We start from the raw sequence: 63,061 nt of genomic DNA on the forward strand, positions 1-63,061 counted from the left end.
GTTCAGTCAGACAGGTGGGGGTCAGTGCAATGAATGTAGGACAGTGAAGTTGAGTTTGTTCATGAGTTCATGTGGTTTAGTTCAACTGAGGCAGTTGAAGCCAGAAAATAAGAAGCCTAAAGATTAGAACAAATTGCCAGAGTCAGTTTGAAGTCAAGTAGGGCAATTCAGCTAGAAGCTGAGAGAAGCCAGATTGAATCAGTCAGGTCAGAAAGGAGTTTGAGCTAGAACAGCTGAGTTAAATCAGTGAACCAGAGTTCAGAAAGAGATGGAAACGGTGAGCCTATTCAGCAATAAGCCTTCTACACAATTACATCAGGCAAATAAAAGTTACTTTTACAGCACTGTTTGTTGAGTCCTGTTATTTTATTGTGGTGGTGGTAGTGAAGGTAGTGGTAGTGGTGTGTGTATGTTTTTCCCCTCTTTTGCTTTGCTGTCTGGAATTATTTATTTCTTGTGATTTTCTGGTGTTGTTAACCTCATTAGGTTGTAGTTTTCCTTCTAGTGCTTTCGGTTGGGCTGGATTTGTAGAAAAACATTGCTTAACTTTGGTGTTATCATGCTATGTCTTATTTTCTCTATCTAAATTGTTTGCTTCATTTTTGAGTATAGTAGTTTGTTACTTGGTCTTTCCCCCTTGCAGCTTTTGTTATTTTTTTCTTTGTTCTGTACATTTAATGTTTTGAGTCTTATGTAGTGAGGGAAATTTCTTTTCTGGTCCAGTATATTTGGAGTTCTTCTGTGTGTTTCTTGTACTTTGATATGTATTCCCGTCTTTTAGTTAGGGAAATATTTTATGATTTTGTTGAAAATATTTTATCTGTCTTAAACCTGGACTACTACTGCTGCTTCTGCTTCTTCTCCTTCTCCTTCTCTTTCTCCTTCTCCTCCTCCTCCTCCTTCTCCTCCTTCCTCTCCTCCTCCTTCCTCTCCTCATCCTCCTCATCCTCCTCCTTCCTCTTCTTCTTCTTCTCCTCCTCTTCCTCTTCCTCCTCTTCCTCCTCTTCCTCCTCCTCCTCCTCCTCCTCCTCCTCCTCCTCCTCCTCCTCCTCCTCCTCCTCCTCCTCCTCCTCCTTCTTCTTCTTCTTCTTCTTCTTCTTCTTCTTCTTCTTCTTCTTCTTCTTCTTCTTCTTCTTCTTCTTCTTCTTCTGCTATTCTTAGATTTGTAACTTTTTGTTATGTTGTTCCTAGACTCTGCCAAACTAATCTTCAATGAACAAAAACAGAATACTTGAATGAATCAGTCCACTCATCCATATACTTTATAAAATTGCAGGCTGTAAAATATATTAGTATCATCTTCAATTCCCAAGGCTACATACAACATTAGATCTGTCTCACATTACCCTTTGCCTAAGTCTTTTGGCCACCCTGCTATTCCTGCTTTGCCTCTGGGTCTGTTTGCCAGAGAACACAGGTGTGAAATTATGAATCTGACTATTCTTACAGTTCTGCTTATTTTCATTGTCTTATTTAAAAATATTCAGTGTATCTGAATCTCCACCCACTCAAACTAAACTTTCCTAATGTGTCTAGAACATTCACTATTTGTCTATCTTAGTCTTTTTCATTCTCTTGACTCCAGATTTTCTAACATGTCTTCATAGAGGAGCTGTTTGGGATGTATAAGTTACTGATGTTTAGGGTTCACCACAAGCCAATTCAATATTGAGATCTCTGAGTTGCCGCTGGGATCTGTTGTAAAAGCTCCCCCAGGTGACTGGAATGTGCAGCAAGGCATATTGAAAATTTCTCTGAACCAAAGTACATTACTTTTCTTTTCTAAAGTGTATCTTTGTTCATTGCTCTTGCTTATATTTTTGCCTTAGCAGATGATTTCTATTAGTATTTTATTTGGGGGACAAAATAAAATACTAATTATTAATTAATTATTAATTATTATTAATTATTATTTGTTTATTAACAAAGAATATAATAAAGACATGTAAGTGTTTGAAAATTACATACATTCTTGTATCTGCCACCTCAAATAAGGGTATTTTTATCACCCATAAACACACTTTTTCACAATTAATTTAATTCCTTCCTAGAAATCACTATGGACTCAATGTAGATTAGTTTTGCCTGTTCTTGAATATCACAGCATTGTGTGTAAATGGTATATTTTGTTTTCTCCATTTTTTCTTAGTAGAATACCTATGAATTTTTATCTATATAAATCTAGGTGAAGTAGTTGGTTCTTTTATTGCTGAGAAATATTCTGTTGTGTCATATTATAATTTTTGTATTTGTGGTTTAAAATATATTTTATTCATTTATTGTATATATGTGTACATGTATCTTACTGACCTTTTGTGGAGATTGGAGGACAAATGGTAGGAACTGATTTTCTATTTCCATCATGTGTATCATGGCAAATAAGCTCAGGTTTGAGAACAAGAACGTTGCTTTGTTTGTATTTTTTAAGCAGGATTTTCTATAGCCTAGCCTATTTGTCAAGGTTGTTCTTGAATTCCTGATTCTTTTCCTCAACCTCTATTTAATTTAGGATTCAGGACTTCAGACTTGTGCTGTATTTTTGTTTGTTGAACAACCTCATATGGATTCAAACACATTTTCTCTTCTTCGTTTCTCAGTGGTTCTAAAGACTGGATGCAGGGCATTGCGGCATTGCACATGCTAGGCAAGTGCTCTTCTTCTGAGTCACACCCCAGCCATTCCCTGGACCCTTTTATCTCTACCACTCCACCACCATTTCACTCACCCACCCCCACTTTTTATTAGTGAAATAATGTACTCTTTTTGTAAACAGCTTACTTCCCTTCCCTTCCCTTCCCTTCCCTTCCCTTCCCTTCCCTTCCCTTCCCTTCCCTTCCCTTCCCTTCCCTTCCCATTCTTTTCCATCATTTTAAAGAAAGACACTCACTATTGTAACCAGGGCCTTAAATCCTAATTTCATCCTGCCTCTGTCTCTCAAGTGCCACCACATTCATTGATGTGGCATATTTTTCACTTGGCATAAGAGTCATCAATTTAGCCACAACTGGCAAGGTGCTTTTTTCCTTCCTTTCTTTTTTCTTTGCCAGTACTGAATGCTGGGCATTGAACATACAAGGCAAGCATTCTACCACTAGGACTTAGCTCCTCCCCACCCCCTTTTATATAAAGGGTTAATAGTATTCTATTGTGTATATGCAGCACATTTTAAAAAATCTATTTCATGTGGTGTTTGGTTGCTCAGTATAGTGATTATAGATAATTATAGTGTACTACATTTTTAAAGACAAAAGAAAGGATCTAGGGTTGTTTTGATAAAAAGAAATAATAATTACAAACAGATTTTCCCATTTTGAATATTACAAAATGTATACCTGTTTTTGAAATAATACTAGCTATTTTGAAATAATAACAGCTATTTTAGAATACCTCTTATATCTATTTCTTTGCTATACTTATTGATCTATATGACTACTTGTTTGTTTGTTTGTTTATTTGTGTGTGTGCATTGTGTGTGTAGGCATGTATGTGTATTTATTTCCATGACCTATATGGAGAAGTCAGAGGCTAACACGTGAAAGTTGGTCTTCTCCTTCCACCATGTGGGGTGTGAGAATGGAACTTTAGGTCATCAGGCATGGCAGCAAACACCTTTCCCTGCTGAGCAATCTCAAAACCCCCTTCTTTCTCCTTCAGTAAAGCAAATATTGGATGTTTATTCCCATCAACCACAGTATACTTGAGATAGAGGTATGCAAACTGTGATAATTGATGAATCCCAAAGCCTTAGTAGGCCAACTCTGTGGAGAGCACAGTACACCTATCTTAATATTCTAAGGAACACAACACAAGCTTCAGTTCTATCTAAGGTATTTCATGGGGAAAAATGTAGTGAGGTTTGTGTCTGCCACAATTCTACTAAGAAATGGAATACATACTTACCTTGGATTTGGGGATATTACTGAAAGCACTATTTATATAAATGGGCAAAGTTAAGAGAACCAAGAAGGCACAGTGAGATAAACAAGAACTAGCAACCATAGGACACTCTGACACTTAGGTTTGGGATATCTGCTACTCTGGAAGGGAATGGGGACTCTCAGGGGAAGGTATACTCTTATAGAAGAACAGCCCCACTGTTGGTGCTCGCCTATGGAGCAGAGAAGGGAGCCTAATTGATTTGGAAAGGAAATGCCAGAGGATAAACAAGGTATTTGTAAATTGATTCTTGGGAATTTTTTTTTGCATATTCTAGGAAACCTCATAAAAGCAAGTATGTATCGGTTAACCTTGTAGCCTGGTTTGTCAATTTGGGAATTCATAAAGTCTATACTTCCCTGTAGGAAATGAAGTCTAGGGAAGCATGTCTACTGTTTACTTTCCACCCAAAGCTCTGTCCTGTACACCACATGAAGCTGATGTAGTCTTCTATTGCGGTAGTTCTCAACCTTCCTAATTCTACGACCTTTTAATACAGTTCCTCATGTTATGGTGACCTCAACTGTAAAAATCATTTCTTCACTACTTCATTACAGTAATTTTGCTACTGTTATAAACCATAATGTAAATACCTGATATACAAGATATCTGATATCTGATCCACAATTTGAGTGAGAATCATTGTACTATTGAGACACTAAACAGCTAGCTTTTTTCCTCCAAGACGGGACTTTGTCTAGCCTAGTCTGGCTAGACAAATAAAATCTTGAGGTCAACTGATCCTCCTGCTTCTAGTTTCAAAGTTCTTAGACTACAGGTTTGTGCTACAGGACCTGGCTTTTCTCCCTTATTGGATCTAGGGAGTGACACATGCTAAGCGAATACTGCTCTGAGTTGTATTTTTAGGCCTCTCTCATAAATTATTAGTATTAGTATTAATTACTTTATTGTTAGATGATCAAATCTTTCAGAAACCTATGAACACCCTTCCATATATGTTAGGTCATCTTTAGATGTAAGTTTTTAAAAGTAATTGTTACAATCAATTGTTCAGGAAATGATGGTAAAAATTGAAGTCTGCACGTGTTTTAAAAAACCAACAGATGTGATGCATGAGCAGACAGAGAGCTCTACTCAAATACCAACAGCTTTTTACAAATTTCCTACAGTCGCAAACTATCCTTTTCTTTATAGGAAAGATGTTTTTTTAAATACACAAATCTTTCAAGGGAAGACATTCCTGTTTTCTTTCCTTTTCCTGAGCTGTTTGTTAGTTCAACATTTGATGAATCAAATATTTACTAAAACTTCTCAAAATTTTATTACTATCCAAATGCTATACCAAAAATCATTAATAAACAGTCAAGTCTATCCATTTTTAAAATAAAGCAGGTTGTCATGGTTTGTGCCTGTAATCTCAACATTGGTCAAATTAAGACAGGAGGATTACTTTGAGTTTGAAGTCAGCCTGTGCTGCATGAGGAGATGCAGGCCAGCCTGGGCAACAGAGTGGTTCTGTCTCTATAAGAAACAACATAACAAAGTGGCTATTTGTTTTATAATATCAACTTGGGTTTTTTGATGAGTATTTGATTGTCATTGTACTTTAGGAGCAAATGCTATTCATTATTTCTGGAAAATATTTTATATCTGAACTTTTATAAAGTCATTGTTCTTTGGCAAACTGGATTTACACAATAATCTTTATTAAAAATGAGCACTCATTTTCAATAGTTGAAGGGTCAACACATAAAGTGTTATACTAAGTACTGTAGTCCCAAATGATAGGACCAGAACCAGGCATATAGGCCACAGGGATAGTTGCATTTGTTTTTATTTTACAGACTTACAATTGCCGTGAAGCATATAGCATCCCTGATCTAAGAGCTAGTAATTTTAAACCACTAGCCAATGTACTATTTCCAAAGTGCTTTCTGCTTATTTCATGTTATCACTCTCAAAAAAAAAAAAAAAAAAGTTGCAGCCTGAGCATGTGACTCATTTATTGCCAAACTAAGAGACACCCACTCTGATCCTCATTAGTCACCTCTAACTGATGTGTCTAAGTTCGACATCCTTTGTGTGGTTAGTGGGAGTGGGAAAGCCACACAAAGAACTTATTTGAATAGAGCTTCTGGTGATAATGTAAAAGGAATGTCTCCTTAATATTATATATTGTACCAAGCCAGCAGTTTTCAGTGTAGGAAGTGTATTTGTTTCTATGTACTAGAGAAATAGTACCAGCGAAGATCCTAATAGAGTAAGGCAATTACTTAGCTTCTTCAATTAAAGGGATAGCAAGTCTTTTCTCCTCTCCTCTCCTCTCCTCTCCTCTCCTCTCCTCTCCTCTCCTCTCCTCTCCTCTCCTCTCCTCTCCTCTCCTCTCCTCTCCTCTCCTCTCCTCTCCTCTCCTCTCTTCCTCTTCCTCCTCTCCTCCTCCTCCACCCCTCCCCTCCCCTTCCGTCCCCTCCCCCACCCCCTCCCCTCCCCTCTCCTCCTCTCCCCTCCCTTCCTCTCCTTTCCTCTCCTCTCTTCTCCCTACTTCTGTCTGATTCACCTAGGGAGAAATGAGAAAAAAAAACATTCTTTCTTTTATTAGCCAGCTCTGCAAAGAACATACTAGCAGGAGCTATTCAGCCTGTCCTTCTGACAAGTCATGTAATAGTAGAATATTTCTGTTTTGTTTGTTTATTATTTTGTTTATTATTTCCCCCAGTTTTTATTGGTGAACAAACATATGGTTACAGCAGGAAACGGCCTTACATTTAAAACAGCAGCCAATTTTAAAATTTAGTGTTTATCATTTTCCTTGTCTTCTTGTCATCTGAATTTTCCTGAAACTACATTCATTTATTTCAGAAAGTATTTTCTCACATTATTTTCTAGTTTAGTATGTGTGTGCGTGCATGCACACACACACACACACAACACTTATCACATTCTATACTGTTTTTAATAGGTAGCAATCTTCAAACATAACCATATGAGCAAGCTTAACCTTATTAAAGAGCATTCATGACACTGAAACTTACAGAAAACAACCAGGAAATCCAAGTTTTTATGTCTTGTCAATTGATATTTAAATTACAGCTGGGTTGAAATGACATGTCATGTCAGTGGGGACGAAAGCTGTGCCAAACAGATACAGATTAGAATCAGATAATTATGCACATGAGAGTTTATGATGTCAGACTTCTGAAAGGGTGTTGCATATTCAATAATGAGTTTAGATTATGACACATTTTGGAGAATATTTCAATCATTAAGCTAGATACTGCAAACCTATGTTTTTGTGTCACAGTTCAATTTTCACATATTAAATTTTAAAACTTTTCAAAGGGATATCTAATAGGAAATCTTAATGTATCATCAAATAAGCTCTGATGAGGTTATATTAAAAAGAATAATAGATACCGTAAAGGTTATGAAAGGTTTATTTAAGAAATACAAGAGTCATTTAGCATTTTTAAAGTCAATGGATCTAATTACTAGGATGAAGAACACATTAGTATCACTAGATGCTGGATCATGTTTGAGGAAATCTGATTCCCATTCAAAATTTTGAGACAAGATGTAGCCCAGGATACTCTCAAACTTCTGGCCATCTTCTTGTTTCAGTCACTTTAATTCTGGGATTGCAGGTGTGAGTCACCACAGCTAGCTAGATCAGATGCGCTTTTTTTTCAGTAGAACCCCACATTTATTTTAGGGGTGCTGAGAATTGCACCTGGAGCCTTGCACATGCAAGTACTCCAACACTTTCAAACAATGAGGACAAATGTTCCTGAAACAATTCTCAACATCACCAATAAGCAGAGACCTGTAAATTAAAGCACCTAGAGAAGCTGGAGAGAGGTCTCAGTGGTTAAGAGCACCTGCTGTTCTTGAAGCAGACCTGAGTTTGGCTCCCAGCACACATACCAGTTGGCTTACAACTGCCAACTTCAGTTCTAGTCCATCTCATTCCCTCTTCTGGATTGTGTGACCACCTGTACTCACAAGCACATAATTAAGGAAAATTACCCAGAAAACTATTGTGAAAAAGAAGGTAACAACTAGTATTCATGAGGAGGAAAAATCATCTGGGCTTTACAGGAACTATGAGGGGCACAGGGACACATTTATACAATCACTTCAGGAAACTGGTGAACTCTATATTTAACCCAATGCTGCTTAGCTACCCACTAATTCCTCTTTTAATTAGATGCAAGAGAATGTGTGAACATGAATGTACCAAACATACATAAAGGAATGCACCTAACATTACTCCTGATAGCCAAGAATTGGAAGCAACCCAAATACACATCAAGTTTCTAATGGATAATTTGTACATTTACACAATGGACATCTATGCAAAGACATCTTTGTTGAGTCTTTTAGATGTAATGAGACATAGAGGAGACTGGATAGAAAAAACAAATGCATGCTCTATAGTTTGACTTACACAAAGTTTGGAAATAGAAGAGAAGTGCACAGTGAAAGAAGTCATGGTAGTGTTTTGCATTGTGGATTGAGAGATGTATAAAGCACAAGAGATGTCATGGTATTTTATTTCTTATCTCAATAATAAATACATGGGATATGTTTGCCTTGAGAAAATTCAGTGAATTGTTTATTTATTTATTTATTTATTTATTTATTTATTTATTTATTTATTTGGTTTTTCAAGACAGGGTTTCTCTGTATAGCCCTGGCTGTCCTGGAACTCACTCTGTATACCAGGCTGGCCTCAAACTCAGAAATCCTCCTGTCTCTGCCTCCCAAATGCTGGGATTAAAGGCATGTGCTGCCACTGCCTGGCGAACTGTATACTTATAATCTGTGTTTCTTCTTAAATGTTCCAAGCTAAAAATTTATATATAACATAAAGAAAAAACCAATAATGCACACACATATATATGCATGTGCGTATATATGTATATATGGGATATACATATGTATGTGATATACATATATATCCCATATATATGTGTGTGTGTGTGTGATGGTATGAGTATATATGCCAGAGTATAACTTGTGGGATTGGTCCTTTTCTTCCATTGTGTGGGTGGCAGAGCTCCAACTCCAGTCATCAGGCTTGGCATCAGAAACTACCTGATGGCCCCAGACAGATATTTACAAAGATACTACCAAGAAAACTCTCAAATTACTCATATAACATATCGCTAAGTTTTGGTGGGTGAGATTCTTGATAATTTTGATTTTTTCGCTTGTTGAGTGTGAGAGGAATGTGGTTAGCAATGCTTGAAAATCATGAACAAACAGTTTAGACTACTGAAGTAAGCATGGAACCTGGAATGATTTAAATGAGGCCATCAAGATAGGCTAATGGCAGAGAAATAGGCTCTCCTTAGGTTGTAATTATTTAATGCATCATCAGAAATTTCTGGGTGTTTTTTTATGTGTCCAGGAGCCTACTGTCAAAGTTTAGTATGTGTTCTGACAGTTCTTCATTCAATCGCTTCATTATACAGACACTGCAAAGAAACGGAGGAAATGTTAAGAAAGCTGAGTCAGGAACAGAATGTCCTCACATTATTCTCAGAGTTCTGAAGGGTTCTTAGATGTGTGCCATCATTATACAAGAGAATGAAAAGGGGAAGGTGGAATGATATAGTGATATTAGATGTGCCAGTGCCAAATCTATGTATGTTAAACCCTATGGTTCCTTCATTCTCTTTTTCCCCCTTCACACTCATAACCACCTGTTTTGTGGTTGAACCTTGGATAGTAAATACATTGTGATTTGAAGCATAGGGGCATAAGATTCAACTCTGACATTTAAATGTAATTGGAGTTTTCTCAGTGGTCCAGAAAAGGTCAACATTTTGGCCTCATAATTGTATGTTGTGTCACAAGCCAATTCAACCACACATGAATCAAACAGGTCTAACATGATTGTGCTGGCCAGAGGCCAGCTAGACTCAGCTACACTGTCTTTTACCTCACAAGATTTGACTAATCCTTGTAGTGGTTCCAGACTGGCTGGGGCTTTCCACTTCCTGGTACACCAGTGCTTATGAGGTGCAAGTTCTATGAAGCATTGGTTCTCTGTGTTGTATCAGTAACTTATGTTGCTGTCTTAACCTCAGTTGATGGTGTGTAAATTAAGAATTCAGCAAACTGTTTTCCTGATACAAACATGAAAGTTCAATTCTATTTGGACAGGGAGTGATTATTAGAAAGAATACTCAGCAAAGCTTTTATTTCTTGGCTTATCTTATAAACACAGACTTAGCATCATGTTTTTGTTTTTGTATTTCTTTTAAAATCAAAATTTCAAGGTGGGAAAATAGTTAAACAGATTTTTTTCTTTGTTGTTGACATGACTGGAGTTACCTGCCCTGACTGGGACTTTATGAACAGTTTTGTATGGAATTCCCACAACAATCTGGTAAAGCAAGTAGCATGTCTCTGTTCTCATTTTACATATGTGAAAACTGAGAAGCGATTTGCTTAATTGGTCAACAGTTAGTAAGTTGGAGAGCTGAAATTCACAGGAATACTTATACTATTACAGAAACTGAATTTGTTAGTATTCCAGTATAGTTCAGATATATTTATTATTTAATAATGCAGACATACTATGTATGTATGTATGTATGTATGTATGTATTATGATGTATGTTTCCTTGATATAAGTTCTCTCTATGTGGCCCAATCTTTTCCTGAACTTTTGACCTTCCTACTTCAGCTTCTTGGGGTCTGGGATTACAGAAATGATTAGCCACACAAAGACAAATAGAATCTGTTAAGAAAGAGATTTCATAGCCATTTACAGAAGAGGAAATTGAAGACTAGAATGTTTTGTTAACTTGAATATTGCTACAAAAAAGAATACGGACAAAGAAAACAGAAAATAATCCATTTCTTGATGTAGTACAGAGAACTTCCATTTGGGAGGTGGGGTTGAAGTAGGGATGATTGATATAGATCTGGCTGGTCTGGAACTTACTATGGAGCTTAGGCTGGCCTCAAACTCATGTCAAACTGCATTGCCTCGGTTCATAATTGATGAATAGAGGCAGGAGCCTTGAAGACCAGTCAGTCATATTAGTGAGCTCTAGATTTATCTCAGTTCAGTTTTAAGACACAACTCTTCTATACCCTAAACACTCCTTCTGCCTAAATTATGGATTTCATTCTCTGCCTCCTTCTCCTCCTCTTTCTCCTCCTCTTCTTCCTCCTCCTCCTCGTTTGTCTTCTTCTTGTTTTGACAGGGTCTCGTTATGTAACTCTGGCTATTCTGGAACTCACTAGGTAGATCAGGCTGGCTGTGAAATCACACAGCTCTGTCTGCCTGCCTCTACCTCCTGAATGCTGGGATTAGAGGTGTGCGCTATTATGACAGGATCCTTTCTCTCTTCTTTAACCTCGATCTCAAATTTTAAATGGACATCAGAAGCTACTCATCCTAACCTCTTAATCTTTTTCTTTCTTCTTTTTTTGTTCAAGTCATGAATTTTCTTGGTTGCAGTTATTTTTGTCCTCATATCCAATCTCAAGGAAATTTCATATGAATATCCAAAGGAACACCCATCACAAACATGTTGAAGACTCATAAGTCTTTAGTTCTCAGTCAGTGAGAGATTTTAAAGTCCATTGTCTCCTTTCTCCTGACACGTTTCAAGTGTACAGAAAATGTTTAATGGTCACAACTTGATGGTAATGTAGGGTTACCAGTATCTATTGAGAAGGGGCTAGAAATATGGCTGAATATCCTATGTACACATATACATGAAAATCCCTTCCACAGAGGCGCTAGAGATGTGGGAAATAAAATATTGATCAAATGGTACAAACCTTCAGTTATAAACTAAAAACACTCTGAGAGACTAATCTAGAGCATTGTTAATATAGTTATGCTAGTATACTAGTATAGTATAACTATATTAGTATAGTATAATATTATAATATAGTATTCTAGAACTTTGCAGAAAGTGAATCTGAACTATTCTAACAAAACACACACACATATGTGCATACAAGTGGGAGGGAGAGAGGGAGAGAGGGATGGAGGAAGACAAAACTGTATTTCTTAGTTATTCTGTAATGTAATGAAATACTACAGATAAAGTAACTTTGTTTTATTTTACTTTTATTATAATTATTTGGATTAGGTATTTTATAATGAACATACATTTATGATTTAATGATTCACAGATTCAGAGGTAGTAAAGTTCAAGATTAGGGGAAGTAAAAATCTGGTGAGGGTCTTACTGATTGTTCAGACATGGTGGAAAGAAAAGAGGACACAGCTAAAATAATCTTTTAAAGAGCTTAGTCCCACAAGAATGTCATTAATTAATTCATGAAGGCAGAGACTTCCTGACCCAATGTCTTCTTAAAGGTCTCAATTGCATTGGAGATTGTGTTTCTTTCATGTAAACTTTCAGAGCCATAGTAAAACCAGTACAGTTTACCAGGGTACTCTACCTCTGGAGCTCTGTTACCTGCAATTCATGTCCAAAGATGAATTCATGGTGGTGGTGGTGGGGGGTAGTCCCAAGAGAAGTTTCCTAAAGTTCTCCTGATGTTATCACACCTTTGAGGTCCAGCTTCTCAACATTGATACTATGGAGATTATTTCCAAAGCATGAATTTTGAAGGGCATGTTGAACACTAGCATTCTGTGAGCTGCTGTTCTTGTTGATTAACTTGTGTAGTAATTCTTTTAAAATGTTGCACACTTCAGATATGCATGCCTTTTCTCATCATACCTCAATATAATTGAAATTTAGTTTTAGTCAATTTTTTAAAAAAGAAAAATGGCCCAAACACTGAGCCCATTATAGCATTAATACCAGCATTGAGATAGTCTGATGTGGAGGGATAATCATTGCATGACAAAGCTTTTATATGAACTTCTCTGGGACAATACCAGTTCTGTAATGAGGCTACTAGCTTATAAATTCCAGCAGCTTTAGTACACCTAAGATGGCTCCTGTGAACAAAAAGAGCTGTCTCGTAGGCTGTTTCACAAACATTTATAGGATTCTCGAGCAGATAGTAATAATTTATTCAAATAAACAAGATACAAGCAACTGAAGAACAAACCACTCCTTTCAAGGGAGGAGGAGGAGGAAGGAAGATGCTTGTAATAAGATGATTAATGCATTACATTAGTTATGACCACATCTTTACTATACCATGCTCTGACGTACAGATAGACAAATTCTTCCTCCAGATACTTTTGGAACTCTTTAGACATCAGTGAGTTGCAGCAAAAGTATCTGAGGAGAAAATTTCTTAATGCTGTAAAATATGAAAGTACACATATAAAAATAGACCTAATATAAAACATGGCAATTGGAGCCACTGGGTATTCGTCATCCATCCTTTTCAGAGAAAGTTTTACTTTTTTGTTTTGTTTTGTTTTGGTTTGGTTTGGTTTGATTTGGTTTTCGAGACATGGTTTCTCTGTGTAGTCCTGGCTGTAGACCAGGCTGGCTTCGAACTCAGAAATCTGCCTGCCTTTGCCTCCCAAGTGCTGGGATTAAAAGCATGCACCACCACTGCCCGGCTTTCAGAGCAGTTTTAATGTATTTTGGATAGGTAGACTGGGTCATTAGGTGATTAGACTGCCAATGCATATTATTAGTTCATGGCAGAAAGGTTTTGGCTGAATATAAAACAAAACATAGTATGAGATGTTAGAAGAGAAGTGTAAAGTTTTAATCATAGAAAATAATATCTGTTTTATCTTTTTTGTTACAATGGGTCTCATTGAATAGATATGACTGTCCTGGAACTCATAATGTAGACCAGGCTGACCTTGTATTCGCAGAGATCCACCTGATTCTGCTTTCTGTGTGCTAGATTAAAGGAATCTGTCAACATGCAGTTCTTCCTGTTTGAACTTAGCTTTTTTGTGTATTGAAGCCAAAAGAATTTGTGTTGTAGGGCTTTTCTGACCTAGATATTGCCAGGGGCTACACAATTTGTATTGGATCAGAGTTACTTAGCCTCTCTAAGAATCATTTCCCTCATCAACAAACAGTATACTGAAAATTCCACCTCACATCCTTGAGAAGGTTAAATGGAAACATGCATATAAATTGATAAGCACTACTCTCTTGTATTTGTTACCACTCAAGAAAAGTCACTGCATTTATCAAAACTAATGCACAGAACATTAGGCCATTACGCTTTATATATTTTTGTCTGTCTGTCACTCTGGGATCACAATAGCCATTTGTAAAGATTTTCCACAGGAAAATTTGGATTGTAGCTGTTATTATATTTTAATAAAATTTAGGGTATGGGTAGAGTTGTACAATACTGTATCTACTGTATCTAAGAGACACCACATAACAAACTACTAACTAGAGTTCATGTCTACAGCAAATGCTTATTTTCCAAAAAAGCATTTTATATATATATATATATATATATATATATATATATATATATATATATAGAGAGAGAGAGAGAGAGAGAGAGAGAGAGAGAGAGAGAGAAAAGAATCTTTATGGTTTTAGGTAGTAAATTCCATTAAGTATGAGATACAAACAAATTGGTATAATACTTATACATAGGATGCATGGCCAAGATTTCTCCAAACTGTACTGAAAATATTGCCTCATAGTTTCTATATGTGACAATAGTCAATGTTACCCTGATATGCTTTCATGGCAGCAGGAATTTCTACGCCTTGTGATGGTAATTGACCTTAGTGTTTGAAACCTTAGAATAATCATGTATTTTGATAGTTAATCATATTGAGAAAATAATAGCAATTTATAGAAAAGATCTGGATCTAAATATTATATCAATGAGAGCTTGAAAGAATTCTAGATTAGCAAAAATAAGTCAGATAAATTATGCCATACTCACCCAATTGTATGCTTTAAATGAACTTTAAAATAAATTAACATACAAATTTCAAACCAGGCCTTGGAGTTTATATAGCTCATGTTAGTTACTTGAAAGGCTGAAGCAGAAGGGAAACAAATTTAAGGTCATCCTGGACAAGTTACAGAGATCTTTTTTCAAAAGAAAAGATAAAAAGAATTTCTTGGGCATATATCACAGTGGTAGAGTACTTATTTAGCACATATAGGACTGCATATTCAATCCTAACAACTACAAAAATGGTCAAAGAATGATACTAAGTACAAAAATAATTTCTAAGATGCTTTTAGGATATAAATTTTGTTTAAGTATGTGTGTATATACCTATACCAAATGCTAGTGAGCATACTTGGATGGAAAAGTTATGGAGGGTTTTGTTTTACTCTAAAGTTTTACTTTATTAAAAATGTAAACCAAAAGATGACTTTTAGTATTTGTAGGTAATGCATATACTATATGCTATGCATTTTTGGACTACTTTCTTTTGAAAACAGCATCTGCCTTTAGCCTAGGTTGGCCAACAATACTCTCAAACTCACAGCAATTTTTATACCTTATTTAGGGTTCCAGGCATGACCTATCAAGTCTGTCTTGAAGTATTTAATAAAAACCAACTTTTCCTTAGCACTGAGGGATACGTCTTTTGGTCATTAGGAAAGAAGAGGGCAAGTATGTAGCCTTGGAGAAAAATCTAAAGCAAGAGCTTATTGAAAGGACTAATTAACAAGCAAGCTGTGCCTCACTAATTTAAATAATATGAGAGCACACTGTCAATTTATCTAATCATCATATAGTTTTTCTTTTTGAATTGCCACCCTGTGGCAGTTTCATACTCCAACTAGCTGAGACTATGTATGAGCGATTGACAGTGCAGAAGACGGAAGCAAGAAAGAGTATGGACCATAGAGCACTGGGTTCACAAAAGAACCACTTCAACTCCCCACCTTGGATGATGTCCACAGAAAGCCAGCAAAGATGTGTTCCTTGAGGATGGCACCCTTGTCTCCCAATAGTCCCAATTGTCAAGAAGTTGAGAAGTACAATGAATACTCAACATTCCTAGATTATTTTATATATTCCAACTTTGTTAGAATTGCCTTGAATATAGAAGTTCAACTGGACAAATAATAGAATGTAAGTCCTAAACAGGGTGTCTTCATCAAACCCCTCACATCAAAGATCAGGAAATCTGCAAGGAAGAGGAACTGGAAAGAACAGACAGAAGTGGTAGATGACTGCAAGGAAAGGGTCTTCAGGAGACAACAGGGCTGATTGACATATGAACTGACAGAGACTGTGAAGGTCTGCACCAGACCCACACAGGTTCACAGACAAAAATCTCAGCACTGACAAGAGGAAGTGCCCATAAAGTCTCACCCCTAACCAACCAGATATTTGCAATTAGCATCTGCTGTGAAAGGGAAAAATCAGTTTTCTTCAATGGAGTGGCATGAGGTGGATCATGCACGGGAGTAGTTGGCTAACCCCAAATGGACTCCAAATAGTTTAATTCTTTTGTGGGTGTGTCTGTGCACTGTGCACTTATTTTTTATATTATTGGGGTTTTTTTGGGCTTATTTTAGTTTGGGGTGTTTTTTGAGAGAGGCAAAGAGCATGAAGTTGGGTGGGTAGGGAGGTGAGGAGGATCGGGGAAGAATCCTGGAGTAGGAGCAACAATAGGATCAAAATATATGATATGAAATTAAATTTTGATAAAACAATAATACATTTCCAAACAATATTATGGTAAGAAAAAAGAAAAATCGAGTAGGTAGATAGATTGTAGGGGATTCCCACACTTAAAGTTTTGAATATCACCCTCATTCCTCCTAGGAGCATCAGAGAGTGGACTGATGTAATTTGAGCTTTCAAATTATTGCCTTTTATTTGCTGTGGTTATTTGTGTGCATAGCTCTACAGGGGGGAAGAACATTAAACATGTAAAGAATGACAAGATTATCCCAGGATTGGCTTGGGGTACCTATGCCTAGTTTTTAAGTACCTAGTTGTATGTCCTCCCATTACGTTTACTCCACTATCACTTACTTCCATCTTTCCTTTCATGTTTTGCTTTTCCAGAACAAACAAGAATGCAGAGTCAAACATGGGCTTAAAATTAAGCTATACCATACAGTTTTACATATGAAACACAATACTCAAATCACTTGGAGAAAATTTACTTTTTGCTGTTTTGATATAATAGTACCTAGATATTTCGGTAGTATATCTGTGTATAGGTTCCTAATTTTCTTTCCCTTTATTTGAAGTCATTTTTGACATATAATCTCATGTATTCATACAAAGGGACACCATAAACCACTTTTGTCTCCATTTAAGAACTAAGCCTGATTTAGAAAAGAAGGCCATAGGCATGAGCTCCAGGAACAGACCATAAAATCCAGAATAAGATCATAAAATTCACTCCTTACAAAAACAGCCTGGGGTTAATCACAAGAATGGGGAAATATCTTATCCTAAAATGGGTCATCTGTGCAGGCAGTTCTATCTCATCCTGTAAACATTCATGACATAGGAATGCAGACCACTGACCACCTGTCCTGTGATCCTTTAGTACCCACCAATAAAATTTTAGATTACCTAATCCTTCTAGAGAGTTCTCCTAATTCCCTATAAGAAGGCCTATGCGCCTTTGTCTGGGGTTGCTATTTTGGAGAATAGTTGATTCCTGCATGTTGATTGTTTCTGCAGAATAAATGCTCTTTATCTTTGCATACTATCTTAGTCTGAGGTCTTCATTCAGTGATTTTCAAATCCTTTCACATATAGGCCTGGCACGTGGTATATAGCTGAGGATGATCTTGAATTCCTGACCCTCCTGCCTCTACCTCTACCTCTGTTACAAAAGAAAAAGAAAAGGCCAAGGATGTAGCACAGGGGCTCTACATATTCTATTTTTAATTTTTAAATTAAATTTGGGTGCTCTGTCTGTATCTGTCTCTGTGAACCACATGCATGCCTGGTGTCAAAGGAGGGTAGAATTTGGATTCCTAAGAACTGGAGTTTCATCTGGTGATGAGATGCCACATGGCTACTGGAATTCTTAACTCAGGTCCTCCAGAAGAGTAGCCAGGGCTTAACTTCTGAGCCAACTCCCCCATGTTACAGTTACTCTTTACTTTGAGATATTCTTAAAGTAATGTATAGAACAAGCATTCTTATACAAATGGAATTTGCAATAGCGTTACATGGTTAGGGTTAAGGTTGAGATAGCCTCTTTAAAATTTATGTTGAAATTTCCTTGTTGTTGTAATGATATTGGGGGGGGGTTAGTTTTGGGAGCATTCTGCTCTCATAAATACATTAATGCAGTTATTATTTGGAGTGGAGTCCTGATTGAAAAAATTATTTCTGACTGATTTCCTCTTTATCTTACACAGGCTTTCTTGCCTTTCAGCCATTTTAGGATACAGTAAATTCTAATGCCATGCATTTGAACTTCTCAGTCACCAAAAACTCACAGGCTACACTTGACATAATTTGTGATATTCTGTTTCTGCTGAGGAAAATAAACTAATATGTGTACCTTAGAAAATTCTCTGGAAATTCTTTTTCTTAAAGATTCCTTTTTCAGTCATGGAGTTAAATATGAATTTAAACATCTATTCTCAATGTCAATAAAATACAAGTTTTTACTGAGATTTTCTTCAAGGCTTCGGGGAGTATATCAATGAATAAATCAAGGTCCCTTGCCAAACTAACTCTATGGCAGTACCTCTAGTTTTACTCAAAAATTTTTAGGTCTCTTTTGACTGGCATTATGGTATTTTATAAAAATTCTTTCCTGGTTGTTGTGATGTTGTCTCCTAATATCATCTAAGTATTTTAATCATTTGAACATTGCAATATGTATTAGATTTTACTGATTTATTACCTATTGTCTTGTTTGATGTTTTAATCCTGCACCCTGAAAGGCTACAAGTTACTTACAGACATTCTTCTTAGTATAATGAATATGTCAGAACCTTACATTGGTACAATGATAAAAATCTTCATGCAGGTTTATTTATAAGAATAAGATTGAATTCTTTGAGGCAAATGGCCCACAGAACCAATAAAACTTAGTTTATTTTTGGCATTGCCACTCAATAGAAAGGATTTACATATTTATTTTATTTCATTTTTTGTATGTGTTCATGTGTGTCTTTGAGTGCAGATGGCCTAGGGGGTGCAGAAAAGAGTTCTGGATTCCCCTGGAGCTAGAGTTACAGGTGGTTATAAGCAACCTGACTTGGGTGCTAGGAACTAAACTCTCTGGTTCTTGGAAAGACTAGCAAGTAAGCCTAGCTAGTGAGTCATCTGTCCAGCTCTTGATCAGAGGACTTTTGAAAACACAATACTTTGCAGAATGTTACACCTTGTACTTTAGGCTCTTCCTGTGGGAAAAGGAGGTACTGACCACTTTGCTATCTATTTCATGGCCTCACTTGGAAGATCATATGAGAATTTATGTGGTGCTTTATAATAATTTACCATGTTTCAGGTTGGTTGGAGCCACATAAATATCTGAGGACTGTCTTGTCTGGCTTCAGTGTGAGAGGAAGTATCTAGAGACTTGATGCCCAGGGAAGGGGGATGCCCTTTCAGAGGTGAAGGGGAGGGGAATGGAAGAACTCTGTGAAGATGGATGGGGAGGGGGGCAACATTTGGGATGTAAATAAATAAAATGATTAGTTAATAATAAAAATAAAATGTACTATGGTTAAAATACAAAAATAATTTTCTTTGTTTATGAGATGCAGAGTGATAATATAATAATATAATGAGCAAACCAATATAATGAATACTTTCTTCACTTCCAATGTTAATCATGCCTAAGCATTGGAAATCTTTTATTCTTCTAGTTAGTTTGATTATTATCTGGGCTTAGTGGTGATATGTACAATTTTACTTACTAAGGAAAATGGGAAGATTGAAAGTACAAGGCCACCTTGGGTTTCATAGAAATCTGAGGCCATTCTGGGTAACTTAATGCAATCTTGCCTCAAAGCAAATTAATTAAAAGAGTTGAAGGTTTAGCTTGGCAGTGCATTTTCTGTATGTGCAGACCTATGCCTGGCTTCAAATCTTATAAACGCAAGAGATTATAAACATTCATTTGCATATGTTTTGTAGACAGTAATTTGTATTTTTTTTTCTGTTGTGGAAAGGCAGAACTGGTAATCGCTCATAAAACAGAGTAGAATAGTGGCCAGTAGAACTTGGTACGAGCAGGAAGAAGTGGAGAAAAAAGCGTATAGACGGGTTAGGTAGGCTTTTTGTAAAGGTTACAAGACGAACATGTTTTCAGATGTTAAAAATGGGGTCTGTTACAGGAAATGTAGCTCAGTTCACAGAGTGCTTGCTTAGCTTCCAGAAAACTGTATCACTAAAGAAACAAAGTATGATAACTGTAATCCCTGCACTTTGGGAGTGGAGACAGGAGGATCAGAAGTTCAAAGTCATCCTTGCCTGGTGAGTTGAATTATATGAAGCCCTGCTTCAAGAAAAATGAAAGTTGAATATACCCTGATTAAGGAAGTACTTGGAAAAAAAGTATGTTATTTGTACCTACCACTGTTTGATGAACTGGATGTCAATCTAGGATTTCTCCCTATTCCCTAGAGGCTATTTAGTTAGAATAAGCAGTCTTCCGGAAAATTTGCATTTTGTAGATCCCTAGTTTTCTTTTCATAAAGAAGCCACATAATAGCAACATAGCTATTTTTTTCCTGAAAAAAAAAACATAGCTTGTTTTTTCCTTAACAATTTGGACACATAGACCTAGTACCCATGGTACCTATTTCACCCAATACATATTAGAATGAGCAACTCCAATTATTCGAAGGGTTTAACAAAGTATTAAAGAGACTGTCTTGTAATTTTCTGTATTTCAAGTAATATTTTCCTGTAAGATTTAATCACACAGCTTCCTAGACATTTCTAGACACAAAAGTTCTAAACAAGTGAGTCAGGCGGTAACCCACACCAAGGCATTAACTGGTATTGTGTAATTACAGGACAGGTGTATCACAGCTCTAAAGACTGAAAACAACAAAATCCCAATAACACAGGGTCATGGGCACCTGAGAGCACTAGTCAATGATTGGCATACCTCACTGATATTAAGAACTGTAAGAATACCAGTTATAGAGCTGAACTTCACTCTATTCATAACTCCTTGCAGGTATTGGTCTTGGTGCTATTTTCATAGCAGTGCTGAGTACAGGCAGCAAAACCTAGGGAATGGCTCCAATGGGCTTATATACAGCATCAGCCCGGGTCCCTTCAGCAGTGTCCTGAGAAGGATGTCCTGACATTAGCAGTGAGATATCAGTAGGTATTAAAGTGTTGTTTATTCAGTACAGTGGTTGCGTACTGGCTGCCCTTTGTGTTTTAAGGGAAGACTGAGCGGAGAAGAGTAGATGAGGGAAGCCTACCTAGAAGGGGAAAATAGTCCAGAATAAGGACTGGGCAAGGCAAGAGTCAGTAGTAGAAGAAGAAGAAGTAAATAAGAGGAGAGAATGTTAAAGAGGCAGGGAAGATGTCAGAGAATAATCAGAAAATGCTGAAGTGGGAAGGAGACATGCTCACACACCAAGTATAATAACTTGGGACTAGGACAGGATTTGTTACCAGAACTAACGTCAGTCAAACATTTTTCAAGACTTGTGAGTTCAGACAATTCTTTCACATCTCTGTGGCTGTTTTGTTCATCTGTATAACTAGGAATAATGTTAGTACTTCTTATTGGGGTGAGCTGTTCTGATGGTTAAAAATACCACTTATGTAGGGTATGGTGTAGTGGTAGGTGTTGAAAAGAAAGGTTCCTATTAAGGTGATGGTTATTGTCATTGTTACAGATAGTCACATTGTTACTGTTAGGAGAAATGTCTGACTGTGATAAAGCCCAAACAAGTCAATTGTCATAACCTTCATTAAGAACAGAATGTGCATTAACGAAGAATGCTTCAGATGGCCTCCTGAGGGTCAATTTTAGCCAAAGAGGTCTGGATGTTAGGGTCATGGCAAACAAGAAATAAAATACCATTATATTACTCAAGCATTGACATTCTATTGCATGTCATTTTCACATTAAGGAGGTTCAGCCAAGCGAGAAAAATTAAAGCTGTACTTTTGTCATATGGTTGGGTAGGTTAGTAGCACTTCCTTTTGCAGTGCTTTAGAATATGTAGTGATTTGGTTTAACCCTAATCATCAGATAGAAAGGTATTGAAAACAGTTGTACATGAACATAGTGTTAGCAACTCATATTCACTGATTTATTTTCATCTCTTCATATTAATCTAGTAATAAACAGATTACAAGTAGACTCCATACTGAAATTTTCATGTCAATTTTTTCAAATATATCACAAGAGCAGCATATTCTGTGTATCATAGGAATGATTTTCTTTGGTGGGAAAGCAAAAGATTCAGCTTCTGACTTTCTTAAGGGTATGGACTTTAAAGGACACTGCACATATTTCTGACAAAATGAACTGCTATTTATGCAAACCAGCAACCAGTATCCCTTACAGCAACACTTTTCAAAGGAGAAATACCCGTGTTTCTAGGGTGTAGGCTAGTTTCCTGCTTTAATGCCTCATTACAATAGAATCAAATAACTAGGTCAAGGTAAAATATTCTCTAGTACTACTAACTTAAGGAGTGAGTTTATTGACTATTAATATTTCATTTCAGTGTGAATGAAAGAATGAATATTGTTGTACTGAAAAAGGACTTTTCTATTCCAAGAGAAAAAAGTTCTTAGTTTATATATTAATAATACCCTCAACGTTGAATCATCTTCATTGTTCAGTTAATTCAAATATGTTTGGTTAAAGAGATTCAGTAAAAAGATGCACGGTGTCTTATGGTTATCTTCACAACTGTGTACTCCTTAGGTACCAAACCCTTGTGTCTGTAATACCTTAGAGAAAAATGTACTAGAATCTAGGCTATAGCTGCTAAAATCTAACTATCCTGAAGCTCTCAGAACTTACTGTCCTTATATGCCTCAGCTGAATCCAACCTTCTCACAATTGGCTACTATACATTCACAATGTGAGATAAACAAGAAGGGGAAGTGCAGATGTAGACTAAGCTACACCTTCTCCAAAGACTGTCTACAGAGAAGTGTCTTAAGTCTTACTGAGAAAGAAGCTAAATAGAATTTCATTCATGCATAATATTCTATTTCCTTTGGAAAAACAAGTGACACTTGATTATTTCATAGTATCATTAACACCAATAGAATAGCAAACTCTATGCCTCAGGGATGCCCGCAAAATCTTCTAAGATGTTGTCACCCTTAGTTTCTTATTAAAGTAGAACACAACATAGTAACTTATCTGAAATCCCAGCTCTAGAGGGATCATATATAAGTGATACAACTAAAAATAAAAGATAAATGTCCCATGTCAATATGTTATAATTTTCTATTTATTAAGGCTCACAAATTATCAAAAGCAATTTATAGTGTAAAAATTCAAAATAGTTGTTAAACTTGCAAGGGTAATGTGGAGTCTTCTAATATGCTGCCAGTTGTACAGGAGCATGGGATTTGTCAAAATTCATCAAGCTGTACAACCATAATTTGTGTACTTTTGCTATGTATGTCCACTTCAATATAAAGTTTGTTCAAACTTTAAGAAAGCACTATGGTATGCTATAGCCAATGTAAAAATAAAATTCATGACCTTTTACATATTTACCTTCTGAATTAAAAAATACATAATGGTATTGATGTCATGAGCTAGTTTTTTTGTTTTAAGCTTGGCTTGCTAGCCTTTATGTTTTATAGGAAAGCACTGTGTGAATTCTCTGTTTATTTATTCATTGGTTTAGCAGTAATGACTCATTGCACCATTGCACCTCCTCTGACACTCTGACAGTAAGATCTAGGCAATAGTTCTTTCTTTCTTTCTTTCTTTCTTTCTTTCTTTCTTTCTTTCTTTCTTCTTTCTTCTTCTTCTTCTTCTTCTTCTTCTTCTTCTTCTTCTTCTTCTTCTTCTTCTTCTTCTTCTTCTTTTTCTTCTTCTTCTTCTTCCCCTTCTCTTCCTCTTCCTCCTCCTTTTCTTCTTCCTCCTCCCCCTCTTCCTTTTCCTTTCTCCTCTCCTCTTTCTTCTTCTTCTCTGTTTCCCCCTCCTTCTCTCCTTTCCCCCTTCTCTACTTCCTTCCTTCCCTCCCTCTACCCACTCTGATTCTGGGAATTTAGTTTAATTCAGAACCTTTCACATGCTATACAATAATTCTAGCCCAGTGGCCAACTTTTATGAATAAAATCTTGTTTCTTTGAAAATATACAGTGTTTGATTTAAAATTTTAACTGGGTTTCCTGGAAAAATTACAGTTAGAAATGGATCTTTACTTGCTGGTAACTTACTTCTAAATAAATCTTCCCATTACTGACAAAAGTACTTTTTAAAAAACTAATCATATTCTGGTCTGTGTATTGTATGTGTCAAGGAAGAGATGTCTTTTTGTTGAAAGCTGATCACTGCACAACCTAGTGAGTTGGGGGGGGGTCCACTTTTCATTTAAACTTTGTTTTTCATGGCAAAAGCAGATTTTGTCATTCCCAAGGTACTTATCCCTTTAGTATTTGCTGTTGAAGCATAAGCTTAGGATTTCACTACACAGTCCATGTCCATTCATTCCTTCCCCAACGTCATTTCTCATTACTCCAGCTATCAGGATATTATCCTTAAGAGTTCCCACACCTGCTCATTCATATTCTTATAAACCTATGAAGGACTTTGTATGCTTCTCTGTCTTGTCTGTTTATTCATTTTCTATACTTAACACTTATTCTCTCTGTCTCTCTATCTTTGTCTCTGTCTCTCTCTGTGGTGTGTGTGTGTGTGTGTGTGTGTGTGTGTGTGACACTATGCATGTATGGAATTTGGAAGACCGCTTTCAGGAGTATGTCCTCTCCTTACTACTAGCAGGTAGGTTCTGGGGATTGAATTTAGGGCATCATGCTTGATAACAATCTCTGCTGCCCTCTAAGCCATTTCACCGGTATCTCATCTATTTTCCTTCTAATTTCCAAATACACAATTACCAAATGTGATTTGTTCATCAATTGGTATGTTAGACCCAAATGAGTCAAAATATTCCCCTAACATTACTTGTTGTCTTGGAAGTAAATTATTTTTGAAAAATATCTTTATTTTATGTGTGTGAATGTGCCTAATTGTGTGAATGTACAACTTGTACGTGCAGGTGCTCTAGGAGGTGAGAATAAGGCATTGGATCTTCTGGAGTTGGAGTTACAGGTAGTTGGGTGAGATGTCTAATGTGAGTGCTGAGAACCAAACCTGGGTTATCTGAATGAGCAACATTGCCCTTTTAAATGCTGAGTCATCTCTCTAGTCCTGGAAAGTGAATTCTTACTAGTTTTTCTTTCTTTTGCTTGGGTAGTAAAATCATTAAATGGTCTACCTGAGTCACATTTTTGTTTGTTTTGAAATAGAGTGTTCCATAAGCCAGACAGGTCTTGAACTCATTATGACAAGGGTGACATTAAACTCCTGCTCTTCCTGCTTTGATGTCTCAAGGCCTAGGATTACAGGCCTGTACTACCTCACACAGCTCTGAGTCTGGACTGCAATGGGCTCTGGTGCTCAGAAGCTTCAGGTAGTCGTCGTGCTCTCAAAGGGTTTAAAAGTTTATAGAACGATAGGCAAATCATTTCACACAATTTCCAAAGAATGTAGGGTATCATAGGAATAGAGTAGAGAAGCATCTGTTGTAATACAGAAAGGAGCTCTGTGGAAAGCTCCAGAGAAGATGACAGCTAAGCATGGGTTAAAAGGATGAGTGAATAGTAGTTAACCAAATAAGGAAGACATGGGAATTTCCAGAAGAAAAAAAAAAAAAAAACAGTAACATGAGTAAAGGTGCATAGGTGAGAAACACTATGTGCAGAATAGGACACACAAGCTTAAGAGTTAGTGACAAAGAATAGTAAGAAATGATGTCATACAAGTGGGTAGGCAGCCAGGTCATGAAGTGCCATGCCTAGGAATGGGATGTATGTTTCCTTCCAATAAACCACAAAATGTACATTCACTAAAATACCCTTTATCAAAAAGTTTGCGCCTCAGTTTCTCTAACCTCTCTACTGTATAATACATATTGTGTTCCCCACAATGTACCTGTCACTAGGAATTTTTTCTCCTTCTACTTCCTTATTTACCAGCTGTTTACACTGGATCATAGTGGGTTACTTTTCTTCCTGTGAGACTTTGATAGTTTGCTGAACACTGTTTGGTTTGTTTTTCAGCTCTTTTATGAATCCTTTCACACAACCTTTTCTTTTTCTTCTATGGATAAAAGAGGCTAATAATTCCTTTATATTACTCTTTAGGTCTTACCAGTAGTCTAGAATACTATTAAGGGGATATTTGAGTGTTCTCCCCCTCCCTCTCTCTCTCCCCCTCCCTATCCACATACACTTGTGTGTGTGTGTGTGTGTGTGTGTGTGTGTGTGTGTGATGTAAGTTTGTGTGCATATAAAATCCCAAACAAGACTGTGTGATATTCACCACCAAGGTCAAGGCAAAGTACTGATACTTTCGGGTCACAACCTCTCCTCATCTCTCTCTACTTTGCTCTATCTGCCTGAACTCCCGAGGGCATGTTTCTATTGCAAATGGAAAATCCTTGTCGGACAGTTGGGAACAAAGGGACTATACATAGATGAAAACTTGGCTCTCTGCTGGTTCCTTTGTTTGCATGAATTTAGCAATTTGGTAGAACTGCCCCCATCTCTTACATGGACAGATTGAGCATAGATTCTTTGAATTTTTGATGAAGAGGTGCTGTACTGGTGATCAGAATTATAGTCTTTCTTCTGTGGCTAAACTGGCTTGCTTCCTTACAGTTTACTTCCTAGGCCTCGCCTTTCTCGCAGAGTGAAGTCCTTTGTTAAGGTTCGAATTTCCCATAAACCTGCTCAATAATTTGTTTGTGTTTGGCTTCTTTGAAATACTACACAAAGCAATCCTTGTAAAAGGCAAAACTATTCCGAAGGCTGAGAAAGGAGCTCGGGACATAGATTCAAAGTCGCTCTTTTCAGGTAGAGGCAGCTGGGTAATCTTATCTTAACTGGCTACATTTCAAGGTGCCCAATTCAGGGGTTTTCCCCTCTGGGAGCAGCACTCGCCCCAGGTGATGAAGAGCTTCCTAGTGAGGGGCAAAACTTTCGGAAATCAGAGGGCCCAGAGCAGTCTGGGCTGTTCACAAAAATCATAGCAAACAAAATGAGCCGGGCGGATTGGGTCTCTCCTACCTCCAGCACCAGGGGAGATCAGCACTTGGCCCCAGGACAGAGACCTGCTTGAGAAGTGAGGTTTGGAAGAAGACAGGAATCCAGGAAAGGAGGCAAGATTGCTAAGGCACCTGCACAGCTCTGAGTCAAAAGTTGTCAGTCTTCTTTGGCTCTGGCTGCGCAGCTCAATTGCTCACAGCCCTGCCCTTTCCTAGGGCTGGGGCAAGGAATTGCTACATGCAGGATTACCTGGGGGAAAAACCAGAGGCTCGCTTTGGTCCCTTCCGGTAATTGAAAGGACTGGGCGTCAGGGAGGGGGAGGAGAGAGCTTCCCTCCATAAATGGTCCCACCCCTGGGCAAGGTGGCTCACTTTGGCAGGTAGCAACGGGGGAGTGTGCACCTGTCACCAGTCAAGCTCAGCCTGACTGTGAGAAGAGGCGAGGCGAGGCACGCTAAGGGAGCGAGTGAACCATGGACAGATTGAAGTGCCTGAACTTCTTCAAGTGCAGACAGAAGGAGGTAGGGGCCTGGAAGCTTCTGGTGGTGTGTGTGTAGGGGAGGCTCAGAAAGGGAAAACAAGGAGGGAGAGTGAGTCTCAGTTTCTTTTGCTTTCTGTAGCTGTTCCTCATTTTGCATATTTCTTTCTCTTCAACTTTTTTCAAGTATGCCTGATATGTTCCCACAAAGTCGACGTGAAAAACAACTTTCCTGCTGGTAGTTAGGAAACTTAGGAGCACCTCAATCTGTACCTTGAGAACACCCAGAGAATGCTGTTCTTTGTCGTTCTCTATACTGTGTTCATATGCTGCAGGGAAATGCAAAAAATGTACTGTCCTTATCTGACCCTGAGAGCATTCCATAGTCAAGCAGCAGCTATCAGGTTGGGAAAGAACCCCTCCCCAAGTGGGGGAGGAGGGAGGGAGGGAGGGAGGGAGGGAGGGAGAGAGAGAGAGAGAGAGAGAGAGAGAGAGAGAGAGAGAGAGAGAGATATGCTCCGCCTGGTGGGACAGGAAAATTTGATTCTGCTATTATTAAGGACACTGAATGTGTGCTCTAAAAAGTGTATGAACTGATTTTTATTTAATTAGAAGCTAGATCTAATACGGTTTAATGACCTGCTATAATCTTAGGAATGCTGACTCTTCCTAATTTATACTCAAAACTTTTGTATTTGCCACTTGACTTGTCTACTTTCATTTGCTTTCATGTTTGTAACATTAAACTTGGGATAACTTTAGCTGAAGAGACAGTGAAAATATTTACTTACAGTTTTTTTTTTTTTAACTTGAAGAAGGAAAGTCTAAGTAAAAAAGTAAACTTACCTACCAGCAGAAATCATGTTAGTGCTTAGTGTTTTCTATGGGTGTACCACTCTGAACACTCTCAATCTGATCTTAGAGGCTAAGCAGGGTTGGGCCTGGTTAGTACTTAGATGGGAGAACTCTCTTGATTTTGAAAAGAATTCCCCGTGAGTTTTTCACCCTCCTTTTCTATCACTCTCTGGACTTTTGAAATTATGCATCTGTGTAACAGAAAGGGAAGATGTTGATGATATTTTCCTTGTTTAGAAAGTGACAGCTTCATCTGAGAACTTCCATGTTGGTGAAAATGATGAAAATCAGGAACGTGGTAACTGGTCCAAAAAATCAGATTATCTTCTTTCCATGGTTGGCTATGCAGTGGGATTGGGCAATGTGTGGAGATTCCCATATCTGACCTACACCAATGGCGGAGGTAGGCCTTTCCTTCTGTTCCTTTTCTTCCAGTGGTATGTTATATAACTTCTTTATATATAATACAGCATAACATGTTATGTTTTATATAATATAACCTATATATATATATATTATTAAAATATCACACATATATCATGAAGTATGATGAGCTTAAGAGAGGTATATGATACTCTGAGTTAGTAAAGAGGATGAAAAATATGCAAAACGTATTAGTGAACTGTGAGCTACTAGCTCAAGCTTGGAAACTGCTTCAGAAAACCCTCAGATATAAACTTGATTAAAAAGTATTACACGTGGTACTTCTGAATTAATTTGAGATACCATATAATCTCCAACTAGGACTTTAAAACTTCAAGTTTGTTGTTTGCCTAGAGCAAGTCATTTTAATAATTTAAGTATGAACAGATTATGGTTTTAAATTAAGATTTTCAAGTTGTAAAATTAAGTTACATATATTTCAAATTTCACTGACCATGTAGAATATAAATAAAATACAATAGCATTTAATTCAAGATCGTATGTTTTATTGAAAAAAATGATGCTTTTAATAACTTGTAGATTGTTAAGGTAGGCTCAATAAGAACACAAAAATAACCAAGATGACCCCCAGAGTGAAGGAAAATGAATTGCACAGTACTCTAGCAATGTGGAAACAACTTTTTCAGTTACACTATTTTAAACTTACCTGTGCTTACAGGTTCTGTTAAAAGTATTGAGGTGACATGTGCCTGTATTTCATAATTGGATACAATTGAAATTTTGCCAGCATAATTATTTTTCTCTTGGCACAATAGGATTTTGTGTGGTGATGTTTCAACCACATTTCTTGTTAATTGAGTGTATTAAAACAGTCACACTGGCCCTCAGAGACTCAATAAAGGAGCTCTGTTTATTAAACACTTTAAGTGTGGGTAGCTTAAGTTCTGTCATCTAGGACTTACGTCATCCAGTAGTGGTTTTGATGTAAGTATTAGCTGGAAAATGAGTCAATAATCGTGATCATTTTGGTGTCTATGTCCTAAGGTTCCTTTGAGCTTCTTACACTTGTGGTTACAAGAAGATATGCCTTGTGATTTGCTATCATACATTCACCCAATAATCACCACAGCTTTCTAGGGAATGAATTAAACTAATTTTAATAGAGTATTTTAAAATATAAGAAAAATAAAAAAATCATTTTATTTTTCATATGCTATTGCCTTCTTTCTCCTGTTTCTTCTAAAAGTTAATATGGCACATTAAAGACCACATTATTTGGGTAATAGGTAATCTACATTATCTAAATGGTTTCAAAATTCATGAGTAGCAAGGAAATAATTTGTAAAAGTTTTAACAACAAATGAAGTGTACATAACCCAAAAGCCTGTCTCCATTCCTTGAGCTACATGTTGTTCTTATTAACTGCTGCCAAGACTTCTAGATTGTTGTGTTAGGACATTTAACATCATGTCTCTGTTTCAGTTTATAGTCTGGTAAACATCCTAATGAGCAATATTATACTTCAAATATGGGGAAAAGGTTTTAAAAAAAGGTGTAAAGAGGAAGCAGGATGAACGTTCTTATACAGGAGATTGGGTCTTGTGATAGGGGAAGATAACTTAATAAGCCTCAAAAGGTCAGAGTCTTCTAAAAAAACGTACGTTTCTTATTAACACTGACTAAAGAGACTTGTGACTACTAAGAAAATTATGAACTTAACTGCAGTAATTTGCATTCTCAACCCTACTTATGATTTACATCCTATGTTTAGAAGGTAATCCACATAGTGTTAAGAAAGAAAGAAACAGAGAAAGAATGAAAGAAAGAGAAAGAATGAAAGATAGATAGAAATGCAGATAAAAGGAAGGAAGGTAGAAGGAAAGAAAGAAAGAAAGAAAGAAAGAAAGAAAGAAAGAAAGAAAGAAAGAAAAGAAGGAAGGAAGGGATGGAGAACTAACACTGAAAACACAGCATGTGCTTGCAGTGTTGCCATTGTTTGATCAGTGAATCATTAAATTTGATTAGTAACTGCCAAAAGCCCAGCATTGGAACTGTTAACAGAAACTGATGATTTGATATTGTTTTTCTGTTTACATGAATGAAATGTTCACAGGTTAGCAAAATTTCCTTAAGTCAAATAAATAATAGACAATAGAGCATATATATATATATGTATATATACATATATATATATGTATATATATACATATATATATGCTGACTTTTTATATGCTTTGTTTTTAATAATCATAGTAACCTTGCAAGAAAATATTTCCATTCCAGTTTGATTAGTGAGAAACTCACAGCTAATATAATCCATTACTTTCTAACTAAAAGTAGTATATTTTGTACCTCAAGTCTGTATTAAGTCTGTATTTTTCTGTATTAAGACACTTTAAAATATTATGCTACTTGTCAAAGTGCCCCTGAGACTTTCAAATGTAATAGTATATTTATCTTTTTGCTTTTCAGGTGCTTTCTTGATACCCTATGCAATTATGTTAGCATTAGCTGGTTTGCCTTTGTTCTTTCTGGAATGTTCACTGGGACAATTTGCTAGCTTAGGTCCAGTTTCAGTTTGGAGGATTCTGCCACTGTTTCAAGGTTGGTATTTAAGACTTTTCATTATCATGATTGTTGGTCTACGTCAGTGGTTCTTAATATGTGGGTTATGACCCCTTTTGGGAAGATAGACTGGCCCTTTCAAAGGGGTTGCCTAAGATCATCTGCATATCAGATATTATTTACATTACAATGAATAAAGTAGCAAAATTACAGTTATAAGGTAGCAGCAAAAATAACTTTATAGTTTGGGGTCACCACAACATGAGGGACTGTAGGGTTTCAGCACTTGGTAGGTTGAGAGCTACTGATCTAGATGTACATAAACAGTTTCCAATTTGCAAAAGAAAAGAGAGTTTAAAATTATGATACATTTGATCTTATGGAAGTTTAGTACAGAATGCTCAGATGTAGAAGACAATAAGAAGGAGGAAGCTCTATTGGTTAAAAAAGATAAGCTATATAGTTATAGTTAAGAGAAATACATTTTTTGAGAGAATATTGGTTCATGCTATTAATCTCAGCACTCAGTAGGCTGAGGCAAGCATATCTCTGAGTTTGATGCCAGTCTTGTCTACAGAACAACTTCCAGGACAAGCAGGGCTACACAGTGAAACCTTGTCTAGGAAAAAAAAAGGAATAATTTTGAGAAAGCTAACGTATTAGAAAATCAAAAAAAAAAATAAGAATTCACAGCATGGTGACTATAGCTAATGACGATATATTCATATATTGTAATCTCATAAGCACACACAGTGGGCAGTAAGAATTCTGACCACTAAAATGATAGTCACTTGAGGCAATATGCTTCCTAATTTGAAGGTGAACTTATTACACAATACATGTACAATTCAAACATCACATAGTACATGAAAAATACAATTTTCTCTTTCAATTAAAAAAATACAAAAATGACATGGTAAGTCAAAGATGCCATTGCTTCTTTTGTTTATATTTTGTCCATACACATGTACATATTTGTGTGCATGCATACGTGTGTGTGTGTGTGTGTGTGTGTGTGTGTGCAGGCATGAAGAGGGTGAAATTCAAGGTTATATATCTTCGTTAATTACTTTGAAATGGTCTCTCATTGAACTTGGAGCTCATTGTTTGGCTAGATGGAATGGGCAGGAAGCACTGGAAAGGCCCTATCTCTACCTTCTTGGTGGTAGGATTTTAGGAGTACTATTGCAATAAACTTTTAAAAGAAGATAAAACATAGATGCTGGAAATCACACCCAGGTCCATACTCCTCTATAGCTTTAGCAAACACTTTGCCCATAAAGCCACCTCCCAAGCCTTCAAATGTTAACTTTTCTTCTTACTTGGATGCACACAAAGGAAGGGTTAGAAAAGACATTAAAAGATGGTGACCAGAGTGTAATTATTTGGCAATTTTACATTTTCAATTGTTTTATCATACAGTCCTGTTGTGCATTCACTTCAAGAATCTGGCTTTAAATTTGTATTACTTTTATTTTATTTTATGTATATATACAATGATTATGTACATACTCGCATGTATGAGTTCCTGTAGAGGCCAGAAGGGGACATTGAATCCTATGGAAGTTGGAGTTAGAGGAAGTTGTGAGCCAATATGGGTGCTGAGCTCTAGTATTTTGGAAGAGCAGCAAGTGTTCTTAATCACTGAGCTATCATTCCAATCCCAAGGCTATAGCTATAGTAACCCATCTCACCATCTGAAAAGCATTCTCCAAAAGCCAAGCATCAAAATTATTTTACCTTTGGTAAGAAAAAGTTGCAGAGATAGCTCAGCAGTTAGGAAGACTCACTGCTCTTCCAGAGTACCCAAGTTTCTTTACCAGCACCAGTGTTGGATGTTTCAGGTTCTTCCTCTATCTCCAGCTCCAGAGGATCCAGTGCATCTGTACTCTGTGGATACCTGCGCTCATATGTACATACTCACAAGTGCGTGCACACACAAATATAATTAAAAATAATAAAAATAAATTCTTTTCAAATTTTGCATAAAGGTATTGAGAGGGTAACACCCCTCCATCCTAGATACACTGTTTCTGAATTACAACATAGAGTTATGTGAAAAAGTCTTTTTATTTACTGTAGCTTTTGTAGATATTTTGTGGAAGTTGTGCTCAACTTTTTATGGATCAGCAAAAAAATTTTACTTCTTAAAATTGTTTTGTTTTCCAGGTGTGGGAATCACGATGGTCCTGATATCCATTTTTGTGACAATCTATTATAATGTCATAATTGCCTACAGTCTTTACTACTTGTTTGCTTCTTTTCAAAGTGTACTGCCATGGGCTAATTGTTCTTCCTGGGCAGATGAAAACTGTAGCAGATCACCAATAGGTAAATTTTATTGGCTTAACTTTTAAAATACTACTAACCTTATTCTAAAAATAAGTTTAAATGAGTAAATCATTTTCTAACCAATGTCAGTATGATTTTATGAAAGGCAAGGTCACAACTAGAAGTACCTCTTCCAAGCCTAAATTCTAATCAAGATATAGCAAGGAATGGGGGAGTAGTTTTTTTAAGTTCTGTCTTTAATAGCAGTAAATAATAACAGTAAAGTGTGCATGCTGTCAATATCAGTTAAAGTAATATTAATACTAGAGGATATTACTCTTGGGACTACCCATAACAATCAGAGGGTAAACTTAGAAAGCTTTAATGCTTTTGAAGGGTTTAAAGAAGTCAGCATATGTATAAAAGTTAGCTAAGTCTCCGCTGTAGGTTCTGTTAAGTACTAAATCTTAACTAAAATAACTGTTATTTTATAGCAGTTATTACTATAAGTGTAAGCACAGTTTAAATGGGTATCTAGTATTACTAGCTTGGTAGTAGAGAAGATGTATTGAGTGTAACCTTTATTTTTTTTGTAATTTGTTTATACTACCTTTACCAAGTAATGATTTAAATAGGAACTTAAATTTTATTTTCCATTAAAACTTTTTCTCCCCAGAAAAGTATTGCACAATTAAGTACACACTCCTATCTATCTATCTATCTATCTATCTATCTATCTATCTATCTATCTATCTATCTCTTATTTATTTATATATCTATCATTTTTTTAGTAACTGGATGTAATGTGAGTACAGGTGCAGGAGAGATGTTTATGAATATAAGCTGGGTAAATATCAACAACTTCACCTGCTTGAATGGTAGTGAAGTTTTACAGCCAGGACAACTTCCCAGTGAACAGTATTGGGAGTAAGTATTGATTGACTTCTTAATACATATGCTATTGCAAAACTTTTATGAAACATAATGAAATATTTGTCAGTTCTTCCCCCCATTTTATTCTATAGTTTTACTACAAGTATATATTATGAGTCAAACATATTTATTTCTGTCTACCAATAGACTTCCCCCCATTTTAACTCACATAAATAGAAGACAGGAAAACTATAACAGATGAATACTTCATTTGATTCAAATGTTTACGTCTCCCTGGTGAATTTTAAATTACCTGAAAAGTTAGCTCACTGTTGACAGTGTACCTTTTACAAGTTAATTGTTCAGTGCATATAACACTGTAAGTAATGGCTTATTAATAATTGCCAGTTAAAAGTTAATATGAGGGAATTGTAAGGTTTATGAGAATGCTCAGCACATAAAGGTGCCTGCCACCAAGCCAAATGTTCTGAGTTCAATACCTGAAACCCACAATGGTAGAAGGAGAGAACTGACTCTTGAAAGTTGTCCTCTGATTATGACCCATGTGAAGTGAAATGTGTATCCACACACATACACACACAATAGAAATTTTTTTCCTAAAACGCTTTATTTATCAATATTTGTATGAACATATATACATATAGATGTATACATATATAAATAATAATAAAGCAATAAGATGTATTCAAAAAGTATGGGGGGTTGGGAAAAGTGGGAGGAAGGAGAGAAAGGGGAAAATTATGTAAATACAGTGTTCGTATATGAAATTCTCAAAAAGGAATCCAGTTTTTTAAAATGTTCAACAGATTAACTAACATTTTACAATATGAAAATAAATATGACCTATAATTATGTTAAAGGACATTTTAACTCACTACAAACTTTGATGTTTAAAATGAGATCAATAAAGATTATTTTACCCAGCATACTATCAAAAACCACAATAACGTTCTATAATTCAAAGTATTTCTGAGAACAAGAAAATAGATTGTCAGGAGCTAAGTCATCAGAACCAGGAAACACTGTGTGTGTGTGTTTATCAAATTTTAATATAATAAACAAATTCTAATGATAAACAGTTAAGGTCTGGAGAGATAACTCAGAGGATAAGAGCATTCATTGTTTTTGCAGAGGACCAGATCCAGGTTCTTGGCACCCACAACTCCCTGTAACTCCAGTGCCCTGGGATCCAATGCACTATTTTAGTATTCATGGGAACTAGACATGCATATAGCTCATATGTACATATACAGGCAAAACACTAGTGCACATAAAATAAACTAAACAAATCTTTAAAATATCAATCACCACTTCCACATTTAAGGCTCGGGGAACATTTCAGGAGTGGGAAGGGAGTTGACAGATTGTAAAAGCAAAAGGATCAGGCAGTTTGCTGTGAGTTTATGTCTCATAGTGAAGTCAAAAGCTACACATAGAATGCTCCAATGACAGGACCACTCAAATATGAGCTGGATAAGGAAGACACCAATGGACATGCCAAAGTGGAGGAGGAAAGCTGGGAACAGAAGAAGCAGTCCTCCCCAGAGAAGAGCACATCAATTGTCCAGTGCCAAATACTCAGTCCTGAAAACATGCACATAGATAGCCTTATACAGATTGAGCAGGTTATATATAAGGATTAATAGTACTGTAGTGTGGTGTGGGGTGGTGGTGTGTGTGTGTGTGTGTATTGTATATTTTGTTTATCCATTCATAGTTTGATGGACATTTGTTTATTTGTGCTTACTTTTATGAATAGTCCTGTGGTAAACTTGGCAGTGTAATTGTCTCTTGGATATCCTGATATCATTTTTATTCAGTACACACCAAACAGTGGGATGTATAAAGGATATGATAGATATTTTGATATTTTAATTATTTTGAGGAAGCTCAATAATGTTTTCTTCGACATGGTGCTTTAACATTTTGAGTCTTTAAATGTTCCCAAATATCATACTAAAAATTGGGATTCTGACTTTTTTAAAGTTTTTTTATTATGTAGCACACACACACATATGAGAGAGAGAGAGAGAGAGAGAGAGAGAGAGAGAGAGAGAGAGAGAGAACACACATGAGTGTAGGTGCCTACAAAAGTCAGAAGAATCTGTTTCCCCTGGAGCCAGAGTTGCAGGTGGTTGTGAGTGCTGAGACCCAAATTCAAGGTGTCTGGAAGATTAGTAGAATGTACTCTTCCCTTTAAACTTTTTCTCTAGCTTCAGGTCTAGTATTATAGATCCACACATGTTACTGTGGTAAGTAGTGGAATTTTACAGAAAATCGTTGATATGAAGAATCAGTCAATTTCAGTTTGACCATATATATAAGTTTGAATAAATAAGTAAATACATAATACAATGTTAAAAGTCTTCTTAATGAATTTATTTTGAGAATATCCCATATTGAGTCACAGGAAGCTACCAGATAAAAAATTTATTTCTTTTCATAGAGGAGATTAAAATGTTGACAGGAAACGTGATGAAAGCTTTCAGGTGTTTGAAATTTGGACTGCCTTTGGGTAACTTTGAAGGTCAAAACCTAACTTTTGAAGGAATACTATTGATCCCTCCGTACAACATTGTCTATCGATAAAAGGTTTACAAGACTAAGATACAACACTCTGAAGGTTCCCTTTGGATACACATTATAAAGCTCATTTTTTAAAGCAAAGACAATTGATTCTGTTTTTATGAAAGGTCTTTTGTATTTCAGTAAAGTGACGCTTCAGAGGTCAAGTGGATTGGATGAAACTGGAGTAATTGTGTGGTATTTAGCACTTTGCCTTCTTCTAGCTTGGCTCATAGTTGGAGCAGCACTGTTTAAAGGAATCAAATCCTCTGGCAAGGTAAGTTGGAAGTCACCTTAGTGATGCAGTTGCTATCCAACTTCATTGTAGTTCCATTAAATATTATGAATGCAGTTTTGTATAAGATGGACGTTCAAATTATTAAAAGGAACATTCAAATGTTTGAAAGTCTTTCTGTATAAGACATTGTATTGTGGTTTTAAGCATATACATAGGTTCATTGGTATTGTTTAAAAAACAAAACAAAAATTAATGTAAGTATTGGGCAATTGCTTAAAACTCAGAACTCACTAGTTTATATGGCATTCTGGGCTTTGAGAGTATGGTTTTAAACTTCTGTTGTGCAATAAGCACTTTGAATAATGTGGTATTTTGTGTAGAATGTTTTCTAGGATAATAACTTTATAGGAAGACATAGAAAAATATCTAATCATTCCTTTGAATTAGTCTTTCTCAATGGAGTAAGAATCTTCTCTGTCATTGAAGGGTCTTCTTCTGAAAAAGAGTACCCTTCTCTTCTTAAAAAAAAACTTTTAGAGAGCTCAGCTGCAACTTAAAAAATGAAAATATTTTCTGTGAAGAATTGCATACTACCCAGAAAATTGTAATTTTACATGTTTTTAACTGACCAGAGTGATGTTACCTAAAACTTCAAGGGCAGCAATAATTCTAGACACTTATTGTTGTCCTCCTGCATGCAATGACACTTGTGCTTTCTTTGAGAAAGTACTGCAGATATTTCAAAGCCCATGGAAACTTTCCTATAAACCCTATTTGTATATTTTTGAAACCCTTGGTTCCTTTATGATGCAAGAAGTTTTCTTACAAAAGTCTATTAAAATCTATTTAACCAGGAAATTGATATTTATTATTTTTGGTTACTTATTTAAATAATCTCTTTGGGCATATTATCAAACATAGGATATCTGTAGATCAGAGAAATTACATGTTATTTTATAGCCAACCTCAAGAGAAATCTGTTCATTTAGAAGCCTGTGTTATCAAAGACAAGGGTACTGTGCTATGTGTATATATCAATCTCCCTTAAGGGTAGCTTTAAGTAACAAGTGTTCAGCATGCTCTGTATTCACTTTAGTGAAGGTTTCCTGAGATCAGGACATGATACTAAGAGGTAATTTCCTTTAATTTGGAGGACTGAATATAGTAATATTGCTAGCTTTATGTTCCCCCTCCCAGTGCAAAAGTTTCCTGAGAGGAGACATTCAGTCCCCTCAGACATTTATAAGGATCCTCTTAGTGTTCTATCTGATCTCAAGTTGCTTATGTATTGATTGTTTAGAGCATGAACCTTAGAAATGGTGATATCTACCTCATAGCATTTAAAAAGTGGATTCATTATTGGAGTGGTGAGAACTGAGAAAGGAAATTATGCTACGTCGTATTGATATCATTAGACTTATGTTTTGAAACCTGGAGTAACTTATTTCACTAATAGCAATTGGTGGCTAATTTTGCTCATAGAAAATTATATAGCGTGATTTTAAAGTGGCATTAACATTTAGTTGTTCTATTTGATAGGTGGTATATTTTACAGCTCTCTTCCCATATGCAGTCCTTTTCATTCTGTTAATACGAGGTGCAACTTTGGAGGGTGCATCAAAAGGCATTTCATATTACATTGGAGCACAGTCAAATTTTACAAAACTCAGAGAAGCTGAGGTAAGACTTAATTTGGATTTAAAATTACCTGATAAGTTAAAACTTAAAGCCAAATATAAAAATGTATGTATATATCTATATCTATATCTATATTTATATATTTCTATATATTACTATAATGTCTTACAAAAAGCATATGCAGTTAAATGATTAGGGTTTCTACCAAGTAGAACTTCTGATTAATGTATATAATGGCACTAATACTCTTCATTGGCAGTAAGATCAAGTTTAGCAATAGTCTTAAAGCTCATTGTATTAATGTAACTTATTCTATTTGACCAACAGTTTTGGGGTTTAATAATAATAATTTGGGGTTTAAAATAATTTAAATAAAATAAAATTTCATACCCTAACACCTATAATTTAAAGCTAGGATTATGGGACTTATTGGATAAAATTTTAGTGGCTTTAAAAATACCAGAGAACGTTTGATTGTCTAATATACATTTGGTTACCTTGAAAAGTTAATACATTAACAGTAAGATCAAATTTTGCTCAGTGGATTACAGATTTAGCACACAAAGTTTACATGTATTAAGTAATCCATAAGTAAAACTGTTGCTTCTATTAGAAACAGAAACACATGTTTTTAATATAAGTTTGAAAAACTTTTCCCTGCAAATAATTTATTTATTTTGTTTGTTGTGGCACACACATGGCATGGTGTACATATGGAAGTCAGGGGGTAATTTTTGGGAGTCACTTCTGTCCTTCCATGTTATCTTTGTGGGCCTTGGATCATCAGGCTTAGCAGCAAATGTTTTTTATTCACAGAATTGTCTTTCTAGACCTGAATAACTCTCTTCTAAGTTTAGTCTAGTTCCAGACAATGGCTGTGTATCATGGGCACATAAAAGGTTTTACAACTTTAACTGTGCAGGGCATTAACAGTAAGCTTACACAGCTACAGTGCTTCTGTTGATATAGCCCAAGGGGACTTACATGTTTTTAGTATATACATCACATTCTTGGTACATATTAAGCTTTCTATCAATCTTATGTGAAAATGAAGAGAGAAAAAACTGTGCTAATATTACCTGTCACACTAATGGTGCTATCCAAAATGGATTAGATTTCTATTGTCTTTTACATAAAAAATGCTGATTTCCAGAGACTGAAGTTTTCTTTTTAAAATACTTACAAATCAAATATTTATCCAACCATCTTCGAATGTTTTTGGTAACCAACCTCAAGTTGATAAGTTTCCATCATAGAAATCTATTATTTAACTTTTGAAAAACTGAAATGTAAATTTCTCAGTTTGGTTACTTTTGCAGTGCCCAAAATTTTTCACTCCATCATTAACCTCACCAGTTCTAATTACTTTAGAACTATGATATTTTATTTTTATACTCTTGGAGATTAATATACTTTAATGTGTTCACAGAGCATCTTAATGCATTTCTTAATTAGTTTTAGTCCATATCTTTTTTTAACCTTGTTTACTAATCCATTCCAAGCTAGAAGACCATTTTTCTGTTAAGTTATTAAACATGATAAAATAAGATAATATACTGGGGAAATAGAAAATTTCCCCAGTATATTATAGAAAATTTCCCCAGTATATTATGTAAATGTGGGCTGGTATACAATTATTTTAACTATTGATTAAGTATATCATCATATAGTTACTTCATTTTCCCTAAAGAAGCACACCCTCAATTTTCCTTTAGCCTCATAACCTTGATCACAGATGAAAAGCCCCCTTGATATGTTTAAGTGACTTTTTATAAGCCCCAGACAGCTGGGCTTTATATGCCTTTGAAACTATTTTGAAGTTTTCATACGCATTTTATATTTGCCTCTGTTTCTGTGTCTCTATTATTAAAAAAGAATCAGACCTGCATTTAAAGCTCCTTATGAAACATGCAATTTAGTCCTCTTATTTCTCCACTCCCCAGAGCAAATGACCACATTCCATGTTTTGAGGGTTTACTGGTGATGATAATAGTTTTTCTCAGATTAGTATTCTTTCTCAACACTGATCTGACTCATACACCTCAGCTCCTCTTAAATCACATATTCTTGCACAATGTATCAAGGGCAGAGGCTCAGAGACCAACACAAACATGAGCTTTATCTCCTAAGAGCGACCACAACCAAAGAAATAAGGGTAGTTTTTTTTTTAAACATGACTGTGTTATACATACATGAAGTTATCTTGGTCTATGTGTCTCTCTCTGTATGTATATATCTTCATATTCACCCAGGTATCCATCTCCCTTCATATAGACATGCTACAATCTATCATGAAAAGTGTATTTTGAAGACCCAGTGATATTTACTCCCTAGGATAATTGCTTCTATTGAAATAATATTCAAATAAAATTATTGCTTTTAACATAACAAACTAAATCACTATATAATCACTTTTCATAATAACAATGATAACTACTATGGCACATTTTTCTAAATATTATTGTTATTGTTCATACCTACCAATGAGTTAAAGAGGTTAAATTGAAGTAACAGAAGGTGAATGGTTTGGATGTAAATTTATTCTTTTTAATTCTGAAACCAGAATTGTTATTCACATACAGTCATGCTATCCAACCTGCCTTCCACCTACCAGTATGATGTTAAGAGGACTGAAACAATACTTTTTGGTCAAATATAAATCAGCTTTGTTATCTGAAATCTACATATATAGAGTTTTCTCTTTTGAGTGATTATTATATCCAAAGACAAAGAATTCAAATCTTTGAATAGATTAACCTGAATAAGTCTCTGACTTAACTGTTGACCTTTAACAAAGCAGGAGAAGGTGCAAATTGGAGATCAGTAATGATAAAGGAGTGGAATTAGACAAACAGCACAGAGTCAGGATGGGCTGTCTAGTAACATCCTTGCTAAGAATTAATGGGATTTTAATGCTACATTGGTACACAGAATCAATGGAATTCTAATCAAATTCCCAACACAGATATAAAGTATGGAGAAACTTGTTATGTCAGGTACAAAATGTTATTACAAAAGGCACTGCAATGTTGCAGTAATTAAAAACATGGTTTTAGCATAGGAACAGGTGTACAGATATGTGGTATAGAATAGTAATTTTAAAAATATTTTTATGAAGAAACAAAGCTTAGGATGTAGCAGAGGTAACAACTCATTTCAATCTGGAATGTTTGCATGATTTGATGGATGTCATTGATGACTAATTGATGTAATGTGTCATGTCAATTATCCTTAAACAATAGAAAATGACAAAAGGTGGAAATATGTGTAACATAAATTATGTCTAACATATATGTAATTAATATGTGTAACATCGATTTAAGAGCAATTGAAAGTTTTACATTGTAAACACAGCTGTTTCATTTAGAGAATAACATCCTTATAACCTTGGGCTAAGTTTTGTTTTTAGACACAAAGAAACAGAGGTAAGCAAAGCTGAATAATTTCAGCTATATTAAACAGCAATAAAAAAGATTCTTTGGCTCATTAAAGAACACAAAATAAAATGGACAAAAAAATCCACAGATTTGGAAGGGAAAAACCTCTTAAGATATATAACACATAAAATCTTAGAATTCAGTTTCAAAATTGAGTTTCTGGGTGTGGTATGATTATCCATAACTTACATTCCACAAGTTACTTTCAAGGTAGAAGCAGATAAATTTCTGACCTCAATGCTTAGTATTCCAGGTCATCTTGCTATACACAAACATCACTTCATTGAGAGAGGGGGTGGGGAAGGAGGGAGAAAGAGATCCTAGAAATCAAATAAAGCAAATAATTCAAGAAAATGTGAAGCATGTGAACAGAAAAAGAAGTGCAAAATGTTAATGTTTGGTAAGTAGTGAGTGTAATCAAAACTCTTAATTTAAAGTGCTTAAATTACATCAAATGAAAAGCTCTGTTGCCAATGCTATTAAGCAGTGGATCTTAACCTTCCCAATGCTGTGATCCTTTAATACATTTCTTCATGCTGTGGCGACCCTCCCCCAACCATAAATTTACTTTCCTTGCTACTTTATAACTGTAACTTTGTCACTGTTATGAATTGTAATGTAAATATCTGATATACAAGCTATCTGATATGTGATCCCCAAAGAAGTCATGATCCACTAGCTGAAAAACACTGTTAGAGAGGAATGGAACCTCTCTCATCTTCAACTACTAAGAGGGCTAACTAGTGGGAAGATTCTAGAGGATGACCTGACAAGATTCAGTAAAAGAGAGGATGCATATCACCTTTAATATTCCACATCCTCCCCTACATGAGCAGGAGATATGTACAAGGGTATTCAAAGTTACATTATAGCAAAACATTAAGCCAACTAGTATCAGTCAACAGGAGAAAAGATAAGTTGTAATATTTATAGTGGGGAATAGAGAAGTGGAAAATGAGAAAAAGAACATATGTTTAATTTTTAAATTGTATTATATTTTATAGTTTTGCATATGTATAGATATATATGCATACTGACCACTCTTATCACGTATCTCCCTGTCCACTCAGTTTCCTTTCAGAATTCTCATATATGCATGCCTATTCAGAATGACATATTTTTAATTGAACCACTTGAACTTGTCCCTAGTCTCTTTTAAATCACAGAAATATAAATAAAAATTATATCAAATTGAAATTATATATGGCTCCATTTGATAATGATTAAATATCACAATGATGAACTATGAAGGCAAGTTGTGTTAATTTACATACAGCAAGATAATTCTTCTATGAACCCTAAACATTCAAAACTAAAAATAAAGATAAAGAACTAGGCAATAGTGGTGCATACTTTTAATCCCAGCACTAGGGAGGCAGATACAGGTGGATCTCTGAGTCTGAACAGCCAGAGAACATAGCAAGACCCTGTCTTGAAAAAACACATGTAATGGATGAGGAAAACATAGACACCAAAGTCAGAGTCAGTTACTATTGGAGCATGAAAGAAACACATGGAGACATTAAAAAGACTACTACCATTGTTTTTTCACATTGATGGTTGACATTTAAGCATTCCTTATGTTGTAACACATACTCATATTAACTCATGAATTTATTTATATGAATTAAATTTAAATGTGCATGTTTTAAATTTAAAAAAAAAATTTCTCTTGCAGGTTTGGAAGGATGCTGCCACTCAGATATTTTATTCCCTTTCTGTGGCTTGGGGTGGCCTAGTGGCTCTGTCATCTTACAACAAATTCAACAACAACTGTTACTCTGATGCCATTGTAGTTTGCTTGACAAACTGCCTCACTAGTGTGTTTGCTGGATTTGCTATATTTTCTATTCTGGGACACATGGCTCATATATCTGGAAAGGAAGTCTCTCAAGTTGTAAAATCAGGTATATAATTCTGGATGAAACCAAGTTGGATTAATTAAATATAGCTCACTTATGAAACTCTGGTATAATTTATAGTCTTCTATACTTATGATTAGAGTTATTGTATTTTTTCAGTTCATTTGACATAATTTATTTTAAATAATAACTCCTAAAAGATCTAGATAGACAGGAGTAATTTATGGAACAGTTATTCTGAAGACATAATGCTGGGAACATATTTCAGTTGGTACAGTGCTCGCCAAGCCTGCACAGTACCCTGAGTTTTATTTTTGGCATCTCATAGACAAGATGTGGTGTTATATGCATGTCATCTCAGCACTTGGGAAGTAGAGATAGGAGGATTAGAAATTTGAGACTAGCCTCATTTACTGAGAGAAATTGAGGCCAGTTGAGATTGCATGAGACCTTATCTAAAGGAATGAGAAAAGAAGACATTTTTTTCTGTATTTGATTTAATACTTAAAATGAATCACTCAACCCACAATTACAAGGTTCAGGTATTATGCTAAGGATATTCTATGCTTTATGAGAAAGACAATTATGACCAAAATTTTCCATATGCAATTAGCAGCATTGGATCTGAACCTTTAAACTCATATAATAGGAAGAGTCTAACGACCCAGTGCAGAATTATGTCCAGCTTTCAAGGAATCTGATTAACGAACATTCTAACCATAAGGACAATAGTTAAGGAATGCTTACAGTCCAACTAAAAGACCCATAAAAAATTCTAGGATTCTTTAAGTAGGAACCCATTGGAAACTTTTATTATATACTTAGTATAATATAATAGAAATATTGAAGAATAATAGCAGAATCCCTGCATGAGAAGGGGATCATTTAGTGTTCCTTTCCTCATAGTACACTGATACACAGAGACATTTTGTCTTGCACAAAAATGTAAATATTTAGAAAGTGCTGGAGCCTAGTTGAAAAGCTAATGGTCAGTACTCTGGGAAGGTATAGAAACCAAAAGTACCTAAAACTGAGGGTTACATAGAAAAACTGGAGCAAACTACAAAGTGCTTTAAAGGTTAGCATCAAATTGAAAATGAGATTCCATCTAGGACTTTATTTTCTATACAATATTGCAGGTATCTATAAACTGAAATAGTAGTACTCATAATTATTCTGGGCAAACATTTGGCAAGATGGTAGAAGACTAAATTCATTCCAGCTAGTCATGGCATGGTCCATGCCTTTAATCCCAGTCCCAGGAAGGCAGATTTCTCTGAGTTTGAGGTTAGTCTGATCTAGATGGCAAGTTCCAGGACAGCCAAGCTATGTAGAAAGACCCCATCTCCAAAACCAGCAACAACCACAAAAATTCATTCTATACATTTATTTTTGTAGATATTTCAATTTTATTTCATTTTATTTTCTACAAATTTTAGAATAAGGTGAACTAATTTAACATTTTTTGTCATTTAAGAAATATGTTCTTTGTCACATTTTTTGTTACTGTTGTTATTTGAGAGAGGGTCTCATGGATCCCAAGCTGGTATCAAACTCAGCATGAAGTGGAGGATGATTTTGAACTCCTGATCCTCCTTTTTCTCACTCTGTAAGACTTGGGATAACAGGTGGTGCACCACCACACCTCATGTCAACCAGTTGATTACAGTCTGGATAAGTGGCTAACTGGGTAAAAGCACTTGCTATGTAAGCACAGGACCTGAGTTCAAATCTCCCAAATCTCTGCAAGAGCCTATACATAGTGTGAAAAATCTGTAATATCAGAACATGGAGAGACAAGAAGCAAAGATAAGAGAATCCTCACTTATGGGCCAACTATCCAGGAATAAACAGCAGAGAAAACGGGGAGGACCATATTTCAACAAGACTTAAAGCAAAGGCCAACATCCAGTGGCAAGTGCTTTCACCAGTGAGCCATGTCTCTGGCCTCCAGTAAAACCTTTTAATAAGTCAATTGGTAAAGACAAAGACAGTATGTCATGAATTGCATTGCCAGAGCATGAGGAGGTTTTAGCAGTGTATTTCTTTGAAAATGTTCAAATGTGTAAATTTTCCTGGCAATTAATTCCAAATCTCACACATTTTTCTTAGGATTTGACTTGGCATTCATTGCCTACCCTGAAGCTCTAGCTCAACTCCCAGGTGGTCCATTCTGGTCCGTATTATTTTTCTTCATGCTTTTAACTTTGGGTCTGGATTCTCAGTTTGCTTCTATTGGTAAGTAACAACTTTTAGTGTTAAAGAGCTGGTATTTTATTCCTGTTTCCTGTACTTGAAACCATCCTGTTTCATTATCATGTAATATAATAACCACATCTTTTAGCTACTATTAACAGAATGAACTTTACAAATTATTGTAATTTAAAAATTAAATACATAAAAGTATGCTATACTTATTTACTTGACACAGAAATTGATTTTATTCCATTTGCCTTCAAATAGATATTTTGGAGGGGGTCATTTTTCAGTCACTTTATTCAGAGTTTTGTATTTGTTTCTTAATTCAGTGTACACTTATAACAAGCAATGTAAAATTGATAACCATTTTCTCTTCCCTGTCCCCCATCCCTGGACAATCTCATTTCTCCCTGAAAACTGGATTCTTGCTTGAGAGAATTTTATCAAAACACTAATATATTTCTTATTAATTTTTGTAGAGGTAGCCACCATAATCACTAGTGTCCTACTTGGTTCATGTGTGTATGCATGCACATGTGTGAATGTGAGATATATATATATATATATCCATCAATAGCATAATTTTAAATGTCTCATATAAATTTGAAGTTTCATGGTGTATATGCTGTTTCAACAAGATATATGGATCTATTTATATTATACATTATCCTATTGACTAGTATTTTGATTTATCTTTTAAAAATTCTCTACACTTCAGCTGGCAAGCTGTCTTAGAAAAGTAATTGCTATGCTCTCGTCACGACCTTACTTTGATCTCCAGTATCTTTAAAAAGTCTGGGCAAAGTCGCACAGTCCTGTAATCCCAAGACTGGAGATGTGGAGACAGGAGTATTGTTGGGGGCTCACTGGTTCATCAGTAGAGTTCATTTGTGAACTCCAGGTTCAGTAAGAAACCCTATCTCTGAAAAACAAGATGAAACACACTTGAGACGACTGCCCTCTGACCACCTTATTGCAGCATACACGTGCACTTGGACCCCACACATGTGCTTTCATATATATACTCACACATAGAAACGCAAATTTCACACAATTATACATTCTTTTTGTGTATGGTTCTGTGTATACAAATGAAGTTTCCTAAAAGCACACGACTAGAAAATTTGAAAAAGGTTTGAAAATATTACATTTTTAGTAATTATTTGAGAACTTTGTGTAACTTATTTAGATCATAGTCAACAGACTCTTCCCTCATCACCTCCGTATCTTTTTATTTTTAATACGCCACTGACTCCAATTTGTCCTACCCATGTACATAGTGGGTGTGGGGTTATCCACTGGAGCATAGACCAACTGTCACACCATTACAGAAAACTGTAACTCTCCTCTAGAGGTCATCAACTGTCATTATCTTTTCAGTTAAATGTGAGAACACTCCCCCCCCCCCCCGCCATGGCGCTGGAATTCTGACCGACTTGTTATTTATTTATTTATTTATTTATTTATTTATGTTTTTTCTGACTGACTTGTTTATACATAGGCAATTCCAGATGCTGTGAGTAAGTCCGTGAGTGCAGGGTTCTGTCATGACTAGAAGACACTCTTTTGCTCCCAGGCCTGCAGGACCTCTGTCTCTGAAAATCTTTCTGTTCCATCTTCTGTGATGGTCTCGAAGCCTTGGTGTGTATGTAGGTGTGTGATACAGATGTATCGTTTGTGGCTGAGCCTGTGCACATGTATGCACACAAACACACACAAATTACAAGTTACACACACTGGTGAAATAACCCTCCATAGATATTATTCTATATACACAAAAGAAAAATTTTTAAAGCACACACCTGGAACATTGGAAACAATTTTTATATCATTGTATTATATAACCTGTTTTCTTACTTTATTCTGTTTATAGGACAAATTAAGGTCCCTCTGGTTGATTTCCAAAGCCTTCAAACATGTCAAATATATTTATTATAGACCTTCTTGCTTATGTTTTTTCTACTTTCAGATAAATCTGTTTAGTAGACATTATTCTATTCTTCCCTTCTTTTCTCTTTCTCCCCTTCGTTTTTCCTCCTCTCTGTCTCTCTTTCTCAGCCTTCTGTTTACTTGTTTTTTCTCCCTCTTTCTTTCTGCTGGGAACTAAACCCAGGCACTAAGAGAAAAGACCTTATTGAACAATGCCCAAAGTGTATTTCCAGCTTATTTGTGTAAATTTGATTAATAGAAATGAAATTATCTCACAGTCTTACTCAGTTGAAATGTAATACCCCATTTTCCCCCTCCTCTAGAAACAATTACAACAACAATTCAAGATTTGTTTCCCAAAGCAATGAAACGCATGAGGATTCCTATAACTTTGGGATGCTGCTTGATTTTGTTTCTCCTTGGTCTTGTCTGTGTGACTCAGGTACAGTAGAGTTTTTAACTTCTATAGACAAATACTAATTGCAATATACTTTTAAATTTAAACAAATATACTAAGGTTCAAGTGGGTGTTTTGTGACAGGTTCAATTTCTATTTGGATGGATATTTTCCAAATTTCAGTCTGTTCTCCTATGTAACTTTGCTAGTACAGAGTTTTCAGAGGAGGAAGCCCAATAATGGCAATTTCCCAAGTAACAAATTGATTATAAAGTGTATTTTCTTGTTAGCTATTACAGAGATCATAGATACTATATGTCATTTGTATAATCAATTGTTCTAAATGATAACATTTGCCAATCTTGTAGTATATTATTTAAAAAATCTTGCTTTTTAGACAATTAAAACCATATTTGAATTTATAGTTGAAACACATATTTCATATATTGTGTAAAAATACATTCTACTTGAATACATTACCAAAATTGTAATTAAAATACAATTGTAAGTTTTTTGAGTTTTGTTTTTGTTTTGTTTCCTTGTAGGCTGGAATTTACTGGGTTCATTTGATTGATCACTTCTGTGCTGGATGGGGGATTTTAATTGCTGCTATCTTGGAAATTTCAGGAATCATCTGGATTTATGGTAAGTGATTGCAGATTTGTTTACAAGCATTATACACTATTATTTGATTCATTTTCATTAAGATCATATAACCATACTATTTATGGTTGCACATATAGTTCTAAAATGCAAACTATTGAGCAAAGTACATTATGAATGAAGTGAAATATTAAACAGGACTTCAGGTATAGGCTTCACTGTTACAGTTTAGTGCAGTGTTTAAATGAAGAAAGATAATTTGCATGACAATCTCAATGGAAGCTGTAAGAAAGGGCTCAGAGTCTGAAATTGTTCTCTTTAGGAGGAAATAGATTCATTGAAGATATAGAAATGATGATTGGAGCAAAAAGATGGATATTCTGGCTTTGGTGGAGAGCTTGCTGGTTTGTCATCACTCCTATTCTGTTGTCTGTAAGTAACAGTGTTCAATTAACTTGCTATCGATAATATAACTCATACCTTTAAATGTACAATTATACTTTGTTCTAAGTAATTCCCCCACCAACTCCAACTGGTTCTCTTCTTTTCACATGTGTGTTATACAGGCATGTGTGTGTATGTGTATCTGTTGAGCAGTAAACTATACCTTTATTTTTGGAAAAGAGTAGTAGAAGTCAGACATTAAGTCCCAAAACATCTACTACCTTACTTATTTCTAGTGAGCTTTGAAAAACCATCTAAAACTCATTTAGAGCAGTGGTTTTCAACCTTAATGCTGGGACTCTTCAGTAGACCTGATGTTGTCGGGATCTGCAGTGATAAAATTTCATGGCTACTTCATAACTATAATTTTGCTACTGTTATGAATTGTAATATAAATAATTGTGTTTTCCAATGCTTGGGCAACCTCCGTGAAAAGGTTGTTTGACCCTCAAAGTGGTTGCAACCCATGGGTTGAGAATCACTGATTGAAAGGAATTTTATTACCTTTTTTTGAGGGAGGGTCTTTTGTATCTCAGACTGGTCTTGAAATCAGTAGCTTAGGGTTATCCTCTTGCCTATATCCTTTGAATATTGAGATTTTGGAGAAGTCACAGAGTTTTGCAACACTTCTTGTACTAATATGTAACTTTTTTTTCCTCAAGAAGAGCCTAGTAGGGAATTGTGTTTTGGTAAATGTGCCAGTACTACATATTTAAATTTGAGTTATGGGGTGGGGTGTTGGGGGGACAGAAGTTGTGTCTTGTGCAATAAATATCAGCTGTTAAGGAGGGACAGAAAAGTGTACTTGTGCATTTTCACATATATGCTGGCTAGCTTGTGGCATAGAATGAAGCCAAGCTAATGTTTAATCTCCTTGTATATGTACCTACACAAGGGTTGTTAGAGAATTTAATTCTATTTTTTTATTTGCCTTTGAGAAAACTATAACACCTTCTATTGTTACCCATTTATTTTACTTCCTAAATGATAGCTTCATTTTATTGTTTCATAAATATCAAATTATGACCTATTTATAACACAAAGTCTAATCTTTTGGTCATTTTTAATGCTTTCCTTTTTTAGGCAATTCTCGTCTGGTCATTGGTGAAATTTCACAGACCTGATTATGCTGACATTCCATATCCTAACTGGGGAGTTGCTCTTGGCTGGTGTATGATTATTTTCTGCATTATCTGGATACCAATTATGGCAATCATAAAAATAGTTCAGGCTGAAGGAAACATCATTCAGGTAAGTACATTTAAATTCTATATATTTGACATCTACTTATATTTTACTGTACGTTCCTTGTAGAAGTTTGTTATTGTTTCCTCAGGCCCTATTGCATTCTTCAGGACATAACATTTGTGATCTATGCATTTATTTGTACAGTTATCCTTATAGATGTCAAAAAAACAAATGACTCTTTTGCTTCTTCTACATGTAATCTTTACTTTTTAATATTCATATGTCTGTAATACAGATTCTAATAGTGTATTTAAGTTGTATTTAATTGAATTATCCTGGTAAATTCCCTTGCATCCTTTATAGTTCTTGAATCATCTTTCTTCCACAGAGGCCTACAGAGATAGAGTCGATCAAGTCTACACTGACGAGATAGGCTTAGGAAACTTAATTTTAGTAAATTACGGTTCTTATCCAAGAACAGATCTAAATAAATGGTTAGGTATTTGGAACTCCCTTTTCTCGATTTTTGAAACATATTCCAGAGCACGATAGTTTAGCTTTCCATCAGAATCTCTGACAAGGACTAAAATGAGTCCAGGAAAGCTGCCTTTAGTGACACTATTATTCTAATGGTGTCATATGGTAGGATAATTCTATTATCAGTTAATTAATCTCAATTTATTTGGTTACAATTGTTAGATGGTGTTTAGGCTATCATCACTTCTTTTTTCATTAATTAATTAATTAATTAATTAACTTCTCTACATTCTGATCACAGTCCCTTCTCTCCGGTCCTGGTCTTACAAAATTTCCCCTTATTACCTCTTTTCCTTTCTCTGAGGAGAAAGGGAAGACCCCCTTGAATACCAACTGACTCTGGCACATATGTCACTGCAGGACTAGGAGGCACATCCTCTTCCACTTTGGCCAGACAAGGCAGTTGAGGTAGGGGAAAGAGATCCAAAGGCAGGCAACAGAGGCCAAAACAGCCCTGCTCCAGTTGTTAGAGAACCCACATGAAGACCAAGCTGTACATTTGCTACAACTATGTAGGGGGCTAGGTCCAGCTCCCGGGCATGCTCTCTGGTTGGTAGCCCAGTCTCTGGGAGCCCCCATTACCCCTGTTAGTTGACTCTCTATGTCTTCTTGTGTCCTTGTTCCCCCCTCTCTCAATCCTTGCCCCACCAAACTCTTCCATAAGACTCCAGAGCTCAGTACTTTTCTGTGATTGTTATGTCATTCTTGGTAGCAAAGGCATTTACAATAAAGTGTAGTTTAATATTTGGTTTTTTAAAAAACAGATAATAGCACTTAAATTCTAAAAGAAGACTTTTGTTGTTATTGCTTTTCAGCGTATCATAAGCTGCTGTAGACCAGCTTCGAACTGGGGTCCATACCTGCAAAAACATCGTGGGGAGAGATATAAAGACATGGCTGAACCTGCAAAAGAGACTGACCACGAAATACCTACCATTAGTGGCAGTAGAAAACCAGAATGAGATGTCACTTTTGAAAATATGTAATTGTTCTATAATGTGATTTTGTAGAGTAGGGGATTTTTTTAATTTATTGTATGTTAATCAATTAGGGACATGTACATTAATGCTCAGTACAGGATTGTAAGTACTTTTTTCACTTAATCAAGAATGAAATGTTAAAATGTGAACCTATCAATGTTTAGTAATGTGTTTGTTTCCCTTTAGGATTAGCTATTTGTTAGTACATATACCTAGTTCTGTTTTACAATGACATTTTGTAGATATTACTGTAATGTTTTTTGTTTGTTTTTGCTTCGTTTTGTTTTTAGTATACTGAAGGTCTCCTGTGAGACGATTACTTAGGAAGTAGTCATAATTTGTACTTTGTGATTTTAAACACACTGTTTCTGTAGTCATGATATTTACTTTTCTCTTTCATAGACTGGAGAAATAAGTCAGCTTAGCTAAAAGCAAGTGTTACACTGTTAAAGTCTTCACTAACAAATGTCACAAATAGGGGCTGGTGAGATCGTTTAGTGACAAGAGTAATGACTCTTGCAGAGGATGTAGGTTCAATCCTCAGCATCAAGGTAAGTACTAGTACCATCTCTAGTTCCAAGGAGACCCAATGTCCTCTTCTGACCTCTATGACACTACATGCACATGGTGCACATACACACAGGCAAAACACTGATACAACATAAAATAAAAATGAATACATCTTTTTTATCCAAAGAAGTGTCACAAATATGCAGGAAAAGGACTGTATGTGATATGAGGATTGTCATTTAATACCTATGATCCAAATATGTCTAAACATGTTTTCAATTTATTATGTACCATATATTTTCTATGTAAACTTTGTAGTTGTACTTTTTATTTAGAGTAAAATGACACAAAAATGAGGAACAGGTATCCAGAAAGTGATAAGTCCAGGAAATAAAATATTGAAATTCCAAATACTTCTTACCCTTCAGAATATCTTTATTCATTAAGTTGTATTTGGAATAAACCACGAGACATTTAATTTTTATTGTGTTTCAGAAAAACAAGTAATTCATTATCTTCTCTGAATTCTAGATTCGGTTGCAAATAGAATTTGTATGAAATTGTTACTGATAACATGACTTTAACTCCTGCATTATTTGATATTGATGTATGTCTAACAGATAAAGGGCAATAAACTTGTCTTTTAAAGATTTGTTTTTGTATAAGAGTAACAAAGTATTCACATATGAATTGATGCTAATTGTTAATTAATTGTCCCCAATAAAATTTTTATACCCTGTTTTCCTCACAAATGATGATACTTGTGCTTTATTATCTATTTTTGATCTATGGCTTAAATATCACAGCTTAAGATGTTAAATTCTACCCTAAATATATAGGGAACATTTCAAGAGTTATGCTGAGCTTTAGGAGATTAAAATACTGAAATTTTAGGTATCATTTTTCTGTGGCTGTGGATTTGCTTTCTAGGGAAGAGTGAGTCCATTATTTACATAAAATTGTCAAAAGGACCTATGACTCCAAAAAAAAAAAAAAAAGAACTTTTAAGAACCATATACTGCTAGCTATTTTATACTTGGCAAGTGAGTACCAAGGGGGAATAAATTTTCATAATCATATTTCCTCCCTCCTTCTTTGATTAAAGATCAAAGGAACAAAGAGATTAAGGTGTCTCTTTAATTAGTACAAGTAAGTGACCCTGAAAGGAGGTGGCATGAAGGCATAACAATAAGCCTATAAGTAATTCATCTCAATGATTCACATAGAAGGTGAACTTGTGTTGATACATTGAAGGCTCTTGTGGCTAGATAGATATCCTGTGAGCAAGAATAGGGAGATGAAGTCCTAGTTAGATCTTATTTTTATAGAATATTATGTGAGATAGATGACAAACTAAAGCTTAGAAAACTTACTCTTCATTGTAACTCAAAGCATATTAAAACTTGCTCTCTTTATATTTTTAGTGCTATTTCAGGGATGGATTTTTTGCCAATTAAATATATGCATGCAATTTGTAGAGGTATATCTGTGGAGAAAATCTGGGCAAGGAGAGGATAAAATGGAAATAATTATTTTTCAAAAGCTGGCCAAAAGGAGTAATTAAAGACTTGTATCATTACCTTCAAGTGAGATAAAATAGATCGTAATCACCATTTTAATTTATGCCAAACATATTGTAGGCTGGCAAAGAGCAACTCTTCATTTTACTCTAAAGAGTTTATAATAACAGTAAGCAGTTACTGACATAATGGACAACCACTCTATGTAATTTCTTAAGGCATATGCAGTATTAGACTGCAATCCTTTAAATGAAAATTTCAAACTTAAATGTAGTTATTTTTCTTATTTTGTAAGCTATACATTTTTGAACTGCCTTCCCTTTTTGTAGTACACGCTTATACATCCTTTATAATATAAAATTAAGTGTATATAAATTATTATTAATTGTATATTATATAATTAATTATAATATATTATATCTAATTAATAATATATTAACCATTGCCAGTAATTGATTTTTAAAATGCCAGTGACTGCGAGTGAGTGCACCTAGGAGCCCCCCAGACACATTCTGGGGGATCCATAGAACCCATAGCCAGCGCTAGCACGCCCCGTCCGCCGCTCGCCCCTCCTGCAGTCTGAGGCCTGCTGGTAAGTGCACCCAGGAGCCCCCCAGACACATTCTGGGGGATCCATAGAACACATAGCCAGCGCTAGCACGCCCCTTCCGCCGCTCGCCCCTCCTCCAGTCTGAGGCCTGCGGGTAAGTGCACCCAGGAGCCCCCCAAACACATTCTGGGGGATCCATAGAACCCATAGCCAGCGCTAGCATGCCCCTTCCGCCGCTCGCCCCTCCTGCAGTCTGAGGCCTGCGGGTAAGTGCACCCAGGAGCCCCCCAGACACATTCTGAGGGATCCATAGAACCCATAGCCAGCACTAGCACGCTCCTTCTGCTGCTCGCCCCCCCTCCAGTCTGAGGCCTGCAGGGTCTGAGTCCCAGACCAGACCTCTACCAGGTCTGCAGTTGTGTGGACCCCGGATTCCACCTGAGACATACTGGAAGGTCCACTCAACCCAGAGCCACAGAGGAACAACTGAACTCAGAGTGTCAGACAACATACCCTGAGATATCCAAGAGGAGACACTGCACCCAGAACAGCAGACATCTAGCTGGACTGCTACCTTGGAGGCACCATATCCTGAAGCATCCTAGAGATACCACTGTAATCAGGGCAGCTGGAAAAAAACCACAAAGACATCTGGACTCCTAGAAGACCAAACAAAAGCGAGACAACTGGAAAGACAGGCTTCAATCAGAGACAGAAGTACAGGTAGCACTAGAATTAACCAGATGGCAAAAGGCAGGCGCAAGAACGTAAGCAACAGAAACCAAAGTTACATGGCATCATCAGAACCCAGTTCCCCCATCATAGCAAGCCCTGAACACCCCATCACACCAGAAAAGCAGGATTCAGAATTAAAATCACTTCTCATGATGATGATAGAGGACTTTAAGAAAGACATAAATAACACTCTCAAAGAACAGATAGAAACCCTTAGAGAGGAAACACAAAAATCCCTTAAGGAATTACAAGAAAATGCAACCAAACGGGAGAAGGAATTAAACAAAACCATGCAGGATCTAAAAACGGAAGTAGAAACAATAAAGAAATCACAAAGGGAGAACACCCTGGAGATAGAAAACTTAAAAAAACGATCAGGAGTCATAGATACAAGTATTACCAACAGAATACAAGAGATGGAAGAGAGAATCTCATGTGCAGAAGATACCATGGAAAACATTGACACAACTGTCAAAGAAAATGCAAAATACAAAAAGCTACTAACCCAAAATATACAAGAAATTCAAGACACAATGAGAAGGCCAAACCTAAGGATAATAGGAATAGATGAGGGGGAAGACTCCCAACTTAAAGGACCAGTAAATATCCTCAACAAAATTATAGAGGAAAACTTCCCTAACCTAAAGAAAGAGATGTCCATAAATATACAAGAAGCCTACAGAACTCCAAATAGTTTAGACCAGAAAAGAAATACTTCCCGCTACATAATAGTCAAAACATCAAATGTACAAAACAAAGAAAAAATACTAAAAGCAGTAAGGGAAAAAGGCAAAGTAACATATAAAGGCAGACCTATAAGAATTACACCAGACTTCTCACCAGAGACCATAAAAGCCAGAAGATCCTGGACCGATATCATACAGACCCTAAAAGAACATAAATGTCAGCCCAGACTACTATACCCAGCAAAACTGTCAATCATTATTGATGGAGAAACCAAAATATTCCATGACAAATCCAAATTTACACAGTATCACAACACAAACCCAGCACTTCAAAGGATAATTGGTGGAAAACTCCATCACAAGGAGGGAAACTACAACCTGGAAAAAGCAGGAAAGAAATCTTCCAAAAACCGTAAAAGAAGGTAGCTACACAAACATATCTCCACTGCCAATAACAAAAATAACAGGAAACAACACTCATTTTTCCTTAATATCTCTTAATATCAATGGACTCAATTCTCCAGTAAAAGACATAGACTATCAGACTGGATACGTAAACAGGACCCAACATTTTGCTGCATTCAGGAAACGCACCTCTGTGGAAAGGACAGACACTACCTCAGAGTAAAAGGTTGGAAAACAATCTACCAAGCAAATGGTCCCAAGAAACAAGCTGGAGTAGCTAGCGATTCTAATATCAAATAAAATCAGTTTTCACCCAGAAGTAATCAAAAAAGATAAAGAAGGACACTTCATATTCATGAAAGGAAAAATGTACCAAGAGGAACTTGCAATTCTCAACATCTATGCCCCAAATGTAAGGGCACCCACATACATAAAAGACACTTTACTAAAACTTAAAGCATACATTGCACCCTACACAATAATAGTGGAAGATTTCAACACCCCACTCTCAGCTATGGACAGATCATGGAAACAGAAACTAAATCGAGACACAATGAAACTAACAGAAGTTATGAACCAATTGGACTTAACTGACATCTATAGAACATTTCATCCTAAAACAAAAGAATACACCTTCTTCTCAGCACCTCATGGTACCTTCTCGAAAATAGACCATATAATTGGTCACAAAACAGGCCTCAACAGATACAAAAAGATTGAAATAATCCCCAGCACCTTATCAGACCACCATGGATTAAGACTTGTCTTTGACATGGACAAAAACATCAGAAAACCAACATACACTTGGCAACTGAACAATGCTCTACTCAATGAATAACTTGGTCAGGGAAGAAATTAAGAAAGAAATTAAGACGTTTTAGATTTAAATGAAAATGAGGACAACATCATATCAAAACATGTGGGACTCATTGAAAGCAGTACTAAGAGGAAAAATCATAGCTCTAAGTGCTCACAAAAAGAAAGTGGAAAGAGCATACATCAACAACTTGACAGCAAACCTGAAAGCATTAGAACAAAAAGAAGCTAGTATACCCAAGAGGAATAGAAGGCAGGAAATAGTCAAACTCAGGGCTGAAATCAACCAAGTCGAAACAAAAAGAACTATACAAAATATCAACAAAACCAGGAGCTGGTTCTTTGAGAAAATCAACAAGATAGACAAACCCTTAGCCAGACTAACCAAAGGGCGCAGAGACAGCATTCAAATTAATAAAATCAGAACTGAAAAGGGAGACATAACAACAGAAACAGAGGAAATTTAAAAAATTATCAGTTCCTACTACAAAGGCCTATACTCAACAAAATTGGAAAATCTGGAGGAAATGGACAATTTTCTAGATAGATACCAGGTACCAAAGTTAAACGAGGAGCAGATAAACCACCTAAACAGTCCCATAACGCCTAAAGAAATAGACACAGTCATTAAAAATCTTCCCACCAAAAAATGTCCGGGGCCAGATGGTTTCAGTGCAGAATTCTTTCAGACCTTCAAGGAAGACCTAATACCAATCTTCTTCAAGTTATTCCATCGAATAGAAACAGAAGGAACACTACCCAATTCATTCTATGAAGCTACCATTACACTCATACCTAAACCACAGAAAGACCCAACAAAGAAAGAGAACTACAGACCAATCTCTCTTATGAATATTGATGCAAAAATACTCAATAAAATTCTCGCAAACCGAATCCAACAACACATCAAAACAATTATCCATCAAGATCAAGTAGGCTTTATCCCAGGAATGCAGGGATGGTTCAATATTCGGAAATCCATCAATGTAATCCACTACATAAATAAACTCAAAGAGAAAAACCACATGGTCATATCACTAGATGCTGAGAAAGCATTTGACAAAATTCAACATCCCTTCATGTTAAAAGTCTTGGAAAGATCAGGAATACAAGGCCCATATCTAAACACAGTAAAAGCAATATACAGCAAGCCAGTAGCCAACATCAAACTAAATGGAGAGAAACTTGAAGAAATCCCACTAAGATCAGGGACTAGGCAAGGCTGCCCACTCTCACCTTACCTATTCAATATAGTACTGGAAGTCTTAGCTAGAGCAATTAGACAACAAAAGGAAGTCAAAGGGATACAGATAGGAAAGGAAGAAGTCAAAATTTCACTATTTGCAGATGATATGATAGTATACTTAAGTGAACCTAAAACTTCCACCAGAGAACTCCTAAACCTGATAAACAACTTTAGCAATGTGGCTGGATATAAAATCAACTCAAACAAATCAGTAGCCTTCCTTTATTCAAAGGATAAACAGGCAGAGAAAGAAATCAGGGAAATGACACCCTTCACAATAGCCACGAATAAAATAAATTATCTTGGAGTGAATCTAACAAAGCAAGTGAAAGATCTGTATGACAAGAACTTCAAGTCTCTGAAGAAAGAAATTGAAGAACATCTCAGAAGATGGAAAGATCTCCCATGCTCCTGGATTGGCAGGATTAATTTAGTAAAAATGGCTATCCTGCCAAAAGCAATCTACAGATTCAATGCAACACCCATCAAAATTCCAAATCAATTCTTCATAGAGATAGAAAGAGCAATTTACAAATTAATTTGGAATAACAAAAAACCTAGGATAGCGAGAACTATTCTCAACAATAAAAGAACCTCTGGGGGAATCACCATTCCGGACCTCAAACTGTACTACAGAGCAAGTAGTGATAAAAACTGCTTGGTATTGTACAGAGACAGAAAGGACGATCAATGGAACAGAATTGAAGACCCAGAAATGAACCCGCATACCTATGGTCACTTGATATTTGACAAGGGAGCTAAATTCATACAGTGGAAAAGGACAGGCATTTTCAACAAGTGGTGCTGGCTCAACTGGAGGTCAACATGTAGAAGAATGGCAAATTAATCCATTCTTATCTCCTTGCACAAAGCTCAACTCCAAGTGGATAAAGGACCTTCACATAAAGCCAGGTACACTGAAAATATTAGAAGAGAAGTTGGGGAAGACCCTCGAATACCTAGGCACAGGGGAAAAGTTCCTGAACAGAACATCAATGGCTTATGCTCTAAGATCAAGAATCGACAAATGGGACCTCATCAAATTGCAAAGCTTCTGGTAAGGCAAAGGACACTGTCAACAAGACAAAACGGCAACCAACAGATTGGGAAAAGATCATTACCCAATCCTACATCTGATAGGGTGCTAATATCTAATATTTACAAAGAACTCAAGAAATTAGACGCCAAACAACAAAATAACCCCATTAAAAATGGGGTTACAGAGCTAAACAAAGAATTCTCAACTGAGGAAACTCGAATGGCCGAGAAGCACCTTAAGAAATGCTCAACATCCTTAGTCATCAGGAAATGCAAATCAAAAACCAACACAGAGATACCACCTCACACCAGTCAGAATGGCTAAGATCAAAAACTCAGGTGATAGATAGATGCTGGCGAGGATGTGAAGAAAGAGGAACACTCCTGCATTGTTGGTGGGGTTGCAAGCTGGTACAACCACTTTGGAAGTCAGTCTGGCGGTTCCTCAGAAAATTGGACATAGCACTACCTGAGGACCCAGCTATACCACTTCTGGGTATATACCCAGAAAATGCCTCAACAAATAACAAAGACATATGCTCCACTATGTTCATAGCAGCCCTATTTATAATAGCCAGAAGCTGGAAAGAACCCAGATGTCCTTGAACAGAGGAATGGATACAAAAAATGTGGTACATTTACACAATGGAATATTACTCAGCTATTAAAAATAATGAATTCGAGAAATTCTTAGGTAAATGGATGGATCTAGACAATATCATCCTGAGTGAGGTAACCCAATCACAAAAGAACACACATGGTATTTACTCACTGATAAGCGGAGATTAGCCCAAAAGTTTGAAACAACAAAATTCAACTACCAGATGACACGAAGCTCATGAAGAAGAAAGAACAAGTGAGGATGCCTAGGTCTTTCTTAGAAGGAGTAACTAAATAACCAAGGGAGCAAATACGGAGACAAAGTGTGGGTCAGAATCTGAAGGGGGGGTTGTAGAGAGACCATTGTGTCTGGGTATTCATTCCATACGCAGTCACCAAAAATGGACGCTGATAGGGATGTCAGGATAGGAAAGCTGACAGCAGCCTGATAAGGCTGTCTCCTTAGAGGTCTCTCAGAGTCAGACATACCCAGAGACAGATACCCACAGCTATCCATTAATCTGATCAAAGTTCCCAATGGAGGAGTTAGAGAGTAAATTGAAGGAACCGTGAACAGTAAGGGCTGGTGGCCCTGTGAGGAGAGCAACAATACCAACCAGCCAGAGCTCCCCAGGGTCTAAACCACCAGCCCAGGAGCACATAGGGAGAGACACATGACTCCAGCTGTATATGTAGGGGAGGATGGCCCTGTTGGGCATAGGTGGGAGACAAGATCATTGGTACCCTGAAGGCTGAGCACTGAGGGGGGGGATCTGCGGGTGGGGAGGGAGGCTGGGGGTAGGTGGGTTAACACCTTCATAGAGGCAGGAGGAGGGGTGATGGGATAAGGGGTTCCTGGGTGGTGGGGGAAATATGGTAAGGGAATAAAATTTGAAATGTAAATATTATATCCAATAAAAGAGGGGAAAAATAGAAAAGCGGTTAGAACCAACATTCTTAATAAAATGTCAGCCCTCTTTTAAAAAAAAAAACTATCTTGATACTAAAATTTGTTTTGAGAATTGTATATTGCAGAATGATCAGCCTTGGTGTATCTACTCAACAAACAAGCTGGGCAGACCTGCTCAAACCTCTGAGGTCCGGGAATTCCATCTGGAGGCAACGAAGACACAGCATCAGAGGACTGTCAACTTGCTCTCCCCCCCCACTCCTCTTCTAGTATCTCAACGCCCATAATCAGCTTGAAGAAGCTAATGATGAGTCAGCGCCCCTATTCCCTGGGCATGGGGACTAAGGTGGTAAATGTTGGGCTGTCTCCCTAGGGGAAAAGTAGTGGTTTTGTCGGAATAGAGAGGATTAGCTAGGGTTTATTGCATAGCCATAACCTATTAGTAGAAATCTGTATAATTAATATCAAGATGAAGTATATAAATTCTTAAATGGCACCAATTTTACTTTGTTTACAAATTTTAAGGTTTTCAATTGGCATGAGCTTCTTAGTGATATAAGAGTGAGATGAATCTTGTTACTCTCATAGGCATTGTACCAGTATAACACACTTAGGAATACAAAGCTTAGACCCAGTCCTTCTTTAACTTTTTTAACTGATTTGAGATGGTCAGCTGTGAGTTAAGGGACTATAGCAAATTCATGACTTGGAGTTATTATAAGGGTGTTCTCTATGTTTTATTTAGAAATAGCTGAGTGGAGTTAACAGGCAACAGTCCAGATTACCTTACTGGATAGCTGGTTTTCAAAACATCAGAAATCCTTAGAATTGACATGACAAACATTTCAGTATTAATGTTCATTTTCATTAGAGACCTGTCTGCTCTGGACAGCTTCCTATGTTAAATTCTAAGAAGAAATTGAGCATCCTTGGAGTTACTCCAGTTGTGGTGAGACAGCCACTAGGCAAGAATTGCCACTTTCCTTCTACAGACAAATTACTGTCCAGAAAAGGACACACTTGCAGAATAGTCGACTGATTATATCTGCCTAGACAGAGTAATCAGCCCTTAATAATTCTGCAGCACTAAGGTCTGTCAGATGATCCTGGGCCAGAAGGCAGAAGAACAGATGCTCCAACGTTTTGAAGTAGAGCGAGTGTCCAGGTGTTCAGAGGTCTCTACAAATTGGCTAAGTTTTAGAAGCTATGCTTTGTGCTTCCCACAATTATAGTCAACTCAGTCATTCTGGATTTCTGATGGGGTTGAAAACTTATAGCCTCATAGTCAATTCTGGCTGTTTACCTTGAGAGAAAAGATTTGAGTGGATGGTCATCAGCTGACATTCATCCTAAAGCCAAGGAAAAAGCCAGGTCAGAACTAAGTGTTTTAGTTAGGATAGATGACAGAGGTGCTGTTAGGTCAACAAAAGGATGACTGGGTATTAGGACTATCTTGTACCTCACTGGTACAAATAGGCATAATTATGCTCTAATTGTATTTTGAGAGAAAAGTTTCCTTTACACAGGAGGGGATGTGTAGGAGGAGCTAAGGTGT

The 63,061-nt window shown here is 36.2% G+C and overlaps 1 protein-coding gene across 2 annotated transcripts; it reads left to right on the top strand.

Annotated features, from left to right (window-relative positions):
- The first annotated feature begins 27,384 nt into the window (after window positions 1-27,384).
- On the top strand, window positions 27,385-53,752 carry Slc6a14 (solute carrier family 6 member 14). Of its 2 annotated transcripts, none has more exons than XM_034486146.2 (14): window positions 27,385-27,547; window positions 28,597-28,762; window positions 31,216-31,347; window positions 33,478-33,639; window positions 34,371-34,506; window positions 37,183-37,315; window positions 38,816-38,956; window positions 44,030-44,258; window positions 46,326-46,451; window positions 48,665-48,783; window positions 49,284-49,383; window positions 49,664-49,773; window positions 50,869-51,036; window positions 52,326-53,752. In XM_034486146.2, the coding sequence occupies exons 1-14, from the start codon at window positions 27,500-27,502 to the stop codon at window positions 52,470-52,472; spliced, it is 1,917 nt and encodes a 638-aa protein (XP_034342037.1). In that variant the 5' UTR covers window positions 27,385-27,499; the 3' UTR covers window positions 52,473-53,752. The 2 variants fall into 2 exon arrangements, with proteins under 2 accessions (XP_034342037.1, XP_076774318.1); XM_076918203.1 differs by lacking the exon at window positions 27,385-27,547 and adding an exon at window positions 28,058-28,090.
- The last annotated feature ends 9,309 nt before the right edge of the window (window positions 53,753-63,061 follow it).

The sequence above is a fragment of the Arvicanthis niloticus genome, chromosome X, assembly GCF_011762505.2.
Source record: "Arvicanthis niloticus isolate mArvNil1 chromosome X, mArvNil1.pat.X, whole genome shotgun sequence".
Lineage (NCBI taxonomy): Eukaryota > Metazoa > Chordata > Mammalia > Rodentia > Muridae > Arvicanthis > Arvicanthis niloticus.

What these genes read in the sequence shown, in the direction of transcription:
- Slc6a14 (XM_034486146.2), top strand. Translation starts at nt 27,500, where the DNA reads ATGGACAGATTGAAGTGCCTGAACTTCTTCAAGTGCAGACAGAAGGAG. An exon ending in TTCTCAGTTTGCTTCTATTG is followed by an intron (nt 46,452 to 48,664) that starts GTAAGTAACAAC and finishes CCCCTCCTCTAG; the next exon opens with AAACAATTACAACAACAATT. An exon ending in GTCTTGTCTGTGTGACTCAG is followed by an intron (nt 48,784 to 49,283) that starts GTACAGTAGAGT and finishes GTTTCCTTGTAG; the next exon opens with GCTGGAATTTACTGGGTTCA.